Here is a 72,089-nt window from a genome sequence, read left to right as displayed (position 1 = left end):
CGTGTTTTTCAATACTTTTCCCCTGGGCCCTTCGGTTTCAAATGCCCAGTTTTCAGTGTTGCTGCTCGGCATTCAGGAGTGAGCCATAGTGACCGCATCCGCTTCCGTCATCATATTTTGTAGGTTATTTATTTAGCCTACGGTACTCTATGTTAAACTTTATTCCTAGAATGCTCTGATTACTAAGGGATATGTGACCCAAACTTGTATGAATTATATTTGAGGTCTATGACCTAACTTTGGTGATTGTAGTAACTTGTACCATTTGGATATCATGTTTGACGTTGTTAGCTTGTGATGGGATTTTTTGAATTTGGGAGCAAGGTGGCTCCAGGAGTTGTGGTTGGACTATTAGAAGTGAATTTTGTTTTCCGCAGGGTTTTGGGTTATCCATTTTTAAGGGAGGTTATGCCGAAATTTTTGGTAAATCTCCTTTAAAGGTGGGTCCCGCAGGGCCACTTCGGATTCCGGGGTGGAATTCGGGGTGGGTCTTGTCAACTGATGTCATCAATTCATCACACAGATACTCCTACACAATCTTCCATATCTTAAATCTCAATTAAAACGGTCATTTTAGACCCATGGTATCTCAACACATGATATTCTACAATCATAACTCAATACACAATTTCACCATTCTCGAGCAATAATGAACTCATTTCACATATTGTTCACATCACAACGAAGCCACCAATGCATATATATTTCACGTAAATATATATATATATACGTAGTCATTCACTCAGGAATGCCACTAATACCAACTATAGTCAAGGTTAAACTAATAACTCCAAGACAATATGGTAATTATGCTCATAACACATATCGTGAGATTTACTCACCTCGGAATTCCCGCTGCGTCTTCACACCACTAGACTACTTACAGAACGCCCTCTGTCAAGCACCTAAGGAAGTACAGCCTTGATTCAGTCAACGAATCACAATTAAATAAAGTCTGAATCCCCAATCGAACTAAAATCCCCAATGTGGCGCCAATCGAGGCGAAACGACATTCGAGACCTCCCAAACTCTCCGGAATACATCCACGATCGATGTAACAAAACCACAAGTCGATCGGACGCTCAATTCCTCACGGATCGAATCATCGAACAGTCCAAAACCATAAAAATCACAACATATTCATACGATCTCTAAAAATTATGTATTGTATATCGAAATGCTCGTATTGATGAGTAGATCGAACTCAGGAACAGAAACTATCCCTGAGGTGGTAGGAAACTGCCGGAAAACACCACCACAGTGGCTGCGCCGCCGTCGGCCCAAAGTCGGAATTTGGAAAAACTCCCAACACCAAAGTTCTTCATCTCAACTCCAATTACAACTTTCATAACTACACCAAAGTCCAAATATAAACCAATCGAGCGAATTTTACCTTAGAACAAATCAGACCGATTGAAACCCTAGAACTTCAAAGCTTCGATTCGTCCTCCACAAGTGAAATCGCTCCAAGCCACTTTGGGAGAAGCATCTACGTCCTCTGGGCTCCAAAAGCCCCCAAGAATCACCGGCAAAGGTGGTTGGAATCTCCAGTTCGGACGAAGGTGATTTCGTCCCCGACGAGGCTTTCTTCTCGGCCTTGCAGCGCTACCTACAGCTCGTATTTCACTTCGATTTCTTCTACAAACTGGTAAAGGATGTCGAGACTAGAAAACCCCACTTTGTTTCACGTCAATCGGTAGCCGGATGAGGAAGATATGGCCGGAAAACCAAAGAGGAAGAAATCTGAGCTCGGGAGAGAGAGAGAGGGTCAGTTTTCTGGTTTTGGAAAATTCTGTCATTCTTTGCAAATTTCCGGAATTTTCTCATATTTATAGAATTTTCCCAATTTTCAATCGCTCATAACTTTCTCATATGAACTCCGATTTCCGCGTTCCACATATCCACAAACTCGTATCGACGATCTCTACAACTTTTGTGAAGGACGTTTTCGGAGAATCTCAACGTATCAAAAGTCAACCTTGAACCCCCCCCCCCCCCCCCCCCAAATCCACACTTTTCGAATAAAAATTCGTCCGAAATACTTCCACTCCGTCCACGAGCCACGAAACCGTCCAATAATCATAAAATTAATTCCGGAAAATAATTACGAATTTCCGGGGCATCACACCTAGACTGTAGCTTTTTCCATACTTGTAAAGATCTCTCTGTACAAATACTTGTTTCACTATCAATGAAAGATATCAATTCCATTCTATCTATTTTTCATCTTTTCGTGGTATCAGAGCAGGACAAAGATCCTGACTCTTCGCTACATTATAATCTCAAGTAGCATCCTCTCAGTTCTTCAGCCTATCATGGCCAACGATAACATCCCACTTCCTGTCTCCGGCAAGCCAGATGCCGGATCTAGTCCGTCTAAGTCAGAGAACACATCAGATTCTTCAAAATCTGACATCTCAAATCCCTATTTCACTCATCACTCGGATCATCCCGGATTGGTTCTAGTCTCCAAACCCTTGAATGGAGATAATTATTCTGGTTGGAGAAGGGCTATGACTTTGGCCTTAAACTCCAAAAACAAGCTCGGTTTTGTAAACGGCTCAATCAAGGCTCCTTCAGAAGAAGCGAATCCTGAAGGATATGCGGCGTGGTCAAGGTGTAATGATATGGTTCACTCCTGGATTGTTAATACTGTCAATCCAGAAATTGCAGATAGTGTTATCTATTATCATACTGCTCATAAGGTTTGGGAAGACCTCCGTGAGCGATTCTCTCAATGCAATGCACCTCGCATCTTTGAGATTCAGCGAGAAATCGCTAGCCTACGACAAGAACAACTCTCTGTTTCTACCTACTACACAAAATTGAAGGCTTTATGGGATGAATTGGCTACGTATTCAGACACAGCATATGGAGGGCAGATCAACAAAAATTGATGCAATTCTTAATGGGTTTGAATGAGACTTACAGTGCAACTCGCGGGCAAATTCTCCTCATGAATCCTCTTCCAACAGTTCGCCAAGCATACGCTGCCATCACTCAAGAAGAGAAGCAGCGACTTATTAGTGTCTCTCATCCCTCCTCAACCGATTCAAGCTCTAGCACCGCTATGGCAGTGAGGAACAGCAAGCCCAATCTTGACCCAGCTCGAGGAAGACGATTTGAGAGATCAGATCGCCCAAATTTGCAGCAAGATTCACGCCAAAATTTTTGCCCAGATCGAGCGCAAGAAGGACGTCGTTTTGATGGTGATCGGCGTCGTGGTTCAGGAAGAGGCAGACCTCAATGTTCTTATTGTGGGGATGCAGGTCATTGGGTTCAAACATGCTATCAATTGATTGTATATCCACCGGGTCATCCTAAGGCAAAACAGCACTCTGGTTCGAATTCAAGAGGTGTTCCTTCGACTAACCAGGTATCTGAGGCGTTAGGCAAGGATGAAGGGGGCCCAGTTGTTTCATTATCAGAGGCCCAACTCAAGTAGCTTTTATCAGTCCTTAACAAACAAAATGAGGGCTCTAGCTCCAAAGCAAATGCGGTTACAAAGTCAGGTTTGTCGAAAGTTGCTTCCCGTAATTGGATTATTGATAGCGGGGCAACGAATCATATCTCTTCATCATCTCAATTATTGCATAAGAATAAAAATTGCTCATTATCGCCCGTTTTGTTACCTAGCGGAGACAAAGTGAATATTGTTGCAAAAGGGTCTTTGCCTCTAAATGCCGTTTATTATCTGCATGATGTGTTATCTGTGCCAAAGTTCAAAGTTGATTTACTGTCAGTTAGTCGTCTGACGAGAGGTCTGAATTGCTCAGTGACGTTTTTCCCTTATTGGTGTATTTTGCAGGATCTTGCGACGAAGAGGACGATTGGTTTAGGTAAACAACGTGACGGGTTATACTATTTGGTGGCACTAGCGACGGAAAAGTCTATAACCAACCAATCCAACAACCGACTAGCCTGCAACCTTACCATCTCATCCACCGACCTCTGGCATAATCGCTTAGGCCATGTATCACCCTCATGTTTAAGTTTCATTGCCAAGAACTTTTTGAATTTTTCCATTCAACCTAATAATGCTTGCCACATATGTCCTTTGGCTAAGCAGAGTCGTTTACCATTCAGTACTAGTTCTATTTCTACTGCAAGACCTTTACTCTCACTCAATTTGAGTCTCGCATTAAAACTTTTCGAAGTGACAATGGTGGCGAATTTATCTCACTTCGTTCCTTTTTCCAAGATAATGGCGTTGTTTTTCAACATTCGTGTGTTTACACACCTCAACAAAATGGGGTTGAGGAACGCAAACATCGTCATATTCTCCAAGTGGCTCGCGCTTTAAAATTTCAAGCTCATCTTCCTACCCAATTTTGGGGGGAGTGTGTTCTTACTGCTGTCCACATCATCAATCGGTTACCTTCACCAATTCTTTCTTTCAAAACTCTGTTCGAACTCCTTTATTCAAAACCACATTTTTTTTCTCATCTCCGGGTTTTTGGGTGCTTAGCCTATGCCACTAATGTTCACACTTCTCACAAATTTGATCATCGTGCCATACCTTCCATCTTCATTGGTTACCCTGTTGGTCAAAAGGCCTTCAAGTTATTCGATTTATCAACCAAAAGGATTTTTACCAGCCGGGATGTCAAATTTCATGAACACATTTTTCCATATGCTTCTGTTCCGCCCATCTCTGCTCCTACATCATTAGCCCACAAATCAAGCCCAATTCCATTACTAACCCATCACACATCCTCTCTCCTTGACTTCAATTTTGACTCTTATCCACCCACTACATCCCCTCCTTCTTCTCACCACCTAGAACCTGCGCCTTCTTCTACCAACCCAGACCCCAATCTGTCCTCTTCTCCGCCCTTATCCACACCGCCCCATTCTCCTCGCCCCATCACTCTTCGAACTTATTCCCGCCGCCCTAAACCCACCGTTCCTCTTATTTCTGCCGATTCTTCTGCTGCCTCTCCGGTGCCGGAATCCTCCCCACCCCCGGATCCCCTTCCCCCTCCTCCACCACCACTCTTCCTGGCTGCACCCGAACCTGCTCCAGCCCCCGAACCTGCTCTTGCACTCGAACCTATTCCTCTTCGTCGCTCCAGCCGTCAGACAAGTCCGCCTGCCAAGCTCAATGACTACGTCTGCTCTCACGTTTGCTCCGACCAATCGCCTTCTTTCCTGCCAGGTCCAACAAAAGGTACACGCTACCCACTAGCCAATTATGTTTCTTATCACAAATATACGTCTGCATATCGTTCTTTTGTTGCTCAAATCAGTGCTGTCACAGAACCCAAGTCTTATTCAGAGGCTGCCGCTCTTCCCGAATGGCGCCGAATGGCGGGAAGCGATGAAATTTGAATTAGATGCCCTGCAGGCTAATGATACCTGGACTCTCACCTCTCTTCCCGCTGGCAAGACACGTATTGGTTGCCGTTGGGTTTACAAAATCAAACACAAGTCTGATGGTTCCATCGAGCGGTACAAAGCACAGTTAGTGGCCAAGGGATTCACACAATTGGAGGGTGTTGATTATCAGGACACTTTCTCCCCTACTGCCAAAATCATTTCAGTCCGTTGCCTGCTTGCCTTGGCCGCTGCACGTGGTTGGTCGCTTCACCAGCTAGACGTCAACAATGCTTTCCTCCATGGCGACCTTGACGAGGAGATTTATATGTCTCCACCGCCAGGGCTTTGGAGACAGGGGAGGAGCACTTGGTCTGCCGATTACATAAATCGTTGTATGGCTTGAAGCAGGCTTCGCGGAAGTGGTTCTCTAAATTTTCAGATGCTATACGTTCAGCTGGTTTTGTGCAATCGCGAGCTGACTACTCCTTGTTCACTAAGAAACAAGGCAAGTCTTTTACTGCCCTCTTAATATATGTGGATGATATACTGATTACTGGTAATGATCTCACTAGTATTGCTGCAGTCAAGAAGTTTTTGCATAGCAGTTTTCGTCTTAAAGATCTTGGTGAATTAAAATATTTTTTGGGAATTGAAATTTCTTCTTCTAGAAATGGGATTTTTATATCACAGCATAAGTATGCGTTAGAGATTATCAAAGATGTGGGGCTGTTGGGTGCAGTACCAGTTGATACACCTATGGAGAAAGGTTTGAAGTTGTCAAACAAGAGTGATTTTCTCAAGGATCCAAGCCGTTATAGAAGATTAGTTGGGAGGTTAATATATTTGACTGTTTCAAGGCCCGACATCACGTATCCTGTACATGTCTTGAGTAGGTTTATGCACCAACCCCGAAAACTTCATATGGAAGCAGCTCTTCAGGTTGTTCGCTATTTGAAGGGTGCACCTGGTCAAGGTCTGTTCTTCTCATCAAACAGTGACTTCAGGTTAAGAGCTTATTGTGATTCGGATTGGTCAGGTTGCCCACTCACTAGGAGGTCTACTACGGGTTACTGTATCTTTCTTGGATCTTCTTTGATATCATGGAGATCAAAGCGACAGAAAACCGTTTCTCTTTCTTCTGCTGAGGCTGAATACCGTGCAATGACAGAGGCCTGCTGTGAATTGACATGGCTTCGTTATCTATTAAAGGACTTGGGACTTTCACATCATGAATCTGCATTATTGTATTGTGACAACAAGGCTGCCTTACATATTGCAGCCGACCCAGTTTTTCATGAGAGAACTAGGCACATCGAGATGGATTGCCATTACATTAGAGACAAGGTTCAAGATGGTTCTGTTTCTAGCAGATTTGTTAGTTCTGCACATCAGCTAGCAGATGTATTAACCAAGACCTTGGGAAAGGAAATCTTTGTTCCTATGATTCGCAAGTTGGGAGTGCAGGATATTCACTCTCCAACTTGAGGGGGAGTGTTAGGAAATCAATCTTCCATATCTTCTTTATTAAGTCTTGAATATCTACATATAGCTGTACATTAGCTTAACATTAGCTTTCCCTTCTGTAATTGCTAACTTGTAGCTAGATATCCTAGACTGTAGCTTTTTCCATACTTGTAAAGATCTCTCTGTACAAATACTTGTTTCACTATCAATGAAAGATATCAATTCCATTCTATCTATTTTTCATCTTTTCAATCTTCTTATGTCCATTACAATTTATGAACCTATAACTTCACCATCACTAATTTCCACCTTCTATTCCTTTATTGATGTAGCTTCAGAGTAACCAGGGTTATAGAAGATGAGTCTGATGAAACACCGCCATCATTATGAGAAAACTAGCTTCTGAAATGTGAAAAATGTACAATGAATGTATAAAGCTTAGCAAGCAAACAAACCTACGACATCGCGCAGGAAGAATTACCTAGTATCATCTTAAATCTGTGAGGAAGAAAAAGAGGCCATTGGCAATGTCCACCTCGTGAAAGATTGAAGATTAATATTGATGGAGCTTTCAGAGCGGATCGATTATGGCTATGGGGGAATTGGAGTAGTGGTCAGGAATGATTCTGGTATGGATAAAATCATAACTTGGAAAACTTCTTAAAAGTAAATGGCCACTCTTAAATGCTGCTATAGAAATACAAGGCACTCCCAATACTGAATGTAACCAGTGCTCCCCACAATGCAAGAAGTATAAGCCTATAAGGCAATACATCAACATTTCAATGCTATAAAATGAAGGAATTGTGTCCTAAAACAATCATTTTGATGTAATTATTATTGTAATTATTATTATTCAAAAGGGCAAGTTTATTGTTCATTGCTTATACTTAATATTTGATTGAACAAGGTCCAAGGAATATGAGTTAAAGAGAAAGTAATCTAAAGAGTTAGATGTGTGAGACATTTACTCTTTCACACTCTTATCCTAAAAGGTTCCTAGTCATAGGATTATCACTTGGACATTGATAATCCGGAAAGACTAGCACATACTATGTATTCTCAATATGGAGGATGATATGTCTCTTGTCATTTGTGTAGAGACACTAATACAAGTATGTGGGTGCTCTTAACTTAAAGAGTATACTGAACGCGATCATTAGAGTTCTTGTATGGAGTCTTACTTACATGTCAAACTTGAACTCTAAATTGCAATAATACAAATTAGTCCTTTGACCTGAGACACCATAGTTGTCTTATGAGTGAATGGATTATCTCTTGATGATGCAATAACATTGTGTCCCTTAATGGATATAATAGATGCATTCATTGGTATAATCAATTCGGTCATGGAGACATGTGAGTGTACAACAAGGAATCTCTATCCTTAAGTAAATAAGGTGTATGTTCAAAGATGTGATTCAATGAGTCTTTGGCCAAAGCATTGAATGAGATTTAAAAAGGAGTTTTTAATCACATTCTAAGAATCACATAAGAATGAAAATCACATTAGGGGATTGACATATCAATTCCATACCCCGATGATGTGATTTAGAACATAGTGTAAGAGAAGGACCGTATTGTATTGTAATTCCAATTGAATAGGTTCTTTGTCATTCTACATTAACTAGGGTAGTCATGATATGTTGCAAGACGTCACTCATGACTTGTGAAGTCCCCGAGGATTAATAAACATTTATTATCCTAATAACAAGGGAGAATCAAAAATGGAGTTTTTGATTCGTAAACAAAATAGAATGGTTTCTATAAACTTCACTGCCTTGTTAATTAGAACCTAAGAGATCGCACACCATATAAGTGGATCATTGAGATTATATATGAAGAAGATTAAACAAGAGTTGGTTATGAGCAAATAATTAATTAGATTTATTATTTGAACATAATTAGGATTTTCGGGTAAAACCGAACCTATTGGGCCTAAACGATTGTCGGGTTTTTTGGTGTGGACTTGGGCTTCACTAAATGAGATTTAAATGAAAGCCCAAGACACATTTTTAGTGCCCAATAACATGTATGGACCAGCCAAAATATTGGCTTTATGAAAGTCAATATTTTTCTTTTAGTAATTGGAGTTATTTCCTATTATATAAAAGGGAAAGCATGGACAAAGAAAAGAGTGTGTCTCCACACTATTATTTTCAGATTAGAGAGAGAGAAAGAGAGTTCTCTCTTGGTCCATTTTTCAGAAATTAAAGGAAAGAAGAACACTTGCATAATTTCTTCTTTTCTTTCATCTTTCTTCATCTCTTGATTCACTTGGTGAAGATCCTTAGAGGCCATATATTTTTGTGGCTTTACTTGTTACATCAAGGAGGAGATTACAAGCACAAGAAGGAGTATAAGAAGGAGTTCTTAATTCAAGGTGCTTCAAGGTGGAGGAAACACACACAAGGAGAGATCAAGGAGAGGAACTTTGGTGGTTCACTTGGATCGGATTAAAATCACGCTCCAAGGGTGAGTAGAACATAAACTCCCTCTTTGTTCTTCCTTACCATGCATGCTATGTTTATATACATATCACAATAAGCCAAGATCATGGGTTAAAGGAATGGATTTTATGTTTAGTTAGTAGTTTAATTGTTAAACTTATTCCGCACTAATTAAAAAGTTTTGAAATCCATCCATTCCTTCAATTGGTATCAGAGCCATTGGCTTAATTTTGATATGTTATAAACATGGCTAAGTATGTTTGTTGATGTGATTTTCTTAAGCTTAGAGTAATATGTAATTTAGATCATAAAATTTGCTTTATCATAAAAGTTATGAAGCATGTGATGTAAGGTAGATTTTATGATAGCAAGAAAAGGTTTCTAGAAATTACATGTAAGAAGTGGTTTAAGTTTTATGAAACTTTAATGCATATGAGATATGTATTAAGGGGTTCTATATGTTTCTTAATTAAAATGTTAATCTTAGAAACATGTTAGATGATATATGCTTTAGGGGATGCATGTTTTGGCTTCAAAGATGAAGTAAACAAGTGTTCAATGGAAGAACATAAAGCTGGAATTTTATTTCCAGCTTTTTGGAATATCTCTAAACTAGTTGTGAACTAGCTCATTTTTCCATGGTGTTTGCTCTCACTTTTGATCCATAAATTCATGAATTGTTATTTACCTAATAGTTAATGATGACATAAAATCATTTCCATGTTTCTCTCACCAAATAGTTGGTAGAGTTAGTCATCTTTATTATTAGTTTCTTTAAATAACTCTCCAAAAGTTGGTGATGCATGATGTAAAACATTATCTCTAAATCACTCACCAAAAGTTGGTGATGCATGATGTAAAACATTATCTCTAAAATCACTCACCAAAAGTTTGTGATACATGATGTAAAACATTATCTCTAAATCACTCACCAAAAGTTGGTGATGCATGATGTAAAACATTATCCCCTAAATTACTCACCAAAAGTTAATGATGCATGATGTAAGACATCATCTCATAAATCACTCAACTAATTTACTTGCTTAAATTAAAGTAATTTAGTGGTTAACTTATTTTGATTGAGTTAAATATGCTTGTTTAATTAACCTTATTAATCTTGGTTAATTGAAGGATGATTATGGACTATGGCCTAATATAATTGAGCATGAGATTGGCCGACTATTCATTTTGAATGAATGTGGTTATGTAATTAAAGTAGTTAATTCATTTGGGTTATGTAATTAATTTGATTAATTCATTTGGTTGTGTAACTAAGTAGCTTATTTAATTTATTCAAGTTTGATTAAATTTAAATGGGAGCTTGTATGCCCCTTATCCACTCTTGTAATCGAAGATGGAGGCACATGATGATGATCCAAAGAAGAAGTTTGAAGTCATCAAGCCTTGAAATAAGTTCAAGTGCAAAGTGTAATAGCTTAGCTTAGTTATTTAATTTTCGTAATCGTTACGCGTAATTAAAATCAACCACCCAAACATGACCTTGATCCAACATATTGGCTCATGTTGGATCAAACAACAAGTCCATAATCATCCTATGTGACCTATTATAATTGCATGTTCGTTGCACTTGATCAAGTAATTTTATACTTCCCATGATTCCATTTGAAAAATGTTTTTTGATGAAATCAAATTGTTTTTCCGAAAAACAATTAAGTGGGAGTATTTTATTATAGATCAAGTATAATGAAAATGTGATTACATTAGGATCAAAGCAAATGCAATGTGATTGTTATTAATGAGATTATTAAAGATGAGACCTTAAAATTCCCTCAAAGTGATATTAAGTTGAAAAACGAAGAAGACATTATGAATGCTTCTTTGTGGCCTTCCAACATTGTAATCTCCTATTAGATGTTCTTACATGTGAATATCATTCCGAACGGGGGTATTTCTTGCTAGGAGCATTAAAAAGAGGTTATTCAACATTTGATGTTGTAAGGTAGGGACAAATCTTGGTCAATATTCTATTATGATGAGATTTAATTTTTGATCCCTATACTTACATGAGATGATGGGTATAGCTTAACTAGAGTAATTTATCAATATCCTATTATGGTGAGACTTACTTACTTTAGAGGCCAAAGTTATGGATATTCACATTTGATGTGATTGGATAAGAGTATCCTCTCATGGAAATTAAGTTGACCTATAGTTCTATTATGATGCGGTTGGCTTAATGAAAATGAGTCTTCCATACTCACTAAGAGTTTTAATTTATACTCTCGAATTCCTTGAGGGATTTGGAATTTGTTAAAATAGTGAGAGGGTGCCATTTGATTCTTAAGACCCGAGTCACTTGGTTTTAAAATCAATCTCACTTCTTTTATTTTATGTTATGTAGACTGCAATATGTCAGGACATCCTATCACCAAAATTCTCAATGAAAATCGTCTTGAGGGCCCAAACTTCAATGACTGGCTCCGCAATTTGAAAATTGTATTGACATTCGATAAGATCGCTTATGTCTTACAAAATGCACCTCCTCACACTCCATTGGCTCAAGATGCAACCGATGAGCAACGTGTTGCTTATCAAAAGCATAAGGATGATGACACGCAAGCTAAATGTGTTATGCTTGCATCCATGAACTCACAACTTCAGAAGCAACATGAGAATATGGATAGCGCCAGTTCTATATTACTTCATCTCACTGAATTGTTTGGTGAGAGAAATAGAAATGTGCGATTCACAGCTGTCAATGAGCTTGTTAAGACAAAGCATGTGAGGGGTGCTCCTGTGCATCAACATGGTCTAAAAATGATAGGCCTTATTGAGCAAATTCAAGACCTTGGATTTGCACTTGATGCGGAGCTAGCTCAAGATCTTCTTCTATCCTCCCTAGATGATTCATTTTCTCAGTTCATAATGAACTATAATATGCAACAAATGGATCATAGTCTTTCTGATCTTCTCAATATGCTGGTAACAGCTGAGAAGCAAATCAAGAAAGAGAGTGGGAGTGTGGCCATTGTCGCTTCTTCTTCCAAGTCCAAAGGCAAGGGCAAAGGGAAGAAGAAACAAGTGGCAAAGCCTAAAGGAGCAGTCCAAAAGAAGAAGAAGAAGGAACAAAAGGAACCAAAAGGTGTTTGTTTCTTTTGCAACAAGGATGGGCATTGGAAGAGGAATTGCAAAGCTTATCTTGCATCCTTGAAGAACCAGTCTTCAACAGCAGGTATGATCAATGTGATTGAATCAATACTTACAGTTAATAATACTTCCACTTGGATAATTGATTCAGGTGCATCTCACCATGTTTGCACTTCGTTGCAGGACCTAGTGGGAGCAAGGAAGCTTAAAGCTGGAGAAATCACCCTACGTGTTGGAAATGGCACAAGAGTTGACGCCAAAGCCGTGGGGACTTATATTTTGAAGTTACCATCAGGAGATACATTGGAGTTAAATAATTGTCTTTATCTTCCTATATGTATAAAGAACCTTATCTCCATCTCCATGCTTTTGAAGGATGGTTATAGAGTAGTTTTTGATAAACTAAGTGGTTTTGTATCTATTAATGAACGCATGATATGTCATGCTAATATTATTGATGGTCTCTTTCATCTAGCTTTAGATGGTAGTATTAATTGTATGAAGGAAAATGCTTTGGGATCTAAGAGATCTCGGGAAACGGTTAACCCCATTAAGATGTGGCACCTTAAGCTTGGTCATATTAGCCAAGATAGAATTCACAAATTATCCAAAAATGGATATTTAGAGTCGTTAGGATCTGATCCTATGCCTACTTGTGAGTCTTGTCTAAAAGGAAAAATGACCAAGTCACATTATGGTGGACAAAGAACAAGAGTTAAAGAACTCTTAGGCCTAATACATACCGATGTATGTGGTCCCATGTCCACTATTAGTAAAGGTGGATTCTCATACTTCATAACTTTTACCGATGACTATTCTCGGTTTGGATATATATACCTTATGAAGCACAAATCTGAAGCCTTTGAAATGTTCAAAGAATTTAAAAATGAAGTTGAGAAACAAACCGACAAGAGTATTAAGGCTCTAAGATCCGATCGAGGAGGCGAATACTTAAGCAATGAGTTTATTGATTATCTCAAACAAGAAGGCATTGTTTCTTCATTAGCTCCTCCTGGAACACCACAACTCAATGGTGTCTCTGAAAGGAGAAATCGAACTTTGTTAGACATGGTTCGTTCCATGATGAGCTATACTGATTTACCTATATCCTTTTGGGGATATGCACTTCAAACAGCAATTTATTTGTTAAATAGAGTGCCTTCCAAGTCCGTCCCTCTTACACCATATGAGATGTGGCATGGGAAGAAACCAAGTCTCAATCATATTAAGATTTGGGGTTGTCCAGCTTATGTCAAAAGACTAGAAGCAGGCAAGCTTGAAGCTAGATCAAGCAAGTGTTTATTTGTGGGATATCCTAAAGATAGTTTAGGATATTATTTCTATCAACCTGAAGAACAAAAGGTGTTTGTTAGCAGGAATGCCACTTTCCTTGAAAGGGACTATGTCCTTGATGGAAATGTTGAACAAATGGTAGAACTCAAGGAAGTGTCCAACAAGCCACAAACTAACACTTCATTTCCCGTTGAACAACTTCCTGAACCAACTATAACACAAACTCCAAGAATATCTAGTAGGATCCGGATACCTCCCAAGAGGTATGGTTTGTGTCATGAAAGCCTTGGGGAGTTAAATCTCCTTGGTGACAATGAAAACCTGCATGATCCTTCTAGTTATAATGAAGCAATGTCAAACGTTGACTCAAAGAAATGGCAAGAAGCCATGGAATCCGAGATTGACTCTATGTATACCAATCAAGTCTGGACTCTCGTTGACCCTCCACCTGGTATTAGACCAATTGGAAACAAATGGGTCTTCAAGAAAAAGATAGGCTCAGATGGTAAAATAGAAACCTACAAAGCTAGGTTGGTGGCAAAGGGCTATAAGCAAAGAGAGGGCATTGACTATGAAGATACGTTCTCTCCTGTTGCCATGGTTAAATCCATTCGGATATTATTTGCTATAGCTGCTCACTATGATTATGAGATATGGCAAATGGACGTAAAGACTGCCTTTCTGAATGGCAACCTTGAGGAAGAGCTTTATATGGATCAACCTGAAGGCTTTGCGTCTAGAGATGACATTCATAAAGTGTGTAAGCTTCATAGGTCCATCTATGGACTCAAGCAAGCTTCAAGGAGTTGGAACATCCGTTTTGATGATGCAGTCAAATCTTTTGGTTTCACACAAAACATGGATGAACCTTGTGTTTACAAAAAGGTCAGTGGGAGTGCTGTTGTGTTCCTTGTACTTTATGTAGATGACATCCTACTCTTTGGGAATGATGTAGGAATGTTATCTTCAATTAAAGTTTGGTTGTCCAAGACCTTCCTTATGAAGGATCTTGGAGAAGCTGCCTATGTACTAGGAATAAAGATCTATAGAGACAGATCAAAAAGATTAATTGGATTATCTCAATCCTTGTATATAGACAAAGTGCTGAATAGATTTCACATGGAACAATCTAGGAAGGGTTTTCTGCCTGTCAGACATGGCATTCACCTTTCTAAGAAAATGTGCCCACAAACGATTGAGGAAGTGCAAAAGATGAGCAAGATCCCATATGCATCTGCAATAGGGAGCCTCATGTATGCGATGCTATGCACAAGACCTGATATCAGTTATGGCGTAAGCATAACTAGTCGATATCAGTCCAATCCAGGTTTAGAACACTGGAATGCTGTTAAGAATATCCTTAAGTACTTGAGAAGGACTAAAGATTTATTCCTCGTTTATGGAGGTGGTGATTTGCAATCAGAGTTGCAAGTGGAAGCATACACAGACTCAGATTTTCAATCTGATGTGAATGACAGAAAATCCACATCGGGGTTTGTCTTCACCTTGAATGGAGGTGCAGTAAATTGGAGAAGCTGCAAACAAAGCGTTACTGCAGATTCCACTACTGAGGCAGAATACATTGCAGCTGCAGAGGCTGCAAAGGAAGCAGTTTGGATGAAAAAGTTCATCACTGAACTTGATGTTGTTCCTACCATTGAGTCACCGATTCCACTTTACTGTGACAACAATGGGGCAATTGCTCAAGCCAAGGAACCAAGGTCTCATCAAAAATCCAAACACATCGAAAGACGTTTCCATATCATAAGGGAGATTGTTAATCGTGGAGACGTTAACATTCTCAAAGTAGCATCTGTTGATAACATATCAGATCCATTCACTAAGCCTTTATCACAAGCAAAGCTAGAACAACATCTTGAGAAGATGGGTGTACGTTTCATGGCTGATTGGGTTTAGTACAAGTGGGAGATTGCAGGAATTGTGTCCTAAAACAATCATTTTGATGTAATTATTATTGTAATTATTATTATTCAAAAGGGCAAGTTTATTGTTCATTGCTTATACTTAATATTTGATTGAACAAGGTCCAAGGAATATGAGTTAAAGAGAAAGTAATCTAAAGAGTTAGATGTGTGAGACATTTACTCTTTCACACTCTTATCCTAAAAGGTTCCTAGTCATAGGATTATCACTTGGACATTGATAATCCGGAAAGACTAGCACATACTATGTATTCTCAATATGGAGGATGATATGTCTCTTGTCATTTGTGTAGAGACACTAATACAAGTATGTGGGTGCTCTTAACTTAAAGAGTATACTGAACGCGATCATTAGAGTTCTTGTATGGAGTCTTACTTACATGTCAAACTTGAACTCTAAATTGCAATAATACAAATTAGTCCTTTGACCTGAGACACCATAGTTGTCTTATGAGTGAATGGATTATCTCTTGATGATGCAATAACATTGTGTCCCTTAATGGATATAATAGATGCATTCATTGGTATAATCAATTCGGTCATGGAGACATGTGAGTGTACAACAAGGAATCTCTATCCTTAAGTAAATAAGGTGTATGTTCAAAGATGTGATTCAATGAGTCTTTGGCCAAAGCATTGAATGAGATTTAAAAAGGAGTTTTTAATCACATTCTAAGAATCACATAAGAATGAAAATCACATTAGGGGATTGACATATCAATTCCATACCCCGATGATGTGATTTAGAACATAGTGTAAGAGAAGGACCGTATTGTATTGTAATTCCAATTGAATAGGTTCTTTGTCATTCTACATTAACTAGGGTAGTCATGATATGTTGCAAGACGTCACTCATGACTTGTGAAGTCCCCGAGGATTAATAAACATTTATTATCCTAATAACAAGGGAGAATCAAAAATGGAGTTTTTGATTCGTAAACAAAATAGAATGGTTTCTATAAACTTCACTGCCTTGTTAATTAGAACCTAAGAGATCGCACACCATATAAGTGGATCATTGAGATTATATATGAAGAAGATTAAACAAGAGTTGGTTATGAGCAAATAATTAATTAGATTTATTATTTGAACATAATTAGGATTTTCGGGTAAAACCGAACCTATTGGGCCTAAACGATTGTCGGGTTTTTTGGTGTGGACTTGGGCTTCACTAAATGAGATTTAAATGAAAGCCCAAGACACATTTTTAGTGCCCAATAACATGTATGGACCAGCCAAAATATTGGCTTTATGAAAGTCAATATTTTTCTTTTAGTAATTGGAGTTATTTCCTATTATATAAAAGGGAAAGCATGGACAAAGAAAAGAGTGTGTCTCCACACTATTATTTTCAGATTAGAGAGAGAGAAAGAGAGTTCTCTCTTGGTCCATTTTTCAGAAATTAAAGGAAAGAAGAACACTTGCATAATTTCTTCTTTTCTTTCATCTTTCTTCATCTCTTGATTCACTTGGTGAAGATCCTTAGAGGCCATATATTTTTGTGGCTTTACTTGTTACATCAAGGAGGAGATTACAAGCACAAGAAGGAGTATAAGAAGGAGTTCTTAATTCAAGGTGCTTCAAGGTGGAGGAAACACACACAAGGAGAGATCAAGGAGAGGAACTTTGGTGGTTCACTTGGATCGGATTAAAATCACGCTCCAAGGGTGAGTAGAACATAAACTCCCTCTTTGTTCTTCCTTACCATGCATGCTATGTTTATATACATATCACAATAAGCCAAGATCATGGGTTAAAGGAATGGATTTTATGTTTAGTTAGTAGTTTAATTGTTAAACTTATTCCGCACTAATTAAAAAGTTTTGAAATCCATCCATTCCTTCATAAAATGAGAAAGATTTACAACAAAATGACTTTGAAAGACCAAAAAGAAGCGCTCACCAGGTGCCTTATCTGTGATACCAACGGCCCTGCTAAACTCACTAGCTTGTTCAGGCTGCTCCACCGTAGCAAGAAGACTCTGAAGCTCCCCAGCCTCACAAATTCCCGTCAATCCATATGCAGCCATAAGGCGCAAGAATCCCAAAACCTCCCAACTATTCTGAATAGCCAGTCCCGGCCCATCTTCGCTTTCCAATCAAGAGCTAACTTCATTGCTTGTACTCTCACCTGAAGACTAATCTGTGGTGACATTCTCTTCAATTCCTATAACTAAAGTATACAACTCTTTCTAATGCTCCTCAAATTGGACTCACACTCTAGGTTTTCCACATTCATAATCGAAGGATAAAACCCTCTCACCGCATCCAAAACCAATTGGTGACTACGCTTCAAGAACAGCCGACATTCGGCTACTTGCTAAATCAATCCTCTTCAGCTGCTCATTCATGAAAAAGTTTTGTACCTTCAAATGACAAGCATTATTCAAGTATATATCAGATACTTGACCCCAATGACACATTAACTATGACAGTGATATCTCATCTGATGGCCATCATCCACATTAGATTGTTTCAGATGATCATTTACTTTAAGGAAGTTCCATGACCTAAAATATACATCAGAAAGCTACCATGATGATTTAAATTGGGAAGATTAACTTTGTCAGCTAATGAAAACATGCAGCTAGAATAAACTGTTGAAAAATTTAATATTAAGTATTTTATTTTCCATAATTTGTGGATGAATAATTAGTGAAAATGTGTGAAGTTGAATATTTGTAAATGACTACGCAATGAGAAATCATGGCTGATCACAAAAGATAACTTTTGGTGAAAAGTCATCTCTCATCCAAAAGTCACCTTACATCTATAAAACACTTGCTACACCATATTCTGAAAAGGTTTTCTGGAATTTATCTTTCCTCTTCTCCTTTACATATGAGTCTTTCCTAATGTCTTGAAAATCAATTGAGTCCTTTCAAGAGAGAGTTCATACACAATCTAAGTTCGTTGTTCTTGAGGTTTGGAGTGCTACTACCACAAGAAGAAGGTCGTTGTATCCTGGGAGACGTTTGCCATTAAAACCTTTAAGCACCGATGAGGAGGCAATTTTGTCTTAAGGACATAGAACCAAGTTCTAGACTCGACCAAATTGTTTAAGGTTTTTCTAACTTTTATCGGTTTTATTTTGGTTAGATTTATCTGCATAAATGTTTCTTGATTTTATTATAAGTATAGCAATTAGACCAACATATTTACCAACAATCTTAAGACGAAATTTTTGTTTGGTCATTTGCCATATATGTATGTTCGATATCTGTATGTGTCTGTTGCAGTAATATTGCAGATGCATTTCAAAAGGTAATACCACCTATACACTTGGACGTTTATTGTTATGATTTCTTAAACTGCTCTATGCATGCATGTATGATATTCAAGTAAGATGTGTGTGCAGTGCGAATTTCAAAAGATTTCAATCTATATGCAAGTTTTATATGACTGGTTTGATTGCTATATTCAAGATGTCCTGATCGATCATACTTATACGTGAGAATACATACTGACACTGTAGTTTACTTTTTGTTTAAGTTTGATAACTCACTTTATATTACAAATGCAAACTTCATGCATCTTGTGAGTTTGTGCTTGTGGCGTTGTGGTGCAGCTAATGCAAGTATGAATGCTATAGTTATATACACAATCATGCATACTATGCATATGATAGTTTGTCATTTGCGCGCCTCTTCAAATATGAAATTGAAAAGAATCTGTTAAATAGTTATATATTGTTTAAGGATAATAGAATTGAGAGAGAATTGTAGAGAGAGATGTGTATATTATTATTGAGAATAGGAGCCCTATATATAGGGATTACAAAGTACTAGTTCTAATGTTACAAAGAACCAATCCGTGTAGGATTGGGAAATCTAGAACCTTCTCTCCTATTGCTACTCCTAGTTTGATAAGGCACACTAAATCGATATTCCTTCAACACTCCCCCTTGTGCCGCTCAAACTTGGTGGTGACGCTTCATCCGTTGCCTCGTTAAAAACCTTGTCAGGTAACAAAAACCCTGTGGGATAAAAATAACCCTGGTCGAAGGACAAAAAGAGCACAACACGTCCTTCACTCTTCGAGATCGAACATGTAGACATCATAACTCCCCCTGATGTCGATATCTCCCCCTGATTGCTACAATCATGGGAGTTCGGATAACTTTCTCAATCCGATGCTCTTCACATGTTTCTCGAAGGTGGATTTAGGTAACGACTTAGTGAATAAGTCTGCTACAGTATCCTCTGATCGGATTTGATTTACTTCAATCTTTAGAAGTGTTTGTTGTGCTTGGTGTTGTCGCCCTTGATGAAACCTAACTTTATCTGCTCAATACAAGCTGCATTATCCTCATAAATACATGTAGGTTCATCCGTGGTAGACTTCAAACCACAACTTCCTTGAATATGTCTTATTATAGACCTTAGCCATATACATTCTCGTTCGGCTTCATGTAGAGCAATAATCTCTGCATGATTTGAGGAAGTAGCAACAAGGGTCTACTTTGTAGACCTCCAAGATATCGCAGTGCTTCCCATGGTAAAGACATAACCCGTTTGGGAGCGACCTTTGTGAGGGTCAGAGAGGTACCCTGCATCAGCAAAACCCATCAAAACATCATTGTCGTTTTGATGGAGGGGGATAGGGTGAGGCCGGCCACCATGGGCGGCGGCGGCGCTGGAGGTGACAACATGACCGACGGTCATGTTATGGACGGCGGCTCCATGCCTAATTGGGTCCGATCCCATTCTTCCGTCGTTCCTCGTCTCTCTGTAGGGATAAAATAGGCCCATATCAATCGTACCTCTTAGGTATCGAAAGATTGTCTTTACACCAATCCAATGGCGGCGTGTTGGCGCAGAGCTATGTTGAGCTAACAAGTTCACTGCGAATGAGATATCCGGTCTTGTGCATTGAGCTAAGTACAATAATGCGCCTATTGCACTCAAATAGGGCACTTCGGCCTCTAATGGTTCTTCGTCCTCATCCCTTGGACGAAACGGATCTTTTCCGGGCTCAAGACTACGGCCGATCATGGGAGTACTCGCAGGCTTCGCTTTATCTTCATTAAAGCGCCTTAGAATTTTCTGAGTATATGCAGACTGATGGATCAAAATCCCATCACTACGGTGCTCGAGTTCTAAACCGAGACAAAACCGTGTTTTCCCAAGATCTTTCATCTCAAATTTGGATTTCAAGTATTTAGCAGTTTCCTTCAACTCATCTAGAGTTCCGATTAGGTTCATGTCATCGACATAAACTGCTACGATTGCAAATCCGGAACTTGTTCTCTTAATGAACACGCATGGGCATATTTCATTGTTAATATATCCCTTCCCAATCAAGTAGTCACTTAGACGGTTATACCACATCCGTCCGGATTGTTTTAATCCATATAGTGAGCGTTTTAATCTTATTGAAAACGCGCTCCGTGGTTTAGAGCCACTTGATTTGGGTAATTGAAGTCCATCTGGAACCTTCATATATATCCCTGAATCTAGATCCGCATAGAGATATGCTGTAACCACATCCATAAGCTGCATGTCAAGTTTTTCGGAAACTACCAAACTGACAAGGTAGCGGAACGTTATAACGTCCATTACGGGAGAATATGTCTCCTCGTAGTCGATTCCAGGGCGTTGTGAGAAACCTTGCGCCATGAGGCGGGCTTTATATCTAACCACCTCATTTTTCTCATTACGCTTTCTAACAAAGACCCATTTATGGCCAACAGGCTTTACACTTGGGGGTGTCTGCGTTACAGGCCCAAATACCTGTCTCTTTGTTAGTGAATCCAATTCAACCTGGATCGCATCTTTCCATTTAGGCCAATCTGCTCTTCGTTGACATTCTTCAACAGAGCGAGGTTCGATATCATCATATTCTATAATTCCTTTTGCAATATGATATGCAAATGCATCATCAATCGCCATAGAATTTCTATCCATCATCTCATGTACACTAGTGTAATTTATGGAGATCTCTCTATTCTCTGGAGTTGGTTCTGACATTGGAGCGTCCCCCAATGATGTCTCTTGGACATAACCATAATCCGGAATATTCTCATGAGATGGATTATTCACATCGATGATTAATGGATTATTTTGTGCCAAACTCGCTTTCTTTCTTGGGCGAGAATCCATCGAACCTATGGGCCTCCCGCGCTTCCTGGCAGGAGCCATGGGCCTAGCCAAAACGTCACCATCACTGTGAGAGGGGACGTTGGCGCCATGCTCATATCCTCTTGAGTTGGCGTCATGTCCTCTAGTTTTAGGGACATCAATCCTTGCAGGCACGTTTGCAGCAGGTATGTGTGATCTCGTCACTTTAGCGATATCAGAAAACGCATCAGGCATCGATTCTGCTACGTTCTGAAGATCGAGAATTCTCCGCACTTCAATTTCGGACTGTGCGGTTCGGGGATCAAGATGAGACAGAGTGGGGACAGACCACGACAATTCCTGTCGTTCCTATTGAACATTGATGTTCTTATCTCCCCCTAACGACGGGAAGACTGTCTCATCGAAGTGACAATCCGCAAATCTAGCGGTAAAGAGATTGCCTGTCAAGGGTTTTATGTAGCGGATAATCGTTGGAGAATCATATCCAACATAAATGCCTAATCGTCTTTGAGGACCCATTTTGGTGCGCTGTGGCGGCGCAATTGGCACATAAACTGCACACCCAAATATGCGTAAGTGTGAGACATTAGGCTCATACCCAGTCACCATCTGGGACGCAGAAAAGGGTTGAGTGGCAGTGGGCCTCAGACGAATAAGCACAGCTGCATGCAATATTGCATAGCCCCAAGCAGAAATAGGGAGATTGGTGCGCATTACCAATGCCCTAGCAACCATTTGTAGTCGTTTAATGGCGGCTTCTGCGAGACCATTTTGGGTGTGAACATGAGGAACTGGATGTTCAACTTCTATCCCAATGGACATGCAATAATCATCAAAAGTTTTTGATGTAAACTCCCCAGCATTGTCTAATCTTATAGACTTAATAGGATGATCAGGGTGGTGAGCCCGTAACTTAATTATTTGTGCTAGGAGTTTAGCAAATGCAACGTTCCTTGTGGACAATAGCATGACATGTGACCAGCGTGTTGATGCGTCAACCAACACCATAAAATATCGAAATGGTTCGCATGGTGGTTGAATAGGTCCACAAATATCACCTTGGATTCTTTGCAAGAATGGTATATTTTCTTTGGTGTCCTTTGCATAGGATGGTCTCGATCCTAACTTTGCTAAAGAGCAGGCTTTGTAGAACGAATGATGGGCTTTAGAAACAACCAATGAGGATTTTGGTTGAGCCACAAAATCACAAGTGACTTTAGAAGTAAAAGTTGGAGACAAAGGAGCCTTGGTGGCGTCAATGCCACCCTGAGGCCGCAGGGGGAAGGCGGCGTCGGCCAAGGATGGCCGGATTTGGGGGTGAACGGCGCCGTGAGGCGCAGGGGCTCCTTCGATGTCCAAAAACCGAGTTTTACTTCTTTTCGTTCTGAAAAAAAAAAGGGATGTCCGTGTGAAGTCTTTAATATACGGATCATCATGTCACGACCTGGGTGTCCCAAATGGTCGTGCCAAAGCCTATATGTGTCGGAATCCCATAAATCATCTCTCATGACATGGTTGGATTCAATGACTCGAATAGTGGTTGCATACAACCCACTAGAGCGACACATAAGTTTCTCTAAGACTCGTTTATGTCCGTAGTCATTAGAGGTGATGCAAAGGAACTCTTGTCCATTCTCACAATGTGTTTCCACATGAAAATCATTGGCACTTACATCTTGTAAGTAATAAAGTTCAAAAAATATGTCCATGACATGAGATAAAATCAATCGATACTTTATTAATAATAGCCAATGATTACATCAAAGTTTCTTGACCAAAATCTAATCCAATATAAAAATCAAACCGTAGACAAATCGTAGTCACTCAATCCGTTCGGTAATTTCAATTTAGTTGTGACCAGGTAAGGTAAGGCGAGATTTTGGTGGAGCGTTGCTCACTTTTAAAACCGTTCTCTCAGATCAAACCTTGCCTAGACATCACAATTACTCTTGAGTACGCCTAGAGGGAAAGAGTTAATACAATAAGTCATTTTATTGATTTAAGGCATAATTGCCATTACATAATTCTTGGAAATATAAAAATCTGCGGCATTTTGTCTTCATCGCCAGATTTAAAGTTTTTGTGAACTCGATGTCTTGATCACCATGATGCGACTACCTTCGTAGGTACATTGCAAATTCAGGTCCATTGATCAGACGTTCCATATCAGAAATAGACACCATAAAGAGGATTCTCCCTTGATTGAGGCGCATTGGCGCAATATGCATAGTCCCTAGGACTGGTGGCGTTGGAAAGTGGTGCCCATGGCCAACGTTGGCTCCATGGTTTCCAACCTTATGTCCCTCAAAATCACGCCTCCTACGGTCGTGTGATTGTCGCCTTGAGCGATTACCTTCTTGAGCATTTCGATCGTATGGATCATGACGTCGATGGAGACTTTCTCTAGCCATAGGACGATGCTCTTGATGGCTCTCTTGAAGCCTATCAAATTCTCTTTTCACAAGTTCATTGCCATGTCTTTCAGCAGTGGCCATAGCTTCAATAAGCTGTTGGAAACTTGTGATCCGTCTTGCATTTACATGAGTCCGGAATAAGTCAGAGGACCTCATAGCACAGGCGGGGAAGGTATTGAGGGTTTTCTCAATCAACTGGTCTTCTGTGATCATCTTTCCACAGAGACGCATCATTACTCTGATGCGGAGGGCTTCCGAATAAAATAGCATGACCGTGTCAAATTCAGAGAAGCGAAGATCTTTCCATTCTGCTTCTGTATTCGGAAGTGTGGAGTCACGAACATTGCCATATCGTTCGCGAAGCGCATGCCAAAGCTTTATGGCGCTATCCTCATTTATGAACTCAAACTGTAGGTCACTATCCATGTGACGTTTCATGAAGGCAAGTGCCTTGGAATTATCTTTCTCAGTTTGAGGGTCTGGAGCTGTTTCTATAGGACAAAGCTCTTGGATAGTATGCAATAAATCACGGGCAATAAGGTGGATCTCGACATCAGTGACCCAAAATAAGTACATTTTGCCTGCATAATCCAATGGAACAAAATCGAGTTTGTTTGTTTTTGACATCTTGAAAGATGAAACAAAAAACAAGTTAGTTTCGGAGTCAATGCTTCCACGAAAACTAATATAAATAAGATTTCCGAGCTATGCTACCAAGAAATCGATTTCCAAGAATAATTGGATTAGACCGAAACAATGATGTTTGAATGGTCAAAATAGATGCTCACGAACGCTCTTAGTCCGTAGCATACGAACGCTCTTAGTTCGTTAAATCGATGCTTACGGACGCTCTTAGTCCGAAGTCTTACGAACGCTCTTAGTTCGTTAATTGCGTGAATCCCCACGATTCCGCTTTTCAAGAATCGAACCCACGTTATAAGAAAGGTGGGATGTAGAAGAAGGGAGGTTTTCAAGTCCCCGAGAAAAAGAATGAGGAAATATAAATTTCGGGAAACAGGAACTTCAAAACTTACTCTTTTGAATACTTACTTGTATTTGGATCACGCGCGTGTCGATGCAGGCGTGATGGAGCGAAGCAATCCAAGCAGATGTGTGGCAGGGCTGCAATGGCAGCAGCAGAGCTGGTCGCAGGGGCGCGCTAGCAGGTATGCGCGCGGGCTGGCAGGTATGCTGGCCGAAAGGGCTGCAGGAGCAGGCGGGCTAGCAAGCAGCGATGCAGGGGCGTGTGGCTGCGGGAGCAGCTCGCAGGGCAGCAGGGGCTGCTGTGCAAGGTTGCAGGCTGCAACGATGCTAGCACGGGCTAGGGGCTGCGGCAGTTTTGGCGATATGAAATTCTTTTCGGGTTTTGGCTTTTTGGCTTTTGTGGTTTAGGGCTCGTGCTGATAACGTGTTTAAGGATAATAGAATTGAGAGAGAATTGTAGAGAGAGATGTGTATATTATTATTGAGAATATGAGCCCTATATATAGGGATTACAAAGTACTAGTTCTAATGTTACAAGGAATACCAATCCGTGTAGGATTGGGAAATCTAGAACCTTCTCTCCTATTGCTACTCCTAGTTTGATAAGGCACACTAAATCGATATTCCTTCAACATATATAACTATTTTGGACACAAGTTTCATTCAAAAGAGTGAAATGATATGGAATTGATTAATAGTACTTCCAAGACGGGAAGTAATTAATAGATGACAATGTGAGTTTCATGAAGCAATGTCAAGTGGCATAGCGAACGAGAAGCCAATCAAAGTTGGTGACAGGTTTTTCGCTAGTGACGTGATGATACCTTCTGGGCAATTGGTGTTCATCCAAGTTTGCCTGTTGAATTATGTGAATAACTGTCATTTGGTTTTGTTAATATCAGATGTCGTTTCAGTTATATATATGGTTTACATATATAGGATTTTTCTCAGATAAGGATGTCCTTAGTTTTTCTTATGGAACGGATTAACTGTTTCACCCACTTTCCGATCACATTTTCACATCTTAACCGTTCAGTTTTTAGGTCCTAATGTATGGATCACCTCTGCAAAATTTCAGCCAATTTGGTGATCGTTAAGGCGTCCAAAATTGCAATTTACATGAACGAACCGAATCTGTCGAACTGGAACCGTTCGTTTACATTGTTGTAATTTGCAGTTTTGGATGCCTTAATGATTACCAATTTGGCTGAAATTTTGCAGAGGTGATCTATACATTAGGACCTAAAAACTGAACGGTTAATATGTGAAAATTTGATCGGAAAGTGGGTGAAAACCGGAAATTCGTACCTAAGAAAAACTAAGGACATCCTTAGTGTAGCCGGACTGTACATATATATATATATATATATGTATATATATATATATATATATGTATATATATATGTATATCAGATCCTATCCAGAGCGAGGCCTCGCTCTGAAATTAAAGTGCGAGGTTGGAGTTTAGGGTCACTATTCGGTCGCATATCCACATCTCGACCGTTCAGTTTTTAGGTACTAATGTATAGATCATCTATGCAAAATTTCAGCCAAATTGATGGTCATTAAGGCATTGATAACTGCCTTAAAGCTAGTACGGTACAGGTTGGACAGATTCAGTTCGTCCATTGGTTTAAGCCAGTTAGATACCTTAAAGATTATCAATTTGGTTGAAATTTTGCAGAGATGATCTATATATTAGTACCTAAAAATTGAACGGTTGAGATGTGGATATGAGACCGAAAAGTGACCCTAAACTCCAACCTCGCACTTTAATTTCAGAGCGAGGCCTCGCTCTGAAATTAAAGTACGAGGTTGGAGTTTAGGGTCACTTTTCGGTCATATATATATATATATATATATATATATATATATATATATATATATTTGGATGTTACTACTGCTTACTGTGTGTCTTCTTGTGATTTTGAGAATAATATGATTTGAAATAATTCAAAGTCAGAATGGTGTTCAATTTGAGTCACAAGGGTCGCAACCCCTCAAACAGTTTGTAAGTAATCGAACAAGACGATAACTGTGTCACTGTCCAATATTTTGAAGATAGTAAATGGATTAATTTCAGTTTAGTACCCTGTGGTTTGGGGGTAACATCATGTCAGTCCCTGCTCTTTCAATTTAATCAGCAACACCCCTGTGCTTTCAATTTCAATCAGCCGTGCCCAAATTTTACTGTTCCGTCCAAATTTTACTTTGTCAATCCAGCCAAAGTTAACGTTCAAATTGGACGGAACAGTAAAATTTGGGCACGGATGATTGAAATTGAAAGTACAGGGGTGTTGCTGATCAAATTGAAAGAGCAGGGACTGACATGATGATACCCCCAAACCACAGGGTACTAAACTGAAATTTATCCATAGTAAATATACTATTTCTTATGACCAGGCAGTTATTATGACAACTGCATGTCTTGCATATATATATATAGGTCGGTTATATATATGCGGTATATATAACTCCTGAATTCTAACCTTTTCTTTTTCGTCACGAATTGGTGCAATATAATTCTTAATTGCATCACATGTGATCCTTGATTGTCTGATGAGAAAGCAAAAGTAAAATGATAATGTTCAAACTGCTATGGCGCAATTAAGCATGAAAATTAATTGCAATCTTGTATATGTGTTTAGCATTGATTATAGCAGAGGCTATCATTAAAACCTGGAAGCATGAGGTTGTTTCTTGTTTACAATTTGGCTCGAAGACTTTCAATTAAGAAAGTAACTTGTGATGAAATCAGAAGAAAGTCTAAATTATTGAATCGGGTGCATGAGTCTGTGTCTCTGAAATGATCGACTATAATCACTATTAGAACAGAGGACTACACATGTTTGCTGTTGAAAAGTGCTTATAATGCAAGGTTCCTACTTAAGGAGATATACCAGATAATTTTTGATATTAAGATTACTCATAATAATGAGAGAATTGTGGGGGTAGGTAGTCACTGAACTATCTTTAAAATTGAATCTCCATTAAAGAAGATAAAAAGAACGTGAACAATAGAATGACAGATTTGGTGATTAGTAGTCTTGAAGCCTTAGAAAACTATAGAGGACGCTCTGCTAAATAGTTAATGAGCATCACAGATTCGTGGAGAGTATTTGGACCCAAAATTGGAGCCAAACAGAGAGATGCTTTGCTAATCACAAAGAAAGTACCTCTAAATTGTGGGGGTGTGGCTAAATGAATTTTAGTCAATACAAGTAGTGAGTCTCAATCAATTGGTGTACCGAAGACTTGACTTGGTAACAACTACTCTCGAATGGAATTAGTTTTCATACATTGAATTTGATTTGGAATGAAATTATAGTCAAACAAATGGGCCCAATTATTTGAATAAAAGTTTGACAAGAGAGTAAGTTGATCATCGAAAGGAATGGGATATAAGCCTTAAACATAAAGTCGCCATCATGGATACCCAACCTAGTTGATTGGAGATCCCAAGATCTAGGTTCAAAGGGACAACTAAATGGTGCATGACTTTGAAGTAAGCATTGTGGAGATAAATCTCTTTCCCATGTCCTATGATAAAACAATGCATAAATGAGTTAGGGTAAGCTTTGCTTTTAATGGTTCCTATAGCTTGCATTTTCAAGTGGGGTATAGAAGGATACTCTTCATAGAAAGCCACCTATATGAGTGTGAAATGAGGCCGTTTCTATGAGAATTTTGAAGGCTGAATTCTCTAAAGCACTCATGAATACCAGGTGTTGTCCATGGCCGGAAGGACACAACCGTAGAACTAGATGTGTATGAAAAGATATTGTGTGAATACCATTGTCTTGGTTTACACAAATGGCTGAATAGTTCAAGACATCACGTTCACTAATTAGCTAGTAAATCCGATGGTATTTCACTATGGAAGGTTCAAGGCCAAAAGCTACCTATCCCGATGAGGTATCTTTTCAACCGAACTCTCTCATATATCCGCGCGCGTCGTCTTTTGAAATTTTCCTCTCTAACTAATTATTTCATCCATGTGGGGGATTGTTGGAAAATTTAATATTAAGTATTTTATTTTCCATAATTTGTGGATGAATAATTAGTGAAAATGTGTGAAGTTGAATATTTGTAAATGACTACGCAATGAGAAATCATGGCTGATCACAAAAGATAACTTTTGGTGAAAAGTCATCTCTCATCCAAAAGTCACCTTACATCTATAAAACACTTGCTACACCATATTCTGAAAAGGTTTTCTGGAATTTATCTTTCCTCTTCTCCTTTACATATGAGTCTTTCCTAATGTCTTGAAAATCAATTGAGTCCTTTCAAGAGAGAGTTCATACACAATCTAAGTTCGTTGTTCTTGAGGTTTGGAGTGCTACTACCACAAGAAGAAGGTCGTTGTATCCTGGGAGACGTTTGCCATTAAAACCTTTAAGCACCGATGAGGAGGCAATTTTGTCTTAAGGACATAGAACCAAGTTCTAGACTCGACCAAATTGTTTAAGGTTTTTCTAACTTTTATCGGTTTTATTTTGGTTAGATTTATCTGCATAAATGTTTCTTGATTTTATTATAAGTATAGCAATTAGACCAACATATTTACCAACATAAACGGTGTACACCAAGACATAGAATGAATCATTTTGAGGAAGAACCACCAAGACATAGAATGAACTAGAAACGGTGCCCGCACTTTGCTGCGGAATTTGTTGTTGTCAACAAATTATAACCATGAAATGCATAATTGAAAATGACTTCATTCTACTGAAATAGCATTTAAGGTTACTTATATGTAATGCAGACTTCATTCAAAAATACATAGATATTCAAATTACTTACATTCCAGTCATTAAGTTTAAACCACGGAGGGTTTTCCTTACATTTTTCATTTTAGTTGAAGTCTGTTCAAAAATAGGCTAACCTAGTTAAACTTGTTGCTGGAGTATATTTAAATATGTAGTTGCTCCAGTTGTACCAGAACAAAAAAAGGTAGCTGCTCCAGTTGTAATTGTGCATAATAGGTTAGCGTAGCTAAAGTTGCTGCTGGAGTTGGTTCAAAAAACTGGCTGCTCCAGCTGTTGTTGTACAATCAAGCAAAACAGGCAACACAGACCTCGTAAGTAATTGAACCTGTTATTATATGCAACGAACTGAATAAAAAGAGAAGCAAGAACATGATCTTACGATTGGTTCCATTTCATAGGCAAGAGGCTTCAATATGTAATTTTCATTTTGAATTTCACCATTCACCAACAATTTCCCATCATGTACCTGCTGCATAAAACCTCAAGAACATTAGAAAATATATATAAATTCTACTTCTTTCACATGAATCCCGTTAATGCACGCAACAACCAAGAATATCAAGATCTTACCTCAACATAATCTGCAGCCTTGACCAAATTTTTATTTTATTTTTTATAAATACATCGCCCGAGCTAAAGCCAATTTCCTGCATATTGCACAGAATACCCAAGGAGAAAGTGTCAAAACACTACATATCACAAAGTTCTTAAAAACAACAAACACCAATTCACTATTAATATATAAGATGTTATACACACTACTTAAAAGATTGGAGGTGCCTTGAAAATTACTATATCTGCCAAAGACAGTAGAATGGATACCAGCAAGCAGACTAAGATTATATCATGGTCTGTCAGCTTTCTAATTCAGTGTAGGAAAACCAATGGTTCTTTCTAGGACTTCTTGTGGGAACATCTGTAAATAGATTAGTAAAAGAATCAGTACTGCATCCAAACTGTTGGAAAATAAAATATAAAAAAAAAAAAAATTGCAAATAGGATATTTGAGTAATAGCAGTTTAGTCCATCACCTGCAGTAGCATATAGTGAGTTCCAATGCACTTCGCTCCAAAAGTTCAGCCCAAGCTCTAAAAAAGAACACAAAAGGGTGGTCAAGTTTGAGGCAAAGACAAAAGAACCCTCACTGACTTTTACTTGGAAGTTTTACTTTGACTTTCAATCAAATACATTGAACGATCGAGAAAATTAGAGAATGTAATGACTCCATGAAATGAAATCCAAAAATTAAAAGGACTTCTATACATTGGTACAGATGTAAGTTGACAGCAAACTAAACGCAAAAGGAAATCCCATAAAGCAATTACATCAAGTACTATTGATCAGAGAGATTAAAAACAAACCATCTTCATTCACCTATAACAAAAGCCCAGTTTTGGAAATAGTAAATATTAAAGAAGATACTATTTCAATAAACCCACACTGATTAGAATGTGTGAGAAGCTCAGTATTCTGTTTTTCCAAAGAGAGAAGTGAAATAAGAACAAATTCGTAACATACAGACCTTAACAGAGAAAGCAAGAGAAGTTGCAATTACAAAACAAAGTAATTCAATTCGAACAGAAAACAATAACATTCTTCTACTTCAGCTAAAATCTGATTAACCCAAAATACTAACACTTCTTTTCATTATTCATACATCTGTTCTAAACAATAAACCTCACTATAAATTTTCTCTCAAGATAAAAAAAAAAAAAAAAAAAAAAAAAAAAAAAAAAAGTTCCTCACAGTACATCTCACTTTCTCTACATGTGAAACAATTGCAACTCATTTCAACATCAACGAATTACCTAATGTTGATAACGTTGTTAACCTGGAACAAAACAAATAATTTCTGCTATTGATAACTCCTCCTCTTTGTTCTAATAAATTTGCATACCAAAACCATGATCACTATGCTATCCATTCAAACCGAAACTTAAATCCATAATGCTTTCTATTCAAATCTTCGTACAAAAAAAAACATAAAATTCAGAAACAAAACACTAAATCGAGACCAAAAATTGACACACCCAAATCGCAACAAAGAAAAAAGAACCCAATCTTAATAGAATTGAAAAAACCAATCAAACACATACCTCTTTTGCTCCTAAAAGGCTAAAACCTGTCTCTTAAACTCGATCAAAATCTAGGCACACACTTCTTCCAGATAAAGCCACACCTCTTCTTTTCCTAAAAGATCCCTCCCAAACCCGATCCAAATCTTGCTATGGACCTCTACTTCGCTCTCAGTGTTTCTGTCTCTCCTTCCCTCTGTACTGAAACCGAACCTCTTCCAAAACGAACCCAAACCTCTATGGTTTCTTCCCTCTCAGAATTGCTGTCTCTCTCTCTCTCTCTCTCGAAGCCTCCATCTGCCTCATCCGTAAAATAATGGCAAAACCGTGGTTGAGGTAAGTATCAAGGGCAAAACCGTCACTTCATTTCAGGCCAAGATGAACAGTGTACAGTGCCAACCGAGCTTTAGTATATTAAGAAAGAATATGCACATGAAAATGCCTAGAGAGATAAAATGGAAACTAACTGTGTACGTAGTAGACGAATTATGCCTTACGTGCTAATTGAAATCAGGATGCCTATGTTGCTGCACTTTATGCTAATTACCTTTGAATTCATTACCAGCATATCAGTGTCTTGCAGATTTCGCTATGGTTCCGATATTAGGTTCATATTACAATATCTTGCAGTATGTATGCTAGTTTCATGCGACTTCATTTCAGGCTTGACATATATAGATATATGGATCATACTCTAGTAATAACTGTTTAGATAGAGAGAAAATTCTATGTTTAACATAACAGAGAATGAGAGTGAAATAAGTAATGATCGATCAAGTTTTTTTTGAGAGATATGATTGATCAAGTTAAGATAGCTTTCTTTACAAGGTATTAGAGGAAAATCATGCCTGTTAACAGGTCCATTTTTCAGCTAGAGACTAGTGAGGAGTTAAAATTTGACAGTTTCTCCCTGAGAAATAAGATAAAATCTACAACTAAGAGGTTAAAAGGTTATTTTCTTTTATGCATAACCTGATGTTAAAATTTGAGCTTCTAATTTGTAATTAACAAACTATAATCAACAACACAACATGGATGTTTTAATTAAATTGCAGTAGCATGCAAAAATATGAGGAACAAGGCCACCAAGTCCAGACACTACTAGATAATAGTCCAAGACTGCCCACCATGGGCAAACTTGAAGCCCAGTTCTGTTAAAGAATTTAAACTGACCTATCTCTTCGACGTAAGACCCGGAACTTTATATTCTATTTACAAAGTTGTCTTAATATAATGTGTATGACGAAGTGTCGAAGTCTATCTTCTTCCACTTATTGAAGTCGGCATACAGATGACTTTCCCTGGACATACAGATGCCATTGGTAAATCTATCTCCTCTCCATGGTCTTGTCAATTATTTTTTCTGGGTTATTTTTTATTAGTACATAGATATCCACTAATATACATGCATGTTTTGTTTCGTTTGTTTTGGATAATTGGTGCGAATTGCCAATTCCAATTTAGATAAAATCTTTTTCTATTATACTTTCTGGGTTCATCTTTGATTGTGGTTCAAATTTGGGGTTTACTTGGGTTTAGTTTAGGGTTTCATTTCTTTTTCAAATTATAGCAGCCAAAATCCCATCAAATATATAACATGTTTACAAATAGGGAAATTCCTAATAATTACTTCTTCTTTTTTTCAGAAAAATTTCCTATTTATTTTAGACAAATTTTTTTATTTTTTTTATTCTGATTTCCAAGTGTAACATACTGTTGTGCTTCAAAATATAGAAAATCTAAAATTTATTATGGGTCAATAAGGTAATTTATCGTGAATCAATATAAGAAAAAAAAAAAAAGAGAAAAGAGTTTCTCATAATACGTACACGATAAATTATGAGAACAAAAATAATTGTACTAATTATGGAACTCATCTTAAACAAAAAAAAAAATTTCCCTTCTTGATCGAGGACCCATTGGCCAGAGAACATGACATGTTTAGCAGTTTAGTTAGAGATGCATCAATTATCAATTATGAATTGTTCAAACCAATTAATTGCATCATACCTTCTTTCTGACAGCAAAGCTAAGCGTAAACTAGGCAGCTAGTATTTATCATCTACGTACTTTATTGGAAGGTCATGATTCTGAAGAAGTATTTGCTCCGAGGAAGCACAGAGACTTGCTTGTGGACACCACATATCATATAGCCAAGAAAGCACAAAGGGTGTGTAATATGGCTTCTTCATCTTTTTCTACACATTGCTTTAGATATGATGTCTTTGTTAGTTTCAGAGGTGAGGATACCCGCAATTCTTTTACCAGCCATCTTCTTAAGGCTTTAGATGGGAAGAAAGTTGTCACCTATATGGATTACAAACTTGAGAATGGAGTTGAAATCGCACCTGCTCTCCGGAAAGCAATTGAGGAATCAAGGATTTCTTTGATTATTTTTTCCGAGAACTACGCTTCTTCCCCATGGTGCTTGGATGAACTTGTGCATATACTGGAATGCAAGGAACGATATCAACAGTTTGTTATACCTATTTTTTATAGAGTAAATCCGTCACATGTTCGATACCAGAGGGAGAGTTATGCAGCTGCATTTGCTAAACATGAAGCAGGTTGTGACAAGATGGACAAAGTGCTCAAGTGGAAGGGTGCTTTGACAATAGCAGCCAACCTATCGGGGTTTGATTCAGACACTATTAGGTAAATCTGTGACTAGCTTGTGTTAATTTCTACTCTTTGACTAAACAATTATGTGACTAATTATTAATTATTGGTCCTTTGTCATATATGCCAGTAATGAGTCTGAACTAGTTGAGAGAATCGTCAAAGCTATTTTGATGAAATTGGATCGTCAATCCTCAAGTGATTTGACGGGCTTGGTTGGAGTTGAAAGTCGCATTCAGAAAATAGAATCATTAGTATGCATTTCACCACCACATGTTCAGGTTCGAACGGTAGGTATTTGGGGTATGGGTGGTATTGGAAAGACCACCCTTGCTGGTGCTGTATTTAATAGACTCTCTTCTCATTTCGAAGCTTCCTGTTTCCTTGCAAATGTTCGGGAAGAATCAGAGAAATTTGGAATAAAGCATTTGCGAAATGAACTTCTTCGTGAGTTATTGAAGGAAGAGAGTTTAAGTATCGGCACTCCACTTATAGGATCAACGTTTGTTAACAAGAGGCTCTCTCGTGCAAAAGCCCTCATTGTTCTCGATGATGTCAATGATCTAAACCAATTAGAATATTTAGTTGGAAATCAAGTTCAGATTGGCCCTGGAAGTAGGATCATTATAACAACTAGAGATATGCAGCTAATTACCGAGATGCAAGTACTTAGAAAAGGAGCTGACCATGATGTTAAGATATACGAGGTGCAGAAATTAAATTGTAATGAAGCACTTCAGCTTTTCCATTTGAATGCTTCTCAAAAATTCAATTTGGGAGCGGAATCTGCAGTGTTTCTAAGGGCAGTGGTGGATTATGCTGCAGGCATTCCATTAGCAATACAAATTTGGGGTTCCTTATTTCGTCGATGCAAGAGCAAGCAAGAAAGGGAAAGTCTATTGAATAAATTGAAAAAGTTTCCTGACAAAAAGCTTCTGAATGTGTATAGAGTAAGTTATGATGCATTAGATGAAAATGAGAGGGAGATATTTCTTAATATTGCATGTTTCCATAAAGAGGAGGCAATTGATGATGCAAAGAGGCAACTAGATGCTTGTGGTTTATTTGCGGATAGTGGTATCAAAATTCTCATTGATATGTCTCTCATATCAATCAAAAATGAGTATGGCAACCGTAATTTCCTATGGATGCATGATGTGATACAAGAAATGGGCTGGGCAATTGTTCACGAACAATGTCCTGAAGAACCTGGAAAGCGGAGTAGGTTGTGGAACCTTGAGGATGTCTGTCATGTGTTGGGAAGAAATACGGTAAGAACCTAATGCATTGGCTTTCTATTTGAAACTATATATATGTCCGGCTACACTAAGGATGTCCTTAGTTTTTCTTAGGTACGAATTTCCGGTTTTCACCCACTTTCCGATCACATTTTCACATCTTAACCGTTCAGTTTTTAGGTCCTAATGTATAGATCACCTCTGCAAAATTTCAGCCAAATTGGTGATCATTAAGGCATCCAAAACTGCAAATTACAACAATGTAAACGAACGGTTCCGGTTCGACAGATTCGGTTCGTTCGTGTAAATTGCAGTTTTGGACGCCTTAACGATCACCAAATTGGCTGAAATTTTGCAGAGGTGATTCATACATTAGGACCTAAAAACTGAACGGTTAAGATGTGAAAATGTGATCGGAAAGTGGGTGAAAACAGTAAATCCGTTCCATAAGAAAAACTAAGGACATCCTTACCTGAGAAAAATCCTATATATATATATACAGATCCTATCCAGAGCGGAGCTCCGCTTTGAAATTAACGTGTGAAGTTCGAGTTTTGGGTCACTTTTCGGTCGCATATTCACATCTCGACCGTTCAGATTTTAGGTACTAGTGTATAGATCATCTCTGCAAATTTTCAGCCAAATTGATGATCGTTAAGATATCTAACTCGCTTAAACCAATGGACGGACTGAATCTGTCAACCTGAACCGTACTAGCTTTAAGGCAGTTATCAAGGCCTTAACGATCATCATTTTGGCTTAAAATTTGCAAAGACAATCTATACACTAGTACCTAAAAATTGAACGGTCGAGATGTGGATGTGCGACCGAAAAGTGACCCAAAACTCGAACTTCACACGTTAATTTTCAAAGCGGAGCTCCGCTCTGGATAGGATCTGTATATATATATATATATACAGAGAGAGAGAGAGAGCGAGAGAGAGACCGGTTCTGAAGCGGACGTCCGCACTTTGCTAAAGTGCGGACGGCGACGCAGCAGCTGCGTTCCAGGCGGCAACGGCGGCTCAGGGCTTGGCGGACGGAGGCCGGAGGTATCCCAGATGGTTCTGGGCAGCGATTGAGGTCGGAGGAGATCGAGGTTGCAGGTTCTAGGTAGCGACTCGACCTGTAACTGCAACTTTCTGGGCAGCACTGCAACCTCATCGCCGGCGACTCCACCCGACTGCAGACCGGTCCATCCGGCAAGCCCCGCCTCTTCGTCGCGCCCCGAGCCGAGCTGCAGCGTCGACGTCCGCACGTTAGTGAAAGTGCGAACGTCCTTTTTGGAACGCCTCTGTGTGTGTATATATATATATATATATATATATATATATATATATATATATATATATACAGATCCTATTCAGAGCGATGCCTCGCTTTGAAATTTCAGAGCGAGGTTAGGGTTTAGGGTCACTTTTCGGTCGCATATCCACATCTCGACCGTTCAGTTTTTAGGTATTAATGTATAGATCGTCTCTGCAAAATTTCAGCCAAATTGATGGTCTTTAAGGTATCTAACTCGCTTAAACCAATGGACGAACTGAATATGTCCAACCTAAACCGTACTAGCTTTAAGGCAGTTATCAATGCCTTAACGACTATCAATTTGGCTGAAATTTGGCAGAGATGATCTATATATTAGTACATAAAAACTGAACGGTCGAGATGTGGATATGCAACCGAAAAGTGACCCTAAACCCTAACCTCGCTCTAAAATTTCAAAGCGAGGCATCGCTTATATATATATATATATATATATATATTGAAATTAAATTGTGCTTTTAGAGTTTATGGTCACTTTTCGGTCGCATATCTACATTTCGACCGTTCAGTTTTTAGGTACTAATGTATAGATCATCTCTGCAAAATTTTAGCCAAATTGATGGTTGTTAAAGCATTGATAACTGCATTAAAGCTAGTACGGTTCAGGTTGGACAGATTCAGTTCGTCCATTGGTTTAAGCTAGTTAGATACCTTAAAGATCATCAATTTGGATGAAAATTTGCAGAGATGATCTATACATTAGTACCTAAAAACTGAACGGTCAAGATGTGGATATGAGACCGAAAAATGACCCTAAACTCTAACCTCGCACTTTAATTTTAAAGCGAGACCTCACTTTGGATATATATATATATATATATATACAGTCCCGCTACACTAAGGACGTCCTTAGTTTTTCTTAGGTACGGATTTCCGGTTTTCACCCACTTTCTGATCAAATTTTCACATCTTAACCGTTCAGTTTTTAGGTCCAAATGTATAGATCACCTCTGCAAAATTTCAGCCAAATTGGTGATCATTAAGGCATTCAAAACTGCAAATTACAACAATGTAAACGAACGGTTCCGGTTCGACAGATTCGGTTCGTTGGTGTAAATTGCAGTTTTGGACGCCTTATCGATCACCAAATTGGCTGAAATTTTGCAGAGGTGATCCATACATTAGGATCTAAAAACTGAACGGTTAAGATGTGAAAATGTGATCGGAAAGTGGGTGAAAACAGTAAATCCGTTCCATAAGAAAAACTAAGGACATTCTTACCTGAGAAAAATCCTATATATATATATATATATATATATATATATATATATATATACAGATTTTATCCAGAGCGGAGTTCCGCTTTGAAATTAAAGTGTGAACTTCGAGTTTTTGGTCACTTTTCGGTCGCATATCCACATCTCGACTATTCAGTTTTTAGGTACTAGTGTATAGATCATCTCTGCAAATTTTCAGCCAAATTGATGATCGTTAAGGTATCTAACTCGCTTAAACCAATCGACGGACTGAATCTGTCAACTTGAACCGTACTAGCTTTAAGGCAGTAATCAATGCCTTAACGATCATCAATTTGGCTGAAAATTTGCAGAGATGATCTATACACTAGTACCTAAAAACTGAACGGTAGAGATGTGGATATGCGACCAAAAAGCGACCAAAAACTCGAAATTCACACTTTAATTTCAAAGCAGACCTCCGCTCTGGATAGGATCTGTATATATATATATTTCAAAGCGAGGTCATATATCATCAATTTTCAAAGAAAAACATCAGTAAATTTATGTAGTTTTGTGGAACTTTCTGCATATTATATTCTCATGTATACTTTGCTCTTACTTGTCAGGGAACTGAAAAGGTTCAAAGCATATCAGTAAACCTATCTAAGATTAAAGAGCTCAACTTGAGGAGTCCAGACTTCAAAAAGATGTATAATCTAAGATTCCTAAGGTTTTATAGGCGCTACCATGTTAAGCAATGCAATGTGCGCCTTAATTTGAAGTCTCTTCCTAGCACTCTTAGATATCTCTGCTGGCCTGCATACCCTTTAAAATCTTTGCCACCAAAATTTTCTTCAGAAAATCTTGTTGAGATTTCTATGCCCAACAGCCAACTCCAGAGACTTTGGAATGAAGGACAGGTATGCCTTAAGTTTATTCTTGACTTCTTTCTTACATACTAGTTGCACAATATGGAAAGGTACATACTCAAGCTAGATTATTCTTACCATTTCTCTTTAATCTGTTACAGAACCCTAGGAACTTAAAACGAATTGATCTTAGAGACTCCAAGCAGCTGGTTGAAGTTCCAGATCTCTCGAAGAGTATAAATATTGAGAGTATAGATCTTCCAGGCTGTGTACGATTGGTTGAAGTTCCTTCATATTTTGAAGTTCTTCACAAGCTTGCTTCTCTGAATCTCAGTCATTGCTTGAATCTTAGAATCCTTTCAGATATGCCACACAATATGAGGTTCTTAAATTTAGACAATACTGCAGTAGAAGAGTTGCCTAGATCAATTTGCTCTCTAGAAAAGCTTGTTGAATTGAACCTTGAATGTTGTGAGGGTATTAAGAATCTTCCAAACAGCACTTGGAAGTTGAACTCCCTCACATCTCTTTATTTGTGTGGGACAAGTATAGAAGGACTGCCATTATCAATTGACTGTCTCTCTTCTATCGCTTCCGTTCAGTTGAAATTTTGCAAAAGGCTTGTGAGTCTCCCAACCAGCATATGTAAGTTGAAATCTCTTGAGAGACTTTCTCTTGAAGGATGCTCTAGCTTCAGAAACTTCCCAGAAATCTTGGAGCCTATGGAACGCCTGGAGGATCTTAGTTTAAGTCTAACAGAAATCAAAGAGCTACCCTATTCTATTGAAAATCTAGTTGGGCTTAAAACATTAAGGTTATATGAGTGCAAAAGCCTGGAGTCTCTCCCAAGTAGCATCTACAATTTAAACCTTACAATTTTTGCACTTGATGGATGTTGCAGACTGAAAAAAATGCCTCCCTCGTCAGTCATTCTGTGGTCTTCGATACGTGGTCTAGACCTCCATGGTTGTCTAGCATTAGAAGAAGTTCCTGATTGCATTTATAGCTTAACCTCAATCTGGAGATTAGATTTGAGTGAAAGCATGATTAAGAGCATATCTCCCGCCATCAAACAAGCGTCTGGCCTGAGGTTCCTATATGTAAGCAACTGCAAGTGTCTGCAATATTTACCAGAGCTCCCATATCTTCTCAAAGTGTTTGATGCAAGTGGCTGCATGAAGCTGGAGACAGTGTCACGCTCGATGACTGCACTCACACAGGGTTTGGATGAAATATGTGAAAGTGGTTTACTTGATCGTCATGAGCAACATTTATTTTATGATTGCTTAAATTTGGATGAGAATGCCAGGAGCAACATAGTGGATGATGCATACCTTAGAATTATGCGAACGGCAACTGCCAATCATCGTCTAAGTCTCCTCAAGGTTTGCACCTAGTAGCAGCTTATGTTTTTGGATTTGGATTTATAATTCCACTGCTTAGTTCCTCTGCTTCTAATATTTGACCAGTTAAATGATCATGAATTAATGATGTCTATCTATGTACAGAAATTTCAATCTGAAGGATCAGAATTTCAGGAGCAAAACTCTCCTTCAGTTGCTGTTGTATGTCCAGGGAATGAACTTCCAAAATGGTTGAGCTATCAAATGGAAGGATCCTCAATAAAAATCAAGCTTCCTCTAAATTGGTGTCATGATGCAAATTTTTTGGGTATAGCTCTGTGTGCTGTTGTTACAATCCACAAGCCATGTTGGTTAGATTATGGATTTAAGTTCACTTTCAAAACCGTAAATGGTGAAAACCATCAATTTAACCGTTGCGCTCGTACTTATGAGAGGGTTCGGACAGGTTGGGGTGATCAGGAATCAGATCACTTGTTTGTGTGGTATGATAGACTTGAAGAAGTGTGGACGACAGATTTTAACAATGCCACTGAAGCCTCCTTTGACTTCTTTGTACAAAATAAGAGGCATGCTGGTGGAGTGCAGTCTGCTGTGGGCTACTGTAGCGTGAAAAGGTGTGGAGTATGCCTGCTCTCTTCTGCCCAAATGATGTGAAATCTCAAGTCCATCAAGATGTAGAAGCTGGCTGAAGTGAGATTTCAGTTAGCTTTCTTGAAGTGATAAAAGACCTCTTTTTTGTACGCATCAAATTGTACCTTATAAACTTATGTTCTCAGTTGATTGAACATCCTTTTTCGGTGATGCGATTGATTGAACATAGTAACTTTTCTAGTAATATTTGCTTTGGTTCCTCTCTTTTAATCTAAGAGTGAATGAGAATGAAAAAAGAAATGAACTAGCTAGGATACCTTTCTTTACAAGGTACCAGAGGAATATCATCTCCTGGGTGCTTGTCTTCCAAACACCTTTCCTGCATCATCACCCATCATGTCAGGCCGTCAACCACCCAATCTCCTGATAGCACCTGTCCTGATAGCACCTGAATAATGCCGTCCCTGTGCGAATATAGTATTTGCAGCTTCAAATAATAAGCATTCTTCAGGTACATATCAGATAAGTGAGATAACTCACCCTAATGACACATTAACTAAGAGAGTGATATCTTATCTGATGGCTCTCATCCACATTAGATTGTTGCAGACGATGCTTTACCTTTAAGGAAGATCTGGGCCTAAATTATGCATCAGAAAATTACCTTGATGATTTAAAATGGGAAGCTTGACTTTCTCAGCTAATATGCACCTACAGCTACAATCAAAGTGGCGTCCTGTATCAGATAATAGTCATAATACTCTTTTTATCAGAAAGAGAGATCTAAAACTATAATCTCTATTCACATATAAAAGAAGGATTCTGAAATATCACGTGCAGCATGCGAGTTTTGATTGTTTAGTTTTGAACTTTAAGGAAAATCTGCTTACTTGTAATAGAAGGACAAGTACTGTCAGTGTTTCATAGATCAGCAAGATACATACACCACCTATTAAAATGTAACATCGAAATAAATAAATAAAAAAAGATAAAAATCAAAACTAAAAGTTTCTTATGCTGGGGGCTTGTGTTGTCATTTGTTTTTCTTTTCAGAGAAAAAAAGAAATTGACTTACGCTTGTTGGAAAATAAATGGAATAGCTATGTAAACAGACTAGCACATTCCAGCAAACAATTGCAGAACCTACCATCCCTAAGTACAATTAAAACATTCACCAAAAGAACAATTGTAAAACAAAAGGCACTAAAACGGTGGGATCAACCATATATAACAAAAGAGCAAGGGATTCTGCATCAATGCAGGACCAAGAAACTGCTTTGAGGATTAATTAATATACTTTAAACAACATAAGTTTGAAACCTAAACATCCCACAGTTAACAGTGAAAATGTGCATCTAGGTTCATATCATGTCAAGTACTCGTCCACCTATGTCAAGGGTTTCTCACTTTCTACAAGAAGTGGGTCAAATACATGTTCTTCTCTTGAATGGAAGTAATGAAGGTCATCAACGCGGTGTCATTAATACAATTAGGGGTGTATGGTAAACTATAAATTAATCTATAATATGCACCATTCCCTGGGCAAGGAGTTTCAAAATTAGGATGTACAGTGGTCCTTCATAGTTTGGGCCAATGTCCTACCTGATATTAGGTCTCTTCCTTTTTCTCTCTTGTTGTTTAACTTTGGAGACACAAGATGGTCTCCAATTCTCCTCGAGTATTTGCAGCTGATCTATTTGCATTTCAACAGTCATGGACGGGTATTCAGACGCAAGGTTGCAATCTTTGATGCATTGAATGACAGCTCTAAGATCAGCTATTTTTCCATTTACAGCCTTCTCCTGTGAGAAGAAGTAAGACTTGTAACAGGCATATATACATTGTTGGAAAGTAGAGCAAAATTAGCTTAGTATAGCTGTCAACATTTAACACATTCACTCTGAATCATCACATTGATTCTATGTTATTAGGCATTAATAGGGCTAGAATAGTTTTCCTTTTTGTATCCTAGAATCAAGCTGTATTCTTGTATATATGTTATACTGATCAATAGAGCAATATATCTCCAGCAAATCAGTCTTTGTTGTTTTTCATACATTGAGGATCATCCTTTTAAGTTATATTAAGAACCAGTAATGGGAAATCCAAGAAAGAGCTGAGATACCTTTTCAGCATCTGATATCTTTAAGCTGCAAACTAATTCGGACCACTCCTTTGCATCTTGTACATATGCTTTTAACAACGGTACTGGGGGAAACTTGTCAATCAACTTGAACAAACAAATCGATCTAACAGCGTCAATCACTTGCTTCATTTCAATAAGTTTCCCAATAAGACCTGATGAGTAAAACAAAATTGTAGGGTTCATCAAAAATAGAATTGCCTAAGTATCATCACCCACACACTTAGAAATTACCAAGCTTGGTAAGAAATAAGTATGAATAACAGTCAATTGGGCATAAACAACAAAATATAACAGCTAATTCTCAAGAAACTTACCAGCAATCTTATCTGCAAAACCATGTGTCTGACATAATTCTAGGGACTGTTTATGCTGTGAAATCTTTCCAAGAAGCTTTACAATCTCATCTTCGTTTAAAGTAGAAAGCAATCCATATATAGCTATAAACAGCGAAAATCCCAAATTCTCCAACGAGTTTTCAGTATCAGCTGTCATATTTGCTTTCCACTGGGCTGCTAGATTTGTTGCAGCATCTTTCAGATGAGGTCCAACATGAGCTGAGGCTCCCATTAGAAAATTCAATAGAGAAATGTTACTCGATACAACCGTTTCTTTGGAGCTAACATCACCATTTGTCCAGTATTGGGTTAAAGATCTTTTTATCAATTTCAACACAAGTTTTGCCTTATCCGATGACGACTTAAGAGAAACCAACATGTCATTCGGCAAAGAATGATTCGGAGAAGAAAGAGTCGCTGCATTTCTAGCAAGAGGGGATTCTCGTCCCTCGATCTTAACAATGGAAGAATTGGCATTGGTCCCTATTCAGTTGCAATAGGAAACAAAGAGAAGGAAGTAGTACATAAACTGGTCATTACTCAATAATTTTGAATTGGACATGCATATCAAAAGATATTTACAGCATTTGGTGGTATTAAGTGGTGAGCCATTGGGTTGAGGCTGCAGGGCAGGCTGATATAACATTCAAATCATATCAAGCAAAGCTAAAGATGTACAAGATAATGCTTGTCTTACATATGTCAAACATAACATCCAAACTGAGTGCATGTTGGAGATATACAGAAATTCCAATAGCAAACGATGAGCATACAGAAATTCCAATAGCAATGGAAGAGCTACAGTGACACATCCTAAATGAAAAAGAATCAAAAGAAAAGCGCATGTGGCACTGCCGCACCAGATATGTCTGCTGGGATTATAATCTAGAATCCTTAAAGGCCTAAACAACACAAGCATAGATATGGACAAAGAAACCTGTTTGATGATTTTCAGGCCAGCAAAGAGTAGATTTTCTCACTTAACTAAAACTAAAAAGAAAAATCTCATCATCAATACAGAGTATCATTCAATGCGTAAAACTACAATCGTCATGATACATGTATGAACAAAGTGCTTGCAAAACTTCTCGAAGTAAATGACGACACTAAAATGCCGAAGTTCAAGGCACACGCCCAAGACTAAATGTAACCAGTGCTACCTAGGATGCAAAAACTATTTCCCTGTGACGCAAGATATCAACATTTCAATGTTAACAAAACGGGCAAGATAAGCGCTTACCTGGTGCCTCATCTGTCAAACCAAGAGTCCTTCTTAGTTCACTAGACTGTTCCGGCTGCTCCACCATAGCAACAAGACTCTGAAGCTCCTCAGCATCACAAACACCATCCAAACCATAAGCAGCAATGAGCCGCAGAAGCCCTTTGGCCTGCCAACTATTCTCACTGCCCTCCTTCATCTTCGCTTTCCACTCAGCTGCTAACTTCTTTGCCTCCTCTCTCACCGGAGCACTAATTTGCGGCGACGTCATTCTCTTCAACTCCTGCAACAACAGAACACAACTCTTTCTCATACACCTCAAACTCATTTCAGTCTCTCTTCCATCCACATCCCGATTCAAAGGATAAAACCCTCGCACTCCTTCCAGAACCACCTTTCCAGGGTCTGGAGATGCTTGAAGAACAGCCGACATCCTGCTTCCCGCCAAATCAATTCTTCTGAATTGCTCATTCATGAACACCAGCAACTCGCGACAGTCCATGTTCGTGATAGATTGATCCTCCTCCGTCTTGACTCGAGGCTTGAGCTCTTCAACTTTCTTCTCTCTCCTTTCGAGTCTTCGGTGGAGTGAATCCAACTGCTTTTCTTTCAATTCAACCTCGCGGAGGCGTTGGTTGAGCCTCTCCTCCCTCGAACCGAGCTCTTGGGCCCGGGCGTGATGCTCCGTGCTCATCCCCAACCCCAAGCTCACTTGATCAAGGAGGGAAGAGAGATGGGATTGCACGGTCTGACACGCCATGCCGACGTCAGCCTCGCTCGCTGCGACTTCGACCATCGCCTCTGAAAACCCTAACTGTACGGAAGACATTGGAGACGGAGTTGGGAAGCCTTGTGAGGAGGTGATCAAGATGAAAAGCTTTTTTTTGGTGGTGACTGGTGACTGGTGACTGGTGACTGGTGAGGGTATTCAAATTAGATAATGGACCGTTGGACCCAAACTGTAAAAAACTGATCGAGTAATAACTCTTCTGGTAAAAGAGGGTGTGGTGTCTTCAATGAAGTTTTTCGGAATGTCATTCTAAACGATTGTAATCGTTAAAAGTTTCAATGAATTCACTTTTTCAAAAAAAAAAAAAAAGTTTTTTCACAAGAATACTTTTTTGCATTTGTACTGACATCTAGCCGGGGCTTAAAATATCAAGGGTAAATATCACAAATGGTAATTAACGAAATTTTTGTTTTCTGCAAACACCGATATCAATTTCTAATTTTTTGTTTTTAGTACTAATTTCTTTGAATTTGCAAATTTTATCAGAACTTCTATATACTTCTCATTGATATCTGATCTTTTTATCAGAAATTCTATTCTTTTTTTAGGCTGGTGATATTTCCATGATGTTCTGTATTTTGGTCCTTGCAATTAGAGCCCCATTCTTGCATGTTACAGCCTACCGCCCCCAGACAATGTCATGGTCATGGTTGGCCAAAAACACATAGGCGATTGAGGATCCGACGAAAAAATGAAACGTAGATACCGGCTCAAATGTATACTGGTGCCATTTTCAGAACTTTACCAGAATTAAAAGACCATGAGCAGGAGGCAAAAACAGCACTCTAAAAGTAAAGTATAATTGCATAACAGGGCATATATTTATGCTTTTACTAGAATAAGTGCATACATTACCTTGCAAAGTAACCAACAGGAAACCCACACACCATTAGAGGTTCACAATTACTATAGCAACCAACATTAAGAAATGTTTATTTGGAATGCTTGGGCATACACAGACTTATGGACCATATGCTTGCCACTTCAAGACATGCTCAAATGGTTCTATAGATACTTGAACCCTTAAAATGAGCTTTAAGCCTTTAAGTCAGTCCTTTGTGCTGTTCTTGATCCATTCTAAGTAGTTGAGACTGCCCGCGTTGATGGGCAAGGCAATAACTTCTGGGACACTGATAAAGAAGACATGAAAAAAAAAAAAAATTACTTCATTTATGTCCAGTTCTACTTTCAGCCAGGTATTTTATAGGAACATTGAGATTCTTCCAGGTAAGAGATGGTCTATGACATTTTCCAAGAAGTTCATCAGTTATGTGGCTACCGCAATTTTCATGTATATGACATTTCAGCAAAGTTCATCAATTATGTGAAATTTATAAGATCTGTGCTTACTCATATGGATGGTTTGTCTTGACATGCTCTGTTAGAGCTTCAAAAAGGGATTGCCTGGTCTTGATTATAAGAAGCTCCTCTGAATCTGTCTGAACCTGTCAACCAATAGTAGACAGTGAAATAAGAACAATAATTTTTATACTTGATGCTTACTTGTGCAATTATACAAATTTCTCTAACAAAATAACAAGTGAAAAAGAGAGACCATCCACCCTTCTCTACAATCATACGGTAGTCCAGAGACTATAGTATATGATCCTTACCTCACCTTCCCACTGATAGATGGACTGAATGCCTGCATACAAAGTTCATCATGAGTCAGACACGTGCAAATTTGATGCCATATTATTAAAATTCATGTACTCAACTATCAATTCAAGATTAAAATGCAATATAGCGCCAATTCAAAGAAAGAGGTGAAATTTCTTTTTTTGAACAGTTTGCATGCTAATTGTTGAGAGATTTATAGCATTCGCTATCTCCATAGCTAAGCTGCTAAGCAAGGCAATATGTACTATGTAGTCCATTTCTAACAGTAATATATCCAAAGCTCCGGGATAGAAAAAAGAGCAAGTAAATAAATAAAGTAGCAAATGTATTGACAGCTACCTGAAACAAGAACTAAGGGCTGTAACCATGTTTTAGCATATGTTACAAGAAAAAATACATTGTAACAGATGATCCTTCACCTTTGATGAAGTTTTTGATGTTGAATGGGACATAGAGTTTTTCAAACATAACAAAATATTTGATATCAACTTGTAGAAACGAGTTCAGTGTTTTCTGTTCTCATTTGGCGTTGTGGGAAAAAGATTTCAGCAGTATCATCAGATCAAGCAAATTTAAGCTTGCAGCCCTTGCACCAGCATAAACGAAAATACTCTGAAGTTGATACCTGGTACTATGTTAACACATGCTGCAAGTTTTTCTCTGACCAAGCTTTCAGCTAACTTCTTTCCTGCACAACATATGCCATAGAATAATATAGTGGTTTAAACTTTGGTACATTAATTTTTTTTAAAAAGCTCAATAAACTGACAGTATGAAAAAATAGTGCAACATATCTGATTGATTACAAGTTTACAAGGCATACAGAAGCCACTGTATGACAGAAAAGAAAAAATAGAAAGCCCGATGACCCATATTTCATTTAAAATTGGCCTAGAACTGCTACCAGAAGACAGGGAAAAGAAAATAATTAACAGAAACACTGTACAGAAAATTCTTTGGACCTAATTCATACATCAGAAAATTACCAGGAAGATTTAAAATTAGAAGCTTAACTTTATAAGCTCATAATTCAATCACACCCTAACGTCCCTGGACTCGGCTCACAAAGCCTGGGTGCAATGGAAATTAGGAGTATCTAACATCCACACAACCAATTCTAATCAAGCAAAAAACTAACTCCGACAGGTTCTTGCTTTGTCTTCAGAGATAAAGACTTGAAAACTAATCACCCACAAACAACTTGCACAAACTGAAAAGAGAATGATCAAACTAAACTAATAAACCAAAAAGTTGAGAACTTTATCACTATGAGAATGGAGTTTAACAAACCCAAAAAAAAAGGACTAACCTACTTCTTTGTTGGGTACAGTGACATAAACAACAATGCTTGGTACAGTGCTGCTGCCTTGAGTCCCTTCCATTGCCTTTGCTTGGCTACTGAATTTTGATCTGAAACCCACAATCCCCAGAGACTAATCATCACAGAAAAGCACAAAATTACAGAAAACCCCTCTGAGAATCAGAGCAAGAAGGCGAAGGAGTCACCTCAAGAGAGGGGCAAAAGGGAGAGACTGAGCGCAGCGGGTTCTGCAGGCGGCGGAGAAGAGATTGGGGAGGCCGAAGCCGAGTACGCAGATTGCTCCGACGAGAGGCAAACGACGTCGTAGCGTGGAGGAGAAGGGAAGTATTGCTTTGGCTCTGCAGAAGAGTGTGGAAGTGGAAGCCATTTGTGAGAAGCAGCAGCTGTGTTTCTAATATTTTTTTTGTTGCGCTTCATCACCATTGGGCCTGTTTTTGTTGATCCTTATTGGGTTCATAATTTGACAAATGGGCCAACGGTCCATTTTTTTAGGTGTTTTCATCAAACGATAGTGGGGGGAGGGCAATCGTGCAGTGAATTCTCTACTAAATCATAGGGCTGACTGCTGAGAATGATAAAGTAGTTCAAATTTATTTATTTATTATTATTATTCTCCACCGTTGGATTTAGATTCAAGAACAGTTGAGCACAACTAAGTAAGAAATTTATATAGGGGGTGAACAAAATTCACGAAATTTAATTTCTTCTTTAAATTTTGATAACTGATCACTTTTAAATCTTCAAGTTAAAAAATTCAAGCGTCCTATAAAATAATCAAAGGGACCCGAGAATTGTTTGATTATTTAATTATTTCAATGATTGTTCTAGTCTTCATCATAAATGTTTTGTTATATTCATTTAGTGAACTTGTCCTATCTTGCTGATTTTATAGGCACGAATAGAGTTTGACTTTCAAGGCATTAATAATTTCATACCATATTGGATGTGTGAATTAGATTTGGGCTCTAAGGCATACTCTCAAACCCGAATCTCTTTAATCACAAGATGGTGTGAATAAATGTTGGATCATATTTCATATACATATTTGTGCCCTAAAATATGGAAATTCTTTGTTCTAAAGTCCAATTTAATGTTGACTAATCAAATTTCATGTTTTGTAGAAAATCTTGACAAGAGGAGAAAAAAATGAAATTTCGGCAAATTTTCCGTGCACCACCACTTTTGGCGGCGCACCACCACTCACGATGGTGCCATGTATTTTACGTCCACATTCATGGAGGAGCAAGGAGAATGAGTACCATAGCATCTATTCCATTACATCCATTCACCATCATTCTATCTCAACCAAATTTCAACCCTTTTGGTTCCAATTCAACCAAACACTTTCTATTACCCAAGAGTCGATCATCATCAACACTCCAATATCTATCATGTTTTAGGCTTAATTACCATCCCTCACTCATCATTTCCTACTCCAACCTGCACCATCACTCTCATGCCATTTTCCCTTAATTTTGGGATCTATTACCACTTTTCTACTCCACCTCCATGCTTCTTGCAAGTTGTGAGCTGCTCCCTTTTGCTTCACAACACCATTTCACACCTCTCTCTCCATCTATTTAAGCACCAATTCTCTCAAGGAAGAGGGGATCAACCACACTTAGCCACTGCATCAATTTCTCTCTCTATTCTCTACACAATCCACCACCATCTCCTCCACAAAACCTCCATCTCCACCACTTCATTTCTCAACTACATCCTTACTCATAACATCGTACATATACCAAGCATCATCATCATCTCAAGTCTTGAAGAATGAATTCAAGGAAGAAGCTAGAGCACAAGAGGAGCCACCACAGCATCTCCATGACAAAGTTTCCATGATCAACCACTTCATCATCCTTCACTTGTGATCATCCCTAGTCATTTCTGAACTCTATTCTTTGATAGCTTAATGTTTTCCATTATGTTGATGCTAGTTTATGTAGATATGTGTGAGTAGTCTATTGTTGGGGCTAGGGTTGAAAGCCCTAGCCAAACTTGTAATAAATTGATGTTTGAATCTTATTTGATGCAATTTCCATGATCATCTTCACATGTTAATTCAAGAAGTGAGTGCTTGTATTTGAATCTAGCTAATTTGAATACGTTGCATTTGTCATTACATGAACAATGTTTAGAGAGTAGCTAGCTTTGAACATTAATAGCATGATAGCACACTAGGTGTGTATGTGAGGGTAGTGAGTTAAAATCACCTAGACCTAGGATTGGTTTGCTTGCTTGATTATCTAAACTCAAACTTTTATGCATCTAGGAGCAAGGAATTGATACTTATCCGGTAATCTAACTTTTTCTTGGGTAGTTAGTTTCGCACTTATCCGGTGGGAATTGATAAAATCAAAGGAGTTTAGGCCTTAGTAGTTTAATTCGGATGCTAAGAGGGTAGTTGGATACTTGGGATTGCATTACTTATAGTTTGAACATCAATGCATGCAAGGGAGGCTATGGTGAATAACCTAAACCTCTAACTTCCATCCATTCTATCACATCTAGTTTAACATAGCCTAGTTATATTTCAAGTTTTTATTGTGTGTTAATTTGAGTTTAAACCATCTCCAACACCAAAATCAAACCACTACACCATCTTGCATATATTCACCATGAACTTTGGTTCACCTGTGTGCCCTTGTTTGTGATTTGGACATTTGCATATTTATCTAGCACCCTTTAGGTTTTCCTTAGCTAGAGTGGGTTTTCCAATCTCTTGGGTACGATATCCCATACTCACAATCCCTACACTATAACTTGGCCCTTATACTTGAGGGTGACTATTTGGCTAACAATAAACACGTATGAGCTAGGAGATTGTGGTTATTTTTATGATCACTAGAGACTATGGTTTTTTCTGAAGAGACGGAAGACTATGGTTATGACACACTTGAAAAGGACATGAAATAAAATGAATTCACGATAGACATAACCTTGTTGATGTTGTATTTGTATCGATTTGTTTAATAAAAACTTGTAAATAGTTTTTGTTTCGATACAACATGTCTAACTCATTTATAATACGATTTATCACAAGTGTAAAGATGTGTAACTCATCAACCTACCTAACTACTAAACCATAGACACCATCCAGATCCAGATGAATTATAACTCCTATTAAAGGGTTGTGGGCACTATAAGGAAACATAAACAATAAAAATAAAAAACCTCAACTATTCTTTGGATCTATCTAACTCCAAAGTCCCCAATACTTATTTTCCTTCAGTTCCCGATATGTTATCTCATTACACATTAAGGCACCATTGTGGTAACTTAAAGTATAAGGGCAAAGACAAATTCTAACTAGCAAACAAAGACTGAAGTAAAGTATGAGATTAAACAAGTAAAGATGTGATGACAAATGAAGCAAAGACATCACATAATTAAGAAACGGTGATCACAGATGTCGTTAAGTGGTGAGGTTTTGTTGGTTGCGATGACATTTTCTGAAATGGTGTTAGCATCTCCACAATGAGAGTGCATTTGACTAATTAAAATGGAACTAATCATGAACTGAGATTCCCAGAATAGTAATCAGTTAAACAATTTACTCTAAGAGGGACATTAGATTAGTGACTCAAAAATCAAATGTACCTCCCTTGTTCCAAGCATATGGTCCTGAAAATTGACTGCAAAACACAGATTCACTAAACTATAAGGTCTATATTAATTGTTAAAAAGACTTCATTTTTTATAACCAGGTGATAAGGTAGATTATGCATTGATTAATCGAAGCGATTTAAGGCATCTTTTTAAAGTACGAATTTGAGTAGACCTAATTTAGGTTTTTAATCCATACTTAATTTTAAGGGCTCTTGACCCAAAGCACCAAAATGAGCTAAAATTATCTCACTTACCCCAGCAATAAATTTTTATTCTCACTAACCCAATTAAAGTAAAATGACTATTTTGCTCTCAACCTAATTAATAAACTACATTATGTCACTCTCCTCTCTCTCTCTCTTTCTCTCTCTCTCTCTCTCCAGCACGACCCCGTCGCCGGCATTCTCTCTCTCGATCTGATCTCGCCAAGCTCCGCAACATTGTCGCCCACCTACTCTGCGTCACTGGTGAAATTTTTGGTGTTCCTTCCCGACATCAAGTCCGCCTCCTTCTACCACAAAACCGGCTCTCTCTCTCTCTCATCATCTCTCTCTCTCTGCAAAATTGCAGCCTCAGTCCTCTCCCGGAAAATCTCGGTCAGTTAGTTCCCCTCTACCTCCGCCTCAGCCCGCTTCCTCGATCAGCTTTTCTTCCGCCTCCGGGTATTGGATTGGAAACATGCAGAACCAATCCGGGTTCGACATCAGCAATGGCTCTTCTGAAATCGGAGGTCATCGTCGTGCACCGCCGTCATCATCTTCATCCTCAGCAGGAGGGGTCTCGAGCTGGGTCCCCTCAGCTACACCCAAGGTCCGATCCGATTTCTGGGTGGGTTTGCTCCGATTTGGTGCCCAGAGCATTTTCTGGGTACCCAAATCAAATTATTTTTTTTTAGTAAACTATGGGCAAAAGGTCGAGACTGAAAGAAAGAAGAAAAATATATATATATATATATATATATATATATATATATGTAGGGCTAAATACTGGTTACTACCCTGTGGTCCAAAATCAATTCAGTCTCTGAACTTCTAATTTCATTAAAAACACACATGTACTTTCAATTTTGATCTAATAGGTCCAATTCGTTAATATTCTGCTATGGGTTCAACTTATAGTTGAATTATTTGATGAAAAACTTTTTATTTGATAGATTTCTAATAGTGAGACCCACTCATAAATTGACTATGCATGCCACCTCAACACCACATCATAAAACATAGGCCATATATGAGCCACGTCAAAAAGTTAAATGACTCAATTATCGGAAGACTAACAGATTGGACCTATTAGATCAAAATTGAAACTGCAAGGGTGTTTTTGATGAAATTAGAAGTTCAGGGACTGAATTGATTTTGGACCTAAACCACAGGGTAGTAACCAGTATTTAGCCATATATATATGTATAATTAAATTCAGTTTACCCCCTTGAGGTTTGGGGGTAATTTCATGTTAGTCTATGTCCTCTCAATTTAATCAGTTTACCCATCGAGCTTGTCAATTTTCTTCAACAGTGTCCAATTTCTCAGATTCCGTCTAATTTGAACGTTAATTCTGACAACGGGGCCCATTTTCAGGGCTAAAAGAGTCATTTAAAAAAAAATCCCATTACCATATTCGACCCCCCCCCCTCTCTCCCCCCTACTTCTTCTTCTTCCTCTTCTTCTTCTTCTTCTTCTTCTTCTTCTTCTGCTTCTGCTTCTGCTTCTGCTTCAGATAACCCCATTAGCCCTCAATCAACACTTAAGCACTAAGGCCAGTCTCCAACTTTAGATCTAAAATTCATTCTAAAACCAATGAACGGAACCAAATCAAGTCACCAACAAACACCCATTTGATTCCTCACAATTCACAAGCGGAACAAACCAGAATTGCTTTTGCTTAAATTTCACGTGTAAAAACAAACAATATTTGCAATACCCAGACAAATCCGAAACCAATCAGAATACTTGATCAGATAACCAATTAAACAAAAAAATGAGAGAATCCACCCAGAACAGAACACAATTACATGCTTAAGATACTTGTTCAATTTTACATTATGATCACAATAGATCGAGACCCAATAACTTAGAGATTAAGATTACATATCAGAGAAACCCACGATTGCACAAAACCCATCTGCACCAGTCAATAATTCCAAAGAATACAACGTTTTTCTTAGACAAAAAAAAAACTAGCCAAAACTTGAATCAAATTATGGAGCAAAAGAAGTGAATTTTTTATCAAAAGGCTGCTATGTTATCCTATATAGATTCCCTCCCCTTTTCCCACACTTTCAACCGTAGAGTTCACGGAAAAGGCTCATCGCAATCGGAAAAATCCACAACAAGAAACCAGAGGTTTTTGCACAAATCATGAAAACAAAAACCCACCAAAACACAAACTGACTCACCTCAAACTTGCAATCTGCACACAATGAAATCGAAACACGATTTGGAGTTGGGAGAGTGGTTCCGATGTTGACGGCGTCGTCGTTTTGACAAGAAGAGGAAGGCTTCGCGATATAAGTAGGAGGAGACAGCCAGCTCCGACGTCAACGCCAATGAAGACCCACTTGGCGGTGACGATGGCAAAGGAGAGGAGGAGGAGGAGGAGGAGAAGAAGAAGGTGGAGATAGAGGAGAGATTGGATACTATTATCTAATTGGGTAAAGTCCTCGAAGTACAGCTCGAACGTCCCCAGATCAGTTCCAGGCCGCCATCACTGTGGTCCAAGATGGTTTCAAGACGACCCTATTAGAGTACTTGAAATGGGTCGATTTGGGTAGTAGGAGTAGAGGTCATGGCTTTTTTGGAGTCCATCGTGGAAGGGTTTTTGGGGAGCGGCGAGAATGGAGAGAGAGAGAGAGAGAGAGAGAGAGAGAGAGAGGATGAGTATTTTGTCGTGGTTTTTTTCTTCTTCTTCTTCTTCTTTTTTTTTTGCCATTTTTGTCCTGAAATGACCATTTTTGCCCTGAAAATGGGCCCCATCGTCAGGCTTAACATTCGATTTAGACGGAATCTGAGAAATTGGACACGGTTGAAGAAAACTGACAAGCTCGGGGGGTAAACTGATTAAATTGAATCACCCCTTATATATTTTATTATCTCGTAATAAAGGTTTATTGGGGGCAATAAACCCCCCCCCCCCCCCAAAAATAAAATTGTTTGAATTGACGTAATCTTCTCATCTTTTTTCCCAATCAAAGTTTTATTTTGTCTAATTTTAGAGAAAGCAATAAAGGTTTATGGGGGCAATAAATCTCTCTGACGACCTCTTTGGGGGCCTCCGGCGAGGTTCCTAAACCTTTATTAAGGGACAATAAAGGTTTATTGGGGGTAATAAACATTTTTGGTGACTTATGAGATCTCCGACGACCTCTTTGGGAACCTCCGGCGAGATTTTCAGCGACCGGTGACTGGATTCCAGCGACCGGTCACGGGACTCCGGCAAAGTCTCCTATGGCTTCTCTCTCTCTCTCTCTCTCTCTCTCTGTAACAAAGGGTTAAGGGTAAAATAATCTCAAAAAAAAAAAATTGTGTATTAGTAAAGACCTTCATAGAGTCTTTATGGATAAGTGAGAACAAAAATAAGAGGGTGGTGTAAGAGGGAAAGAAGTCCCTAGAATTAGGGTAAATGGTCAAAAACCCTAATTTTAAATCCTCAGGATTAGCTGAAGTTACCAAGAATACAAAATCATTGGATTAGGACTTCGATTTTTTTTTAAGATATATGCAGATAGTGAGTAGTTATTTGCGGATAGTAGATAGTTATTTGTAGAGAAAATGATTATATTTCAATTTTTTTTTACATTTTTTTTTGTATGTTCAATATTTTTTTTCTATTTTGTTAATTACATTTATATCTCTTATTTTTTTAACATTAATTTAATATAATCTATGTTGTGACATTCACACCCACTTTGTTAGTCAAAGTGGGTTCTCTTAAATATAAACTAGTCTCCTGCTCACATGCTCTACATGTGTAAAACTTTTATTATTTATTATATTGAGAAAAAAATAGAAGTTATTTGAGAAATAAGAAAGTGGTATTGTAGAGAAACTGAAATTGAGAGGAATTTGCTGTGTGTTCTCATTGATAATAGGGGCCTCTTAATATAGAGGATTACAATGTATAGAATCTCAATCATACAAGGAAAGTAATCGTACATTGAATAGGAATCTAGATCCTTCTAATTCAACCCTATTACCACTAGGTCAAGTAACCTAGAGTTTGGGCCAAACACAAATAGAGATATCCTTAAACACTCCCCCTTGTGTTGTCCAAACGCGGTGCTTCTCTCGTTTCCTTGTTAAAAACCTTGCCGAGTAACAAACACCCAGTGGGACAAAAATAACCTCGGTTAAAGGGGAAAAAGAGCACAACACAACCTTCACGTTTCGAGATGAACATGTAGACATCTCCCCCTGATGTCTGCGCCTCCCCCTGATGACTACGATCATGGGAGTTCAGATAATTTCCGCAAGCCAATTCTTGCCACATGTTTCTCGAACGTGGATTTGGGCAATGACTTAGTAAACAAGTCTGCCTCACTGTCCTCATATTGAACCTAGTTCACTTTGATCTCGAGGAGAGTCTGTTGTTGCTGATTATGCTTGGTGTTATCGCTTTTGATGTAGCCTTGCCTCATTTGTTCAAAACAAGCAGCATTATCCTAAATGCTCGTAGGCTCATCTGTGGTAGACTTCAAACCACAATTGTTCGAACATGCGTAATTATGGATCCAATCCATATACATTCACGAACCACTTCGTGAAGAGCAATGATCTCTGCATTGTTCGAAGATATAGCGACTAGGGTCTATTCTGTAGACCTCCAAGATGTCACGGTCTTTTCCCATGGTGAACACTTAACCGGATTTGGAATGACCTTTGTGTGGGTCAGAGAGATACCCAATATCAGCAAAACCTTCCAAAACACTTATGTCGTTTTGGGGAGGGGATAGAGAACGCAGGCCAGCGTTGGCGGCGTTTCTGGTGTGTGATGGGTCTGAATCCATCATCTTTTTGTAGGGATAGAACAAGCCCAAATTAATCGTACATCTCAAGTACTGAAAAATATCTTTTACACCAATCCAATGGCGTCGCATTGGCGCAAAGCTATGTCTAGCTAACAAGTTCATTGCAAACGAGATGTCCGGTCTTGTGCATTTAGCTAAGTACAATAATGCACTTATTGTACTCAAGTAAGGCACTCCTGCCTCTAGGACATCTTCATTATCATCCTTCGAACGAAGAGGATCCTTTTCAGGATTAAGACTACGAACGATCATGGGGGTGCTTGAAGGTTTGACCTTGTCAAAATGCCTAAGCATCTATCAACACGATGCTCAAGTTCCAAACCGAGACATAATCGTGTTCTCCCAAAATCCTTCATCTCAAACTCGGATTTCAAGTGTTCAGCGGTTTCCCTTAACTCTTTAAGGGCTTCTAATGTAGATCATGTCCAACATGAACCGCGATAGAATCCGAAACTTGTTATGGAAACGCGTGGGCATATCCCTTCCCAATCAAGTAGTCACTTTAGTGAGCGTTTCAATCTTATTGTAAACGCGCTCCGTGGTCTAGAGCCACTTGACTTGGGTAGATAAAGTTCACCATGAACCTTCATGTATATTCCGTATCTAGATCCCCATAGAGATACGTAGTGACCACATTTGTAAGCTGCATGTTCAGTTGTTCGGAAACTACCAAACTGACAGGGTAGTGGAGTGCAATGACATCCATTACTAGAGAATATGTCTCATCGTAGTCGATTCCAGGGCGTTTTGTGAGAAGCCTTGCGCCATAAGGCGAGATTGCCATCTCTTTTTCTCATCACGCTTTCTAACGAATACCCATTATTCAATAGGTTTTATGTTAAGAGGTGTTGGCATCACTAGCTCGAAAACCTTCCTCTTCGTTAGAGAATCCATCTTAACCTGGATCACATCTTTCCATTTAGGCCAAATTTCTCTACGTTGGCATTCATTCATCAATGGAGCGTGGTTCGATATCATCAGACTCAACAAACTCATGCGCAACGAAATGCGCAACTACATCATCAATTATGATGGAGTTTCTATCCCACGTCTCATGTACACTAGTGTAACTTTCATAGAGCTCTATATTCTCAGGAATAGGTTCTGACGTTGAGGCGTCCCCCAACGATAACCATAACCCGGAAGATACTCATAAGATGGATTTTGAGTGTCAATGATCCAAGGATTGGTTTGTGTCAAGGTATCCTTCGAACCCACGGGCCTCCCACTCATCCTAGCTGGGGCCATGGCCTGTAACGCCAGAGTGCCACTCTCTTTGGCGTTGGCGCCATGCCTACCTCCGTGTAGGGTGGCGCTAAGTCCTCTCGTAGGGACGTCCTTCCTTGCAGGCATGTTTGCAGCATATTTGTGTGATCTCGTCACTTTAATAGGGATCAAGATGAGACATAGTGGGGACAGACCACGACAATTCCTGTTGTTCCTGTTGAACATCTGTGTTCTTATCTCCCCCTAACGATCGGAAGACTGTTTCATCAAAGTGACATCCGCAAATCTAGCGGTAAGGAGATCGCCTTGCAAGGGCATTAAGTGGCAGACGATTGTGGGAGTCTCAAATCCAACTGAGTTGCCCATTCGTCTGTAAGGACCTATCATAGTGCGCTGTGGCGGCGCAATGGGCACATAAATGGCTCACTCAAATGTGCGTAAGTACAAAATACTTGTACCCAGTCACTAGCTGTAAAGCAGAGGTACATTGAGTGGCGGTAGGTCGTAGACGAATTAGCATAGCTGCATGCGATATTGCATCACCTCAAGCGGATATAAGGAGAGTGGTGCACATTACCAATGTCCGGACTATCATCGTAGTCGTTTCTGTGAGACCAATTGGGTGTGTACATGGGAATATGATGTCCAACATCAGTCCCAATGCAATAACCATCGAAAGTCTTCGATGTAAACTCTCCAGCATAGTCAAATTCAATTGACTGAATTTGATGATTCGGGAAGCCCGTTGTCATATGATATGTGCTAGGAGTGTAGCATAAGCAGCATTACAAGTGGACAATGGCACGACACGTGACCAGTGTGTTTGCGTGTCAACCAACATCATGAGATATTTAAACGTCCGCAAGTTGGTTGAATCATTCCATAGAGTCCCCATGGATTTGATGTAAGAACAGAATGAGTATTTTCATATCCTTTGCGTAGGACGGTCTCAGTCCTAATTTCCCGAAGGAATTGGCTTTGCAAACTGAGCGAGAGGCCCAACCAATGAGGATTTTGGTTAGGCCTGAGCGTCTGTAGCGCTATTAGAAGCAAAATGTGTGACTACATCTCCCATCATGGCGTTGGAGCCATGGAAATTAGCATGTATGGCGTCATGGCCACTAGGAGGAACAACCATGGCGTTATGCTCATGGTTGGTGCCTTTTATGGCGTCATCAGATTCTTGCTTCGTTTTGCTCAAAAGGATGGATGTCCATGTGAAGTCTTTAGTAGACGGATCATCATATCATGACCAGGATGACCTATCCTGTCATGACAAAGCCAATATGTGTCTAAATCCAAGAGATCTTCTCTCATAACTTTGTTGGATTTAATTGCTCGAATAGTGACATAGAGTCCACTAGAGAGACACATAAACGTCTCTAAGATGCGCATTTGTTCGCAATCGTTAGAGGTATTGCAAAGGAACTCATCTCCGTTCTCTACATGCGTTTTCGCATGGAATCCGTTGGCTATTCATAGGGAAATTTTCCCTAAGAGCGTAGAGAGTTTCTGTTACAGTAATCAAGGTGCCATTTGGCAATGGGAACTTGGGCTATTTCATGTCCTTGAATTAATATTGATGGCCCAACCATCGTAGTCACAAAGTAATATGCTCATAATCAAAATTTAGTCATAATGAAAATAACTCGAAATTTTATTCATAAGCCAACGGAGTACATCATTGTCTCTTAACCATTAGGAGAATCTAATCCAAATGCTAGCTAATGCAAAACAAAGGTAGTCGTTTGACTTCTTTCGGTAACTCCAAAATAAATATGACCAAGTGAGTAGAGAGATGTCGGTGGAGCAAAGCTCGCTTAAGTACCACTTATCTCAAAACCTTCCTAGACATCACACTCATTTTGGATGAGCCTATGTGAAGAAAAACTAAACCAATGGCATTTACTACAAAGTATATGGCAATTTCCTATTACATCTCTTGGAAAAATAAAGACTAAAACAGAATTGGCGATCTGTGAGCCCCGGAAATATTTAAGGTTGTAAAGTGAAGTTATTCGATATTTAATTTATTATCCCGATGATAAGCAAGATGCTTGGGATTATTTTTCGAAATTTTTCACAATGTTACATCTTGGATTTAAGGGCTTGATATTAAAGTACGCAATGTCACGAATCTGTGAGTATTTTCGGGGAATTTTTCGGATACCCGAGCTATATGTTATGATTTTCGGAAGTTTTGGATTAAGGAAAATCTTTTGGAAAAGAAAAGGAATTTTATGATGCAATCTGGACCGTTCAGTCTAGCACCGCTTCATCAGAGCCGTCCAAATTAATAAAGAGGAGAGTATAAATAGAGGTGGGATCAGATCAGAGGCTCAGATTATTCGAGACTCTCCCAGAAGCCTCAACCCGTTTCGGTAGCAAGATGACCCGATCGCTAGACCCGGCCACAACTCAGGCGTCCGGCCACCTCACGACGGCGCACCGCCTGCAATGGCTTCCTCTCCTCGTCGTTAACATCATCCTGGGGTCAGATCGTTCAACCGGCAGCTCTGGAACGAGAATCGACACCGTGAAGCTTCGCGTTTTCCGGCGAGTTTCTGCAAATTCCGGCGACCGATTAAGCTGCATGTGGTATGAAATCTCATCTCCTCGTCCTGCTCTACACGTTTCTGCACTTAGTTTCGAATTGGATTAAGTTTTGATGATTTACGTTTCTGAGTAGCTACGGCCTGGCCGTGTTCTTCGTCGCCGGCGGCCTCTCCGGCCTTTCTGGGCTTCGTTTCTTGCTCGACTGCAACTGTAGGCAAGATATTGGCCAGCTTTCTGGGTAGATTACGTCAACATCCTCAGTCCCTCAGCTACCTAGTTTCGGCATGTGGTTTGGCTTGATTGCAGTGGGATTTTGACGGTATATTTCAAACCTCGAATCAAGTTTTGATCTTGGTTTGGTTCTTGGAAGATAGGGAACTGAGTTTGGTTTGGTATGGTGAGATGAAATCTCTATCTGATATCGATTGTGTTAAGTTAGTTTACTGATGGCTTTTGGAGTTTATGCTCGAATTAGGAATTAAGTTTGGTGGAGTTGATTGTTTGTATGTGTTATGAACAGTGTTGTGGTTGAATTCGGATTACCCTGGTTGTGTGTTCAAGTTTATTAAGTTGTTGAGAGTTGATAATCGGGTATTGTGATCTTGAAGTGGATAATTGGTAAACTTGATGTTTTGTTATGGTTTATAAGGTAAATTGTCAAGGAAATGGTTGTGAAGAGTGAACTTGGTCACATGTGATTTTGGGTGTCCTTAGTAGTTTGGACACACCTTGTGAGGGTAATAAGTAAAGAAATGAAAATAGCATATTGGGTGGCCTTAGTAAATTTCGGGTACGCCTAATATGTTTGAAATTAAGTCGTTGCTTGATTTACTTCGACATAGTCGTAATTGGTTAATATTGTAATTTCAAGTAAATGTTCGGTAATTTGGGTTAATTATCGAACCAGTATCGATTGGTCAAATGTGGTCAAACTGGTCAATGTTGGTCAAACTAAAAAGTGCCAGTCAACTCCTGGTCAAACCAGGAAAAGTTGGTTTGGACGATATATTAATCGTTGAGATTTCGTATAATTGTTCAAAAGATATTGACTATCGAAATGTCGGAATCTAGGACTCCAGTTACCCAAGGAACGGAAGGTTCGCGACTCTCGGAGTACGTGAGAGAAAGCATCGGAATCTAGGTAGGGGATTCAGGACTCTCCTCGGTTAGCGATTTTTCTTATATTGTTATTAATTGATGCACGTTAGTTGGTATGGTTTGGTCATGTTTAAATGCAATGCATACTAACCAAACCCTGTGAGAAATGTGATGGCTTGAGAGCGAAGGGTGGCTCTGACTTCCTTGGGTTCGATCCCCAAAACCTCCGAAGGGTTAGTTACACCGGTCGGACGGTGAGCGATCGCAATGACGACCCGATCCGTGTGTGTAGCTAGGTAGCGGACGCTCTCGCTACGCTTACCTGGTGATAAATTTAATTGAGGTAAGGTCGTGTAGTGGGTCTATTGGACCGGCCATCAGGTAATACTTGGATTTGGCGCCGTATTTATTTAAGCATCATGCATAAGTTTTCAAATTGAGAAATATTATGAAGTTTGTCGTTCCTTTAAATATTTGGTTTAAGCATCTTTTCATACTGGAGCTCCAAACATTTATCTATTGATTTTCAAACTTAGTCGAGTTAGAGTTCCTGTTGAGCAGCGAGGACGAAAGCTCACCCCTACAACAGTATGAATGCAGGTACTGTGCACTAGTGACGGGACAATAGCGGATGGAGCTGGGTGTGCAGAACAAGTTCGGTAAATTACCGTGTGAACCTTATTCTAAATTCTATTTCTCGAACTTTGTGTTCTGGAACTTGTGGTTATCTAGTCTCGTGTCATCATTTAGTTGAATTCTCTTCAAGTAAAATTCAACCTTGTGTGAGCCTTTATCCAAGTTCTGAACGAGTGAAATAGATTTAAGCAACTCAAGTTTTTCACCTCAAGAATATTTGTAGCTTCTGCTGTGTTTGTACAAAAAGTTTTTCAAACAAAATGCCTAGCGGTTCTCTAGGATGTAAATCGAGCGTTTGGTTTATGTTTTAGAGACTCGCGGCACTGTGACGTGCTTAAGCTGGTGAGGTGCAGCTTGGGGCGTTACACGATCTATCGATCCCAGCCAGATTTGTAGTCTTCAACCCTTCATTCTAGATCATCTTCTTGATCTTCTTGTTCCACATAGTGAGCTTCTCTTGCTTCATAATATGCTTTGTAGGCGGTGACAATTTCTTCACGAGCTCTACAAATGTGTGCCCAATGATCAGATACTCCACATCGAGAACATACATCTCTTTGCTCAAACTCCATTGATTGAGGCGCTTTGAAAGCGTCATTTAGATGGCTCTTAGTGTTGGTGGCGCCACCAACATGGCCAGAGGCGTTGTCTCCCTCTCTCTTTCCACGTTAACCTCTTCGGTTCCGTGTTCGCCTATATTGGCGGTTACCTTCCCAAGTAGAGCGATTATATGGACCAGAACGTCCAGAAGTATCCCTAAGGTTAGGGTTTCGCTCTTAGCGCCTTCTCTTAGGGGCGCGACTATAATTGGATTCCGGAATATGCTCTATTTCCACGGATCTCGAATTATAGTTCTTCACAAGGATGTTGTCATGCTTTTCAGCGACATTCATAGCTCCAATAAGCTCATGAAACCTTGTGATCCGTCCTGCAGCAACATCGATTCGATAGTTCTTAGCAATTAACCATCAATGCAGAGACGGGGAAGGTAGAGAGAGTCTTCTCAATCAACATCGTATCTGTGATCTCTTTACCACAGAATTCCATTAAGGATTTAATGCGAAGTGCTTCCGAGTTGTAGTCAAGAACTGACTTGAAATCACAGAAGCGGAGGCTATGCCATCTCACTTTTAGGTCAGGAAGCAGGGAGTCACGGACGTTGCCAAATCTTTCTTCTAGTGAGACCCACAGCCTTCTGGGGTCTTCTTCATTCATACACTCGTACTGGAGCGAATCATCCATATGACGAGTCATTAGGATGATGGCTTTCGCCTTATTTGCCTCTAAGGCTGCTCTATTTGCTTCCAAAGCTTGAGCTTGCTCAACAGTTAGCACGTCCTGGCTAGGCTCGAGAATCGTATTCAAGATTCCATCGGCCTTGAGATGCTGGCGGATATCACGAACCCACCTGTGATATTCAAAGCTAGTTGTTCCCAATGGAGCAAAGTCCAATTTATTCATGTTACTCATCCTGAAAGAGAACAAGAAAAAGGTTAGTTTCGGAGCGGAAAAAGCTACCACGAAAACATATAAAATTTCTGAGCGTAGTCGCTTCCAATAAATTAGGAATTCCTAGCGTAGTCGCTTCCAAGAAATTTGATTCCAAGAGGGATTGGATTAGATCGAAACAATGATGCAAGTGGTCGATCATAAATTCTCTACAAACTCTAAGTTTGGAGATCTCAACAGGCTCCAAGCTTGGAGTGAGCACGAACCCCCACAGTTCGGCTTAATTAGGTCTCCCCTATGAAGAAGAAAGGGGGGTAGAAGAAGGGAGGTTGCAAGTCCCCGAGAGAAAAGAAGAAAAGAATGAAAAACTTCAAAAATGGGAACTTTTAGTAAAGTTTACATTGAAAAGTGACCGGAAATTTTGACCGGAAAGTTACTGTAGATGGCCGGAAAACTTCGTCGGAAGTCGCCGGAAAAAGTGGTGGTCGGACGGTGGTCGCCGGTGGCCGGAGCTGAGCTTGTGGTGGCTGCAGGCGGAGATGGCAGAACCTTGCAGGGCTTATACGGAGCTGCTGCAGGGCTAATGCAGATGCTAGGCGGGGCTGTCGGCAGCTGTCTAGGGCGTGCAGGGGATCTGTCGGCAGATATCTACAGATGCTCGGCAGGTGTGTGCGGGGGTCAGTAGGAGCAGGCACAGGTCTCGGCAGCAGGTGCGCAGGGGCTCAGCAGGTGTATCGGCAGATCTCGGCAGGACTCGGCAGGAGGCTCGCAGGGGCTGTCGGCAGATCTCGGCAGCTACTCGGCAGATGCAGGCACATGTCTCGTCAGATGCAAGCACAGGCTTCGGCAGATCTCGGCAGCTGCTCGGCAGATGCGCAGGGGCAGGCACAGGGGCTTCCGATAGTGAGGCTAGCAGAGCGAGGCTAACCCAAGCGGTTCAGCCTATTCTGGCGGCCGGTTCAGGCGGTTTCCGGCCGGTTCAGGCGGTTTCCGGCCGGTTCAGGCGGTTTCCGGCCGGTTCCGGTGGTTCCGCCGCCGGTTCTGGGTTCCTTGAGGCTAGGACTTCAATATGTGTGGCGGTGGATGTTGGAATTTGAGGGCTACGAAATTAGGGTTTCGGGGTTAGTGCTTCGTGCTGATAACGTGTTGTAGAGAAACTGAAATTGAGAGGAATTTGATGTGTGTTCTCATTGATAATAGGGGCCTCTTTATATAGAGGATTACAATGTATAGAATCTCAATCATACAAGGAAAGTAATCGTACATTGAATAGGAATCTAGATCCTTCTAATTCAACCCTATTACCACTAGGTCAAGTAACCTAGAGTTTGGGCCAAACACAAATAGAGATATCCTTAAACAAGTGGGAGTTATCTGAGTTATGGGGATTATTGCAGACATGGGTAGTTAACTGTGTGAAAAGTTATTTATTTTCTTTTTCATATTATTCTTTATTTTGCTATTTAGCATAATACCACTCAATTATTAAAAGTTCTTTAAAATTAATATAAGGTCTAAGATTTTATTGTATTTTCACTCTCAATTTGGCTTACAAAGCTTGTTCTCTTAAATAAAGTATAGATAATGATCATTTGTACGTAGACCCTTAAATTGAAAAATTCGAGCGTTCTGTAAAATAATCAGGCATGCTAAGGATTGTTTGATAATTTAATAATTTCAATGATTGTTCTAGTCTTCATCAAAAATGTTATGTTCATTTGTCTTGTTATAATGATTTAGGATTTTAGGTAACTAGTCCGATCTAGCTGATTTTATAGGCACGATTAGAGTTGAGCTTCAATGCACTAATAATTTTATACCATAGTGGATGTGTACGTGTATTAGATTTGGGCTCCAAGCCATTGACTGCAAATCCGAATCTCTTTAATCACAAGATGGTGTGAACAAAGTCAATAAACAAGTCTTTACTTAGAGACTCACTATGGGTGAGACACTTGAAATGGACATGGAACAAAATGAACTCATGTTGGACATAATGTGTTCGTGTTGTATTTGTATCGATTTGCTTAACATAAACTTGTATATGATTTTTGTTTTCAACACCACATTTCTGACTCATTTATAATACGATTGAACACAAGTGTATGGCTGTGTTACTCATCAACGTAACTACCTAACTACTAAACCATAGACACCATCTAGATCCGGATGAACTATAACTCCTATTAAAGGGTGTTGTAGGCACTGGAAGGAAACATAAACAATGAAAATGAAAAACCTCAACAATTCTTTGGATAATATGTAACTCCAAAGTCCCCAATACTTATTTTCCTTCAGTTCTCAATTATGTTCTTTCATTACACATCAAGGCACCATAGTGGTAACTTAAAGTATAAGGGAAACTGCAAATTCTCCCTAGTAATTAAACAAATAAGACTGAAGTTAAGTATGAGATTAAACAAGTAAAGATGTGATGACAAATGAAGCAAAGACATCATTTAATAAAGAAATGGTGATCACAAATGTCGTTAAGTGGTGAGGTTTTGTTGGTTGCGATGACATTTTCTGAAATGGTGTTAGCATCTCCACAATGAGAGTGCATTTGACTAATTAACATGGAACTAATCATGAACTGAGATTCCCAACATAGAAATTAGTTGAGTAATTTACTCTAATAAGGACACTAGTGACTCAAAAATCAAATGTACGTACCTCCCTTCTATTGACTGCAAAACACAGATTCACTAAACTATAAGGTCTATATTAATTGTTAAAAAGACTTCATTTTTTATAACCAGGTGATAAGGTAGGTTATGCATTGATTAATCGAAGATCTTTTAAAAGTACTAATTTTTCTTAATTAAAAGTACTTCATTTTTTATAGGCAGGTGGTGATAAGGTAGATTTGAATTGATTAACTTGAGTAGACCTAATTTAGGTTTTAAATATAGGGTTAAATTACCTAAAAATTTGACCTAGCCTTCTCTGCTAGGGTTTCTCGGTGTAGGCTTCTTCACTGATAAAAATTCCAAATCTCATTTTTTTCCTTTAGATCTCATCTGGTTTAGATGGCTGACATTCGTTTTGAGGCTGCGGAGGCAGGGCTACAGATGGATTCGAGCCTCGTGGCGTTGGGGACTGCAGGGGCTGCAGCGTTTCAGGATGGGAACTGGTACATGGTGGGCCGTTTGTTGGTGCCGAAAGCAAGGTTGCCCGGCTTCAAGGGTACTATCTCCACGATCTGGAATATCAGATCAGGGCTGACCATTCAGGATGCAGGGGAGCGCTTTGTGTTCCAATTTGAGAATGAAGGAGTGCGCAACCGGATCTTGCGTGGAGGTCCCTGGTTTTATCGGAATACTATGCTGGTGGTGGGAGAATACGATGGCCTCAGTCCAGTGGAGGAGGTGCCTCTCAATCTATTGGAGGCCTGGGTGGCGGTGAAGGGGCTTCCTTTTGCTCTGAGGAACAAGACGGCGCTGGCCATGGTGGGTGCCTCTTTGGGGATGATGGTTCGAGTGGATCACAACACTTTAAAGAGGAAAGAAGAAGAACAGCGCATCAAGGTGGTGTTTGATGTGCGGCGTCGGATCCGGGTCTGGAAGGTGTTTGAGTTCTCACCGATGGTGAGACCAGAGTTAACCTTCATCTTCGAGAAGGTTAAGGGTTTTTGCCGGGACTGTGGGCTTTTTGTTCATGATGCCACTGGTTGTGACAAGCTATTAATCAGAGAGAAGGAGGAAATCCAAACTGGGCCGACGGCAGTAGCCATGGCCGGGTTATCGTTGAACTCGGGGACAGAGACTGGTTTTTTCTTGAAGGACAAGTCTCTGCGGTTGAGCAACACCGATCTGGAGGTTGGGTCGGGTCTGTTGGACACGGTGCAGTGGTGGTAGCTGGTGGGAAGGGCGACCATGCACCGTCGACAACTGTCGAGTGTATGCCCTCCATGTTGTCTGGAATACCTAGGGTTTTGGAACCGGTGATCCACACCATGGGGAATTTGAAGCTGAGGGTTCCAATGCTGGTTGCTCCGCAGGAGATCGACTCGGAGTCTGCGACTTTGATCCCTAGGTCATCTGTGACAGGTAACGAGGGTTCAAGAATGGAGTTTTCATCCATGCAGTTGGTCCCGGCGGGGAGAAAGAGAAAGGCTGCATTTTATTTGGATCGCCTTGGGAAGAAGTACTTAACTTTCCCAGAGTCGAAGCTAGAGGTTGGGGAGAGTGTCTCTTTGATTGTCCAACACAAGAATGGCAAGCTTCTGGTCTCACCAAAGAAGAAGAAAGGTGGACGTCCTAAGGGAAGCAAAAATAAGATTAAGACTGCAGATGAACAAGAAGTGAAGAAGATACGTAAGTATAAGCGTAGAGGGAAAATTTTGAATTTTGATTCCTCAAGTGAAGCGTTGGAGACTGCTACTGTGGAGGAGATGGGGCCTATGCAGATGGGGGAAGCTGAGGTTGTGAAGGAGCTCTCTGTTATGGAGGGAGAGCTGGAAGGTGACACGTCACCTTCTAGGGCTAGTTTGATTTAATTTTGGTATGGGTTGCAAAAACCGGAGCCTTAGTTGAAACCATTTTATGTCTGCTTCGAGGTTTCTGGGTTTTTGTACGAATAAAGGTGCGTGGATTTCCTAAAAGGTGGGTGTACTCGGGATTTGTTGGGGTTTTATTCTTCTAGAATAGGGTTTCAGGAGGTTCTAAGGAACGATTCTTTCTGTCGACCCCATAGGGGTGTTTCGTTTTTGTACTGCTTGCTGAATATTAATGAAAGGGCTGACCTATTACCATCAAAAAAAAAAAAAAAAATTTAGGTTTTAAACCTTACTTAATTTTTCTTTTCTTTTTTCTAAAGAAAACCTTACTTAATTTTAAATCCTTAGGATTAGCTGAAGTTATCAAGGATACAAAATTATTTGATTAGGACTTCGATTTTTTTTAATATAACAACTCCAAAAAATTGGGGCTTGATCTATAAGGACTGATTGTAAGAATTTGTTCTTCATCGGCCTATTTAATCAAATATGAAGACAATTTTTTTTTTTTTAGAGCAACGGAAGACTAATTCATTGATGATAAATCATACAACCTCACTCGGTCAAGCATGAAGACAACTTCTTTTGCAATACAATAGTTTTTAATAATGTCACTTTCATTTCAATACCGACAAAAATTTCTTTGCTCTCTTTCTCTCCTAAAACAATTTATTTAATTGGAAGGAAGAAATTCATAAATCATTAGGTACTTGTGTTTTAACTTTTAAAACAAAAATTTTAAACACGTGAGCTATAAAGAGTTTTCTCTCAACAAATTGAATAAAAAAACCTAGGTCTAATGAACAGATTTTTGGTGGAAACAAAAAACTAGACCTAAGGTAGCGTTCACTAATATTTTCATGTTTCTATTTTTATTTTCAAAAATGAATATAGGGTGAGAATGCATTTGGTATTTCGGTGACATATTTCTCAAAACGTAAAAAAATAAAAATAGAAAATATTTTTAATTTTTCTTTGGAGAAATTAAAAATTCCTTTGAGAAGTTCGATAAAAGACAAAAAGCTTGAACCTAGAGCGGTAGAGACAGGAGATAGCTCGGATGCCAGCTCAATCTGGTTTAGGAAGAAATTAATATTATTCTAATGATAGAATGTCACTGCTAATGGGAGACCAAACTGAGAGACAAGGCAAATATAAAATGACACGAGAGGCACGAAAAGGGAGGAACTGTGGACCCAATCGTGTTCCACGTGGACTCTAGTGTCGTGGAGACACGGAAGATATGGCGGATGTTCTGGACGCTGTAGATGGCGGACCACGGCGTTGAAGACTTGAAGCTGCTTTGCATTGCCGCACATGCTCTTTGGAATATGACCCAAACACCAACAAAGGTTCCAAACACAATGCAGCCACCTCCTTTTACATTTTCATAGTTAAATTAAATTACTTACGAAAAATAATGCTTTACGAAAAATTGTCTAATGCACAGGTGGTACCTATATCTGCTCAGAGTCTCCAGATTTGGAGGAAGAGTCTCTATTTACCTTTTTCTTTCATTTAGTTTAGATCAGTTTTTTTTTTTTTTTTGTCAAGGAAACCCAAAAACTTCCTAAGCCCAAGATAAACCTCATTCGGGGCATGTGAAATGCTCCAACTGTGCATTGCAGCACAGTGTCTGACCACTTTGACAGCTTCGGAGTTCGAATCTAGATTGGGGAGCACACCCAACTAGGCAAGAACCACTAGGCTACTTGCAGTGGTTTGGTTTAGATCAGTTTAGTAGTGGTGTAGTTATGGGTTTTTCGTTGTCGTTGTTTATTTCCTTCCTTATCTTCTCAAAATAAAATAAAAATAAAAAACTTATATTTAATTTACCAATAAGATAAATTATTTGTTTTGCAATATCTTATCAGTTAAAATATGTGAGTTCCACAGTTGAGCAGTTCTTGGTGATGCTAGTGATTTAGTTCGTACGAGTTTTTTTAGGTTTTTGGTTCTTTTGCATTGTGTGGATTTGGATAATGGCTCAACCCCAATTTGAGTTGTGTGTGTTTTTAAGTTGCTAGTACAACTTGAAAAAAACACTACCATGTTGATTGATTATATATGAGTTTTTTTTTTTTTTTGGAAAGGAGTTATTTAGTATCTCTAACACGATTTGGTCTTATTAGTAAATCCCTTATAGTTGCTTTAGATAGGTCAAAGATGTTTTAACTAATGAAGTGGTGAATCTCAAGGATTAGCTAGGTTTAGTTTAATTGCTAGATAGCTTGCAACGTCATTTTTAATCCAATTTTTAGCCAATGATGCAGCTGATGACTGCTTCCTTGTTAATGGTTAACAAAAGAACAGCTTGATTATATATGGTTGTCATCGAGCGTGATTCAAATGAACAATTTTTTTGTGTTGGAGCATAAATTAGAGATAGAGAACATTGAATATTCATAAATGATTGATCATAAAAAATTTCTTGTAATTTGTTCATGCATTCTTGAAGAGTTAAAAAACTAATTTCATCGATTTAAGTTGTTTAGAGAAAGGGAAAATATCCAAATGGTGATAAATATAGTTATATTAACCCATCGAATCTACTTATTTATTGAGTTTTATTGATTTATAATCCCTCATTTGATATCAATAGACCATCTAGACTATTGTTCGATTGGATTGACTCAGATTCCTACTTATTAGTAAGTTTAGCCCTGACTCATAGAAACCCTGATTTCATCCCCTAGTGAAAGTATCAACTTCAAATTAAAGTTCAATGAATTGACTGGTCTAATTGAATTTCATCCTACGACTCCACATCAGCCAATGGCCTCTAGTAATGAAAAAGAGAACAATCTGCGAATGGATGAGTTAAACAATTGTGTAGTGGGTGTGATATATTAGTGACACACTGTAGAGCTCAGATCTCAAACAGGTAAGACTCTCTTTAAGATTCATACCAAAAGGAAAAGTCTTAGATAGGAGGAGGGGCCTCACTATCCTCTATATTCTGGAAAATAAAGTGGGGATATAGTCTTTGAAGTTAGCACAAATCTGACATTTCCAAGTGTTTAATATTTGGGTTTTAATTAAAGAAGAAATTTTTTAAATGTGAAACTGCAAAAGAGGAAAGGTGAATTCCAGAGAGTATTAGAAAAAGAAGCATTTCAAAGAATGCAGAAGGAAAAAGGGTTAGAAATTTGTGCTAAAGTTCCTTTTTTGGATCTATATTATTTGAGCATGTCTTAATATTGAATCCAAGGAACAAGCATCCAAGGTTAAAATTGTTTAACATGTTACCTTGTACTCTAATATGTGGTCAAACCCAACTAACAGTTTACCACTGTGATGGTCATGGTCATGGTCATTGTTAAAAATGATTGTTTCTATATGGTCAAAATGATCAAAGTCATCAAACAAATAGGATCCCATTCAAAGGGTTTAGGGTTTAGGGTGTCTTAGTCATGCCCTATGGAATAAGATGCATGGTGGAAAAAATTTACCGAAGTACAAGTTTGAAGTGA

General features: G+C 39.0%; 3 protein-coding genes and 1 long non-coding RNA gene across 9 annotated transcripts; 1 reads left to right on the top strand and 3 right to left on the bottom strand.

The window, feature by feature from the left end:
* Positions 1-29,791: 29,791 nt before the first annotated feature.
* On the bottom strand, positions 29,792-32,314 carry LOC133744826 (uncharacterized). Of its 2 annotated transcripts, none has more exons than XR_009863438.1 (6): positions 31,923-32,314; positions 30,858-30,914; positions 30,649-30,742; positions 30,397-30,473; positions 30,206-30,295; positions 29,792-30,096 (listed from the first exon to the last, which is right to left on the bottom strand). It is a non-coding gene; the product is annotated as an uncharacterized LOC133744826 (long non-coding RNA). The 2 variants fall into 2 exon arrangements; XR_009863437.1 differs by having other exon boundaries at positions 30,206-30,292; positions 31,923-32,313.
* An 827-nt stretch (positions 32,315-33,141) lies between these two features.
* On the top strand, positions 33,142-41,305 carry LOC133743063 (disease resistance protein RPV1-like). Its single transcript, XM_062170798.1, has 6 exons — positions 33,142-33,223; positions 33,926-34,556; positions 34,651-35,791; positions 38,889-39,182; positions 39,293-40,516; positions 40,640-41,305. Exons 2-6 carry the CDS (start codon positions 34,081-34,083, stop codon positions 41,147-41,149), a joined length of 3,645 nt encoding a protein of 1,214 aa, XP_062026782.1. The 5' UTR covers positions 33,142-33,223; positions 33,926-34,080; the 3' UTR covers positions 41,150-41,305.
* Positions 41,054-46,235, bottom strand: LOC133743064 (FRIGIDA-like protein 1). 5 transcript variants are annotated; one of them, XM_062170799.1, is made up of 7 exons: positions 44,808-46,235; positions 43,547-44,050; positions 43,212-43,384; positions 42,689-42,888; positions 41,751-41,803; positions 41,404-41,550; positions 41,054-41,180 (listed from the first exon to the last, which is right to left on the bottom strand). In XM_062170799.1, the coding sequence occupies exons 1-6, from the start codon at positions 45,613-45,615 to the stop codon at positions 41,486-41,488; spliced, it is 1,803 nt and encodes a 600-aa protein (XP_062026783.1). In that variant the 5' UTR covers positions 45,616-46,235; the 3' UTR covers positions 41,054-41,180; positions 41,404-41,485. The 5 variants fall into 5 exon arrangements, with proteins under 5 accessions (XP_062026783.1, XP_062026784.1, XP_062026785.1 ...); XM_062170800.1 differs by having other exon boundaries at positions 41,072-41,176; XM_062170803.1 differs by lacking the exon at positions 41,054-41,180 and adding an exon at positions 41,977-42,035 and having other exon boundaries at positions 41,493-41,550.
* A 133-nt stretch (positions 46,236-46,368) lies between these two features.
* Positions 46,369-48,918, bottom strand: LOC133743065 (protein CutA, chloroplastic). The gene is made up of 6 exons (XM_062170805.1): positions 48,703-48,918; positions 48,506-48,606; positions 47,822-47,884; positions 47,190-47,221; positions 46,927-47,021; positions 46,369-46,706 (listed from the first exon to the last, which is right to left on the bottom strand). Exons 1-6 carry the CDS (start codon positions 48,882-48,884, stop codon positions 46,625-46,627), a joined length of 555 nt encoding a protein of 184 aa, XP_062026789.1. The 5' UTR covers positions 48,885-48,918; the 3' UTR covers positions 46,369-46,624.
* Positions 48,919-72,089: the final 23,171 nt, after the last annotated feature.

The sequence above is a fragment of the Rosa rugosa genome, chromosome 4, assembly GCF_958449725.1.
Source record: "Rosa rugosa chromosome 4, drRosRugo1.1, whole genome shotgun sequence".
NCBI lineage: Eukaryota > Viridiplantae > Streptophyta > Magnoliopsida > Rosales > Rosaceae > Rosa > Rosa rugosa.
The sequence above is the reverse complement of the archived record's forward strand: the minus strand, read 5'-3'. Positions and strand labels throughout refer to the sequence as shown.

Bases quoted from the DNA above. Each gene is read 5' to 3' on its own strand.
- LOC133743063 (XM_062170798.1), top strand. From the start codon at position 34,081: ATGGCTTCTTCATCTTTTTCTACACATTGCTTTAGATATGATGTCTTT. The intron at 35,792-38,888 runs GTAAGAACCTAA...CTTACTTGTCAG, and splicing joins ATGTGTTGGGAAGAAATACG to GGAACTGAAAAGGTTCAAAG. The intron at 40,517-40,639 runs GTTTGCACCTAG...ATCTATGTACAG, and splicing joins ATCGTCTAAGTCTCCTCAAG to AAATTTCAATCTGAAGGATC.
- LOC133743065 (XM_062170805.1), bottom strand. From the start codon at position 48,884: ATGGCTTCCACTTCCACACTCTTCTGCAGAGCCAAAGCAATACTTCCC. The intron at 47,885-48,505 runs GTTAGTCCTTTT...TATGTTGTGCAG, and splicing joins TGTACCCAACAAAGAAGTAG to GAAAGAAGTTAGCTGAAAGC. The intron at 46,707-46,926 runs GTAAGCACAGAT...CTTCTTTATCAG, and splicing joins AAGACAAACCATCCATATGA to TGTCCCAGAAGTTATTGCCT.
- LOC133743064 (XM_062170799.1), bottom strand. From the start codon at position 45,615: ATGTCTTCCGTACAGTTAGGGTTTTCAGAGGCGATGGTCGAAGTCGCA. The intron at 42,889-43,211 runs GTATCTCAGCTC...TTCTTCTCACAG, and splicing joins AGATATCAGATGCTGAAAAG to GAGAAGGCTGTAAATGGAAA. The intron at 41,551-41,750 runs GTAATTTTCTGA...ATATTCGCACAG, and splicing joins TCCCATTTTAAATCATCAAG to GGACGGCATTATTCAGGTGC.